This window comes from Micromys minutus (assembly GCF_963924665.1).
Source record: "Micromys minutus genome assembly, chromosome: 22".
Taxonomy (NCBI): Eukaryota; Metazoa; Chordata; class Mammalia; order Rodentia; family Muridae; genus Micromys; species Micromys minutus.
The window spans coordinates 7,891,019-7,962,715 of NC_137957.1; the positions used below are offsets into that span (position 1 = coordinate 7,891,019).

Genomic DNA, 71,697 nt, shown 5'->3' on the forward strand with positions numbered 1-71,697 from the left:
GTGTCTTGACTTGTCTTTTGGAGTCAGCCTGAGGATATTTTCACAGGCTATTGGCATTTTGTGTTTCTTTTCCCATTTTTAGCATTTGTTTCCCACTAGATAGCTTGTGTTTTCCAAATTAAATTTCCTGACTGATTTATTTAAAGCTTTCTGGATAGTAATGAAATGCATAGAGAATGTAGGTCAGTCGGTCTGTCCAGCATGGACGAAAGCCCTGCTGTCGTTCGTGGGTCTGAATAAAACAAACACTGCTGTATTTCTGTAACAACCCCCCCCCCAGGAGGTGGGGCAGAAGAGTAAGAAGTTCACATTCAAATAAGAAGTCTAAAAATCAAATAAATAGTTCTGTCACATAAGTGAGTTCGAGGCTAGGGTGGGCTAGGTGAGATCCTGTCTCAACCACAACATACAAACACCCCAAATCAAAGAAAACAGAAGGAATATATCACATTTTGGGCAATTTTTGTCTATGGGGGCATTGTTGGCTTTACTCGCACCTCAGGGGCCACACAACGAATTCCTGGCCCGACAGCACCTCAATAAAGTAAATAATCCTTTAAAAAAAGAAAGAGAAATGGAGACGGGAGAGAAGGTTCAAATTTGGTGGAAATGGGATTCAAATTCTGGCTTCTTTTTTTATTCTTTTTCTTTTATTCTTTATCTTATGTATATGAGAGCCCCGTGGCTGTCTTCAGACACCAGCAGAGGGCATCAGATCCCATTACAGATGGTTGTGAGCCATCATGTGGTTGCTGGGATTTGAACTCAGGACCTCTGGAAGAGCAGCCAGTGCTCTAACCACTGAGCCATCTCTCCAGGCCTCTTCTTTCTTGAGACAGGGTCCCTATGTGTCATTCACTCTTGGTTTTAGAACTCACTCTGTGGACCAGGCTGGCCTTAAACTCACAGAGAACCATCTTTGCCTCCCAAGTGCTGAAATCAAAGGTGTGCTCCACCATGCCCGGCACACGTGTTTAATCTCAGTGTCATTAAAGGAGAACAGCTGTGTCGCCTGAGGGTCCAGCACAAACCTGGCAGACCCCTTTGAGGCAGACGCTAACAGGGTAGAAAATGGAGACTCGCACGTTCGTCATCTTGTTCCAGGTCACATAGGTGTGAGTAGCTAAGCTGGGACTCACCAGCCTTGCACACGCAGGGATACAGTGGCATTACTGTGATTAAATTGTATTAGAGGAGGGTTTGGATTTCATAAAGATTTATCAGGAAGGCTTTCTAACAAGAGGATGCAATTAGGACATATTTAAACAGATTGCTATCTCCGCAGTGAGAAATTTTCATTTCTATGTTTTAATGTCGGTAATTGCCTTAAGTGGTCCTTCTTGGGGAACACAGGTAAATGAGCAGTGATTAGAACTGGGCTCTCCTGAAAAACACAGAAACAAAACCGGAACAGTCTGAATTGGCTCATGTGTGAACGCTCAACGGAGAGGCCAGGCAGGATTCCGTCCCCCCAAGAGTGCAGGAGACCTGGGTGACATTAAACTTTCTCCTTGCTCACTCAGCTGTCCCACAGCTGTCTTCCTAAGTATTCGTGTTGTGAGAAGTCGGGTGCTCGGTGGGGCCGTGCGCTGCCATTGTGGAATCTTTTCTTGGAGAATGACAATCGGTCAACCAGACGGAGAAAGCAAAACATTTAAGTGCTCGTCCCAACACCACGAAGGACAAGTGATGAGCTGAGACAGGGTCATATGGGGACGGGCTTTAGTCAGGGAGGAGTAGTTAGGGGAATGTCCTATACATACATTTTGTGGATGACTAGGTACTAATGTTTATTTAGCTAATTAAAAATTTTTGAGACAGTGTCTGGCATGGCCTAGTTTGGCCTCATTGTTGACTTTCTTTCCTTCCTTCCTTAAAAAAAAAGATTTGATTTCTCTTATGTGTAGGTATGTGCATTTGTGTGTGCACACATATGGGTGCAGTACCCATGGAGGCCCGAAGAGGGCACCAGATCTCCTGGAGCTGAAGTGACACAGGTTTGTGAGCCTCCCCACATAAGTTCTGGGGACTGAATTCCGGTCCTCAGGAAGAGCAGTGTGTGCTGTTAACTATGGAGTCAACTCTTAGGCCCAACCTGGCATATCCCAACCTCCTGAATCTACCTCTCAAATGTGGCGGAGATGTAAAAAACAAAGTTTTAGGGGCTCTGAGACCTTTTCAAAACACCTCATTCTTAGAATGTGAGAGCCTAAAGACACAGAAATGGTTAAAGTCAGACTCTGAGACTTTCCAGTCATCCCAAGGGTGGGAGATCCCGCCTGTGCCTGACAAATAAAACAACGGCCCAGAGTAATTCTCAGAAAAACCACAGAATATACTGACTGATAGCCACCTGGACCTCCTGAAAGCCCTGGATAGGGTCCTGATGCATGTCATAATTAGCTCATGCTCTAATCACCCAATTCTGAGAAACAAAACAAGGACAAAACCCCTCAAAGTTTTGAAATATATAAACAAGTTTCTGAAAATGTAAAAACAAAGCTTTAGTGGACAGGTCAGGTTATACTGACCAAGCTGAGTTAAGACAAAACAAAAATGACTGCTTTAGGAACAGCTCCCCTGCCCCTCCCTGTACTGAATTCCAAGGAGAATGCAAATTGTCAACAACCCCACTGCCAAAGTTTCTCCCCACTTCCTCCCCTCTTTCTGAAAATTATACTGTTGACCAATGGTAAAATAGTAGTTCACCCCCCTCACAAAAAAGTATAAAAGATGTATGCTTTTTGAGTTTGGGGCTGACTCTCTCTGTGAGGATGAGCAACTCCATATGTATGGAAGTAAACCTCTTGTTATTATAGCCGTCTAACTGTGTTCTGTGGGTCGTGCTCCTGAGCTAAGACTCCTCTGGGTCTTACAACATCGGCTACAGATATACCAGAGTATTTGAGGTTTTATGTCCTGCTGTGTATATTAGAAAAGCGCTAACTGAGCCACACCCTGTGACCTAACACTTAACATTTTCCCCCTATAATCAGCCCCCGTGCAAAGAGCTTTCTGTCCAAAAGTATATAAAGAAGGAAAGGAACAGGCAAATTGTGGTCCTCCCTCCCCTGCTACGTGGCTCAGGCTGGCCTGGAGTTCTGGGTCCGGCTGCCTCTGCATCGACTGTGCTGAGATCACAGGTGTGCACCACGGCACCTGGCTCTTCTCAGGTATTTGTGCTTGTTCTTTTAAAAATTAAAACAACAGGCGGTAATGGCTCACGCCGTTTTTATCCCAGGACTCAGCTCAGGCAGAGTCAGGTGGATGGATCTCTGTGAGTTCCAGGCGCTAGGACAGTCAGGACTATACAGAGAAACCCTGTCTCAAAAATGAATGAATGAATGAATGAGTGAGTGAATAAATAACTAACCATGAACATACAGTAATTTCCCCAGGTCTATGTAAATCACTGGTCTGCACTAATTTTCTTTCTCCCGTTTTTTGAACAGTTCTCTGCTTTCCTACATTTATTCTTTCCAAGCAAAGTTGAAACTTACAGGCTTATGGTCACCTGTGGGAGAGGCGTTACCAGGGGAAGAGAAGAAAAGTTCCAAGCAAAGTTGAAACTTACAGGCTTATGGTCACCTGTGGGAGAGGCATTACCAGGGGAAGAGAAGAAAAGAAAACCGACTTGGAGTAGAACCAGAACTGAGCCCCTGCCTTCTTTAGACTGGTATTTGGGTCCACCTGGTGGCCACAAGAGCCTTAACACAAACAAGGCCCGTTTGTCTCCCCCTCGTGGCAAGCGCTGGTAAGACATGCTGGGAATTCCCTTAAAGTCCTCGAAGCGGATGGAGCTCAAAGCTGAGCCAGGCAGTGCCACTGCGGGCATGGCGTCCTCGGGATCTTCCTGCTGGTCGTGGGAGAGTTAAGATATCCCCCAACATGAAAATCCAACGTGGAGTGTAGCAGACTGCAAATATATTGTCTATTCTCATCGAAAAGAAACCTTTATCTTGGGGCCAGGAAGGCAGCTCAGTAACAGTCTCTGCTGAGCAAGACCCGGGCTCTGACGCCCAACACGACAAAACCAACCAAATTGGAAACGAGACAAAAGGTAAAGCGAAAATAAAACAGAGACAATTTTGATCCGGAATCACCGACTTTCAGTGGTGGAGCCCTGGTTGTTAGAAAGGACAACAGATCTCGTGGAACTGGAGTTACAGATGGTTGTTGGAGCTGCCGCTTGGGTGCTAGGAGCCAGACTCAGTCCTTTCAAAGAGCGGCAGGTGCTCTTAGCAGCTGAGCTACCTCCAGCTTCCCCCTTGGACACAGTCTCGCTCCCAAATCCGGGCAAACTAGGAACTCATGTAAGCTAGGTTGGCCTCCAACCTAGGTAGTCAAGGGTGGCCTTGAACTTGTGAACTTCCTGTCTTCGTAATCTGTGCACCTGCATTACACGTGCGTTACCAACATACCTGGTTTAATGTGGTGCTGGTCATCCAACTGGGGTCTTTGTGCGTGGAAGACAAGTATCCTTTCAACTGAGCTACCTCACCAACCCACATTTATGTATTTGAAGAGTAATAATTTCGGTAGCCATGACGACGGAGAAGTTCTCAGCAGACTGCTATAGAATCTCAGCGAACAGGGATCGAGTCCCAAGTCTACTAGTAAAATGGAGATACCGAGGACAGACCCCCCCCCCCCCCCCCGGGCTTCTGAGAATCTAGATGGGCGGAGACTCCGGGCTCATTGTTGCCCAGGGTTCTGACTGGGATGTCCGAAGGGCAGAGCGGCGAAGAAGGAGCGCATGCGCCCTGAGAACGGGTGCCAGGCAGGCTTCTGGATGTGGGGACCAGGGCTTCGCTTCACTGAGTGGAAGGACCCCGGAGAAGGGTTGGTATTGTGTGGTCTAGATTGTATCAAAGTATCTTAAAACAAACAAACAAACAACAAACAAACAAAAAACCAGACAGAACTACCTCTGTGCTTCCTGCATCTCGGGTTTGCGTATTCGGTGCTCGCATTTGGAGAGAGGACGTGCTCTGGGAGCAGCGCCATCAGCCATCACAGCAGCGGCTGGCACTGGTGGGATCCCTGCACCCCGTCCTTCACCCACCTGCTCTCACCACGCTGCGGTGGCTGCTGTGCCCTTGGTTCTTCTCCCCTTCCCTGCCCCCTTCCCTGCCCATCACTAACTCCACGGGCTGGCATTCCAGACCTTTAGATTTGCAGCTGTCAGTGTCCGTTCAGGTCCGTCACGCCAGACTCTCTGACACACGTTTCTCACATTCTCAGAAAATCCCTTCTTCCAGGTTAGTCCTTCAAGCTTTCCCGGTTCTTTCAGACGTGTGTAAGGTGCATGTGTGCACGTAGCGGCCCGAGGTGGGGACTGGCCGTTCTCCTTACTGCTCTTTATCCTACTGTTGGAGGCGGGATCTCTCACGGAACACAGATATCACTTTTAGCTTGACTGGCCTGCAAGCTCGCAGACTCTTCCTGCCTCTACTTCTCCAGCGCTAGAATTCTAAATCCTCCCATGTAGCCGGGGATCTGAACTCAGGGTCTCAGGCTTGAACAGCAGCAGTTTATCAAATGAGCCGTTTCTGCACCCACCCGCCCCTTTTGAGACTTTGAAGTTTAGAAAAAAAAAAAAGGCTTATTTTATAGTCACATGTATGGAAGTTTTGCCTGTGTACATGTCTGAGTACCGTGTGTGTGCCTGGTGCCTGCAGAAGACAAAGGAAGCTGTCAGGTTTCTGGAGCTGGACGAGTTATGAATGGTTGTGAGCTATCACGTGGACGCCCGGACCTGAACCTACAACCTCTAACCCTCTCCCCACCTCTATCCAGTCTTTCTGTTTTTTATTTTTTAACTTCCTGAATTCTTTCAGCTCTTATTTTATTCTCATGTGTTAATTTTGAATTCATTTCAAGTCTTTTAACCCCGTTACGGTAGAAGGATCTCACTTTTTTTTTTTTTTTTTTTTTTTTTTTTTTTTTTTTTTTTTTTTTTTTTTGCCTCCTCTCTGATACACACGGTTGCCCAGAGCACACTAGAGAAATAACTCTTTACAGAGAAAGCTTTAGGATGCAGCTTAAATAAGATGATATATTATAAAATATACAATTATTTTATAGCAGCTATTATGGTTTCCAAACTGCTATAAAGGGTAAAATTAGAACCTCTACTGGGTGCTGGGTGTGGTGGCACACACCTGTACTTCTATAATGGAGAGGATGAGGCAGGAGGATTGCAGTGAGTTCAAAGTTAGTCTATATTTCTTAGTAAAACCAGGCCTCAAAGCCAAGACCAAAACTAAAACTACTCTTGTCCCCTGAAGAACTTCTTGAGGAGGTACTGGGAAGACTTGGGTAATGTAGGCTCAGATTTACTTTAAAACCTACTTTGTTTAGTTTTTTTTTTTTTAAGATTTATTTATTTATTATATCTAAGTACACTGTAGCTGTCTTCAGACATACCAGAAGAGGGCATCAGATCCTATTACAGATGGTTGTGAGCCACCATGTGGGTGCTGGGATTTGAACTCAGGACCTCTGGAAGGGCAGCCAGTGCTCTTAACCACTGAGCCATCTCTCCAGCCCTGTTTTGGGTTCTTAAATGCTCTATCCTCCCTTCTGGCCGACGAAATGGAGGTAGGGAAGAAAGGAGGTTGATAGGAAAAGGGGTTGTGAGCCTGTTTTGAAGTAGTTCCTTGTGGTCAGGATACCAGCAGTCCAGCTCAACAGCAAACACCAATGTAACTCTAGTGGCAGTTGGTCTATGAGGAACAGCAAGACGGAGCAAATCAGCACGAGATCTGGGTACTAGAAAAACCAGGCAAGAAGGATGAGGGAGTAGTTATTATTAAAGATTTATTCTTATTTATTTGTGTGTGTGCATGCTTGTGTGTGAGTGTATGTGCATGCCATGCATGCTTGTGTGTGTGAGTGTGTGTGTGTGTGAGTGTGTGTGCACAAGTGTACAAGGGTGCATGCTGGTGTACAGGGGTAGAGCTATAGGTAGCTACAGGATGCTGACTTGTGACACAGGTCCTGGGGTACAGACTTACTGGTTATCGGGTCTGTTGGCAAATGCCTTCAATTCTGTCTTGCTGGCCCCACCGCTATCAGAGACTGAAATCGTTGCCTGTCCTGAGGAACAGAAGGAGGGTGCTCCCGGGGCTCAGGTCTGCAGACTGTGGGGGACCGGAGACGAAGAGGCTGCCACGGCTGCTGAGAACAAGCGTGTGTTTAGGAGTTTTGCCGATGGCCACTCTGCACGAGAGCTAACCACCTGCCTCTTTTTCCCCTTGGAGTAGAGCAGACAGACAGACAGGAGGGTGAAAGACAGAACTGCAGACCCAGAGGGCTCCACATTTTAGTCCTGAGGATCTGACACTGCATTAACTCACTCGGCAGAGAGACTTTGCAGGAGGAATTAAGATTGTGAACTTGAAAATAGGGAGATTATCCCGGATTATCCAGAGAGGCCCGAGTTATCACTGGAGGCCGTAAAAGATGAGCTGAGACGGTGAGACTGTAGAGAAGAGACTCCAAGCTTGAGTGGGCCTTCAACTCTAGCTTTAAATTTTTATGTACTTTATTTATTATTTATTTTAACTTTAAGATTTAATTATGTGGCTTAAAGGTTTTTTTCTTAATTTATGGGCTGGAGAGATGGCTCAGTGGTTAAGAGCACTGACTGCTCTTCCAGAGGTCCTGAGCTCAAATCCCAGAAAATACATGGTGTGGTTCACAACCATCTGTAATGGGATCTGACGCCCTCTTCTGGTGTGTCTGAAGACAGCTACAGTGTACTCACATACATAAAATAAATCTTAAAATGTATTTATTTAATTATTAGACAGTCTGTCTCTATAGCTCTGACCGTCCTGAAACTCTCTATGTATAACTGCAGACCAAGCTGCCTTTGAACATCACACCCAGTGCAGCCAGAGCTCTTAACTGTGGAACCATCTCTCTGACCCACGTGAACCCCGATTTTGAGGAAGGATGATGAGATGGTGTTCCTTAGCTCCTCAGAACAGCTGATGACGTCATGAAGGAACTGAGGCCCCTGTATGTCAAGGACAGGGCCCTGTTAACCATCCGAAAGAGCAAGGGCAAGAGGATTCTCCTCTAGAGCCCTCGGGACGGGCAACATCGCTCACCCACGCCTTGACTCCAGCCTGGTGAGGCCTACCTACAGAAACGGATTTAAGTTGCTAAGTCTGGGGTGCTCCGTTCTAGCAGTAGAAATACAGAGGGTTGACTACGGGTCAACCTAGCTAAGCAACCCTCACCCAGGACCTGACAGAAGCGTTGCCCGTTCCTCTAGGACACAGAAAGGGACCCGATTGTGAGGACCAGAGCTAAGGATGCTTGAAGGAACAGGCTGCAGCGCACAGGGTTGAAGATAATCTCCTGTTTTAAGGGAAAACAGCAGCTTGAAGGCTTCAAACCAAAGCAGGGTTCCGGAGAGGGAAGCACTCTCTATCTTTACCCTGATTTGCTAGCACGCGCTGCGTTCATCTGTTGAATTATCACACTGTACGATATGCAAGTGTACAGTTCAAACACTTCATCTCCAGGCACCACAAAAATGAGTGAGTGGGAAAGTTTCACACACACACTCAGACACACAACTTTGAATATACTAGAGAGAATTTGTAAGTCCACCGGAGCACAGTATGCGGGCGGGGTGCTAAGATTGAAAGCTGTTCTCAGAGACCAGGAGGGACGGAGACGACCTAGTTAATTCTTTGTTATCACACGTGGCTGTCACACTACCCAGGAGAACACTTAGCCAGGCTACACTGGACTCATTCAATTTTAATGAGATGGATTTCCTAGACTTCTAGACGTTTCTGATGGTTCTGTGACTGACGGGCTCCTGGAATGAGGCCACACTGAGGAGTGTGACAGCTGGTGTTCATCAGATAGCTACTGATACCAACTGATTTGAGGGCCTCTCTGAAAAATTAAAAGCACTCAGAGTAGATATTGATTTTTGCACAAAAGTGTGCACAGAAAGGAGGAGAAAAACCCATACAATTATTCTTAGTAGATTAGCTTTATAAAAGTTGTCCATGACAGTTCCGGAGAGCACCTTAAGAGGGCTTCCTACCACATCTTCAAGAGTAGAGTGCCAGCTGCTTACGTGGTTCTAATAGCCACGTTAAAAAGAAAGAGAAGGGCTGGAGAGATGGCTCAATAGTTGGGAGCACTGACTGCTCTTAAAGAGGTCGAGTTCAAACCCAGAAACCACGTGGTGGCTCACAACCATCTGTAATGAGATCTGATGTCCTCTTCTGGTGTCTGATGACAGCTACCGTAATTCTGCTATTATATGGGCAGATGTCTGTGAGTTCAAGGTTAGCCTGGTCTATGTGACAGGATTCAGAACAGCCAGGGCTACATAGTGAGACTCTTGTCTCAAAAACATTTACTTCCCCCCAGGTGATGTTTAAAGTAATAGGTTTCTCTCTCTCTCTCTCTCTCTCTCTCTCTCTCTCTCTCTCTCTCTCTCTCTCTGTGGGATTTGGTACCCTCCTCCTACCCTGTGTGTCCCTAGGGATTGAACTGGGGCCACCATGCCTGTGGCAGTCAGTTTACCCTGGCTGAGCCGTGTCTCTGGCTCCCATAGCGCAGTCGGTTCCTCTATGGCTTCTCTGTACATCTCCAGGCAACCCTCCTCTCTCCCCTCTTCACCTTTGTCTGCTTTTAAATCTTTCTACACCTCCTTTCCCACCTCCTAGCATATTACACATTTTACTGAACCCTCCCACGTTTGTCTTTTTCCTCCTTATTTTCCCCTTCCCAAGTCTCCCTTCCTCCCTCTGATTGCGACAGGTCTGACCATGTTTCTTGTTGGTGAGATTCTGGGAATTTCTGTCAGGAAGGCCCCTGAATGCTCTAAGTGGGGGCGAACCGGCCCGTTCTGGCCGGAGCCAGAAGACACTGGTGCTGAGATTTTGACGACCTGCTCAAGAGGTTTCAGAGGAGAATTTGGTGTCTTAGAGATCGTTCTTGTGATATTTTGTCAATGTGTCTGTTTTTTGTCTTTGTCCAACAAAAGTTTGTCTGAGGCTAAATTGAAGAGTTAAATTCATGGGATTGGCAGAGGAGATTTCAAAACAGCATGATTATTGAGCAAGCTGAGCAAAGAAAATGAAAAGTGTAGTCTGAGGAGAAAAGAGGCACAGGAAGTGTGGCAGCACACACAGAAGTCTAGTGTTCACGTCAATAAAAGATTTAGAGGAAAACCAGATGCTAATGGGTTGGAGTGGTGACCTCAGGGCACTGCCCAGCAAAGCTCCTAACGTGTGAAAAGGAATTAAAGAAGATTTTCAGTCCAGTTGTGGTGGTGCACGCCTTTAATTCCAGGACTCTAGAGGCAGAGGCAGAGGCATCTCTGAGTTAACTGACTCAGAGTTTGGGCTATACGCTGAGTTCTAGGACAGCCAAGCTTAGGCAGTGAAGGAAACCATTGAGAATAGAAAGATGATAGAAATGTATCTGCAGGAGGGGGGTGGTTCTGGCTTCAGGGTCAGGGACACAGATACAAGGATACAGGTTTTCCCTCTGCAACCAAGGGCAGCCTACGAGGCCAGGCACATGCGGAAGCTCCGTATGAAAGCAAAGCTGGGATTTCACTGGAGACACAAAGATGTTGGAGATGCCAGAGCTCTGGGGTACCTGCCAAGGAAAGCTGCTAACAGAAACAGCTGAAGAGGGAGGAGTGTGTCACGGTCAACGCTGAGAGGAGTTGGAGCTCTGAAGATGGCATTGATGCAGACATCAATACCAAAAATGGATACTCAGAGTTTACAGTTTGTCCAGTAAACTGTAACTATTCAGTCCAGCATTTCTTCACTGTTCTCTATTCCCTGCGAGCTAGAATGGTAACCGGCATCCTCTACATGCTAGAAATATTCGATTTCCTTTTCATTTAATTTCACAGGGGATTTCAGCTTAGAGGTTGCCGTGAGTCTCCAAAGGGACTAGATTTTGGATTTTTACACAGTGTTGACAGTGATAGGCTATGGGGGCTAGGGGGACTAAACGTTGGGCTGAGTGTATTTCTATGATATGGGTACAGGCCTATTGGGGACAGGGAGAGGACTGTGTTGTGTTTGAATGGGAGTGGCCCTCAGAGGGCTGAAAGGTTTGCAACCTCACGGGAAGAACAACATCATCATCAGCCAAGGCACTGATGTGGAGAGGGTGATTGGGAGAGGGAGCACCTTCATGGAAGCAAGCTGAGTGGGATGAGGGAGGGAAGGGTATAACATTTGAAATGTAAATAGAGAATATCCGATAAAATTGAAAAGAAAAGAGGAGGTGTGGCCTTGTTGGAGGAACTGTGTCTTCTGTGGAGGGCTTTGCTTTCTTCCTGCTGCCTATGGGCCCGGATGTAGAACTCTTAGCTACCTCTTCCTACCATGACGATCATGGACCAAACCTCTGAAAATGTAAGCCAGCCCCAATTAAATGTTTTCCTTCATACAAGTTGCCATGGTCAAGGTGTTTCTGAATGTTGACTAAGACACTGGCCCAGGAGGCCAGGGTGAGCTTTAGGCAGTGGGAGAGGAATTGCCTTGGGGGCTGGTCCCACGATTAGGCCTTCAGAGCATAGTGAAAATGACACTGTGCTCAGCTGTCCCCTCAATAGCCTGGAGCTTCTTGATGATGTGTGCTGTGATGGTTTTGTGGTATTGTCAGCTTGGCAGAATCTTCTGGAGTGGAGCTTTGTGAATTTTCTTAAGTTACTTCTCTATTGTGGTGAAGAGACACCATGACCAAGGCTACGTATGGAAGCGTTTATGGGAGCTTACAGCTTCGTGGGCCGAGTCCAAGACCATCGTCAGGGAGTGGGATTGCAGTAACAGGGGGGAGGGGGAGGAGAGAGAAGCAGAGAGATGGGGGGGACACTTACCAGGAATGACAAAACCCACTCTAAGTGACTCACCTCCTCCAAGGCCACACCTCTTTAATCCTTCTCTGACAGTTCTGACTGGAGACCAGGTATTCAAACATATGTGCCTATGGAGGGCATTTTCATTCAATCCAGCACAGGCATGCTTGTGGGAGGATTGTATTAGTTATGAGATCACATCCATTGCTTGTGGGCAGGACTGGTTCACGAGCTGGGTGCTGCTCTGAGTGGCAGGAGAGAGGGAGCTGAGCACGGGCACTCTTTGCTCTCAGGTTCCTGACTAGGGATGCAGGGAGGCCATGCAGCCTGCTTTCTTCAGCTCCTGCCCTTGTAACTCCCTACAGTGAAGGACGGACCTGCAAGGCAGGATACACCCCTTTCCCTTAAGTCACTCTTTTCAGAGACGTTACCATGGCAACTGGTTAGAAGTGTGCTGAATCAGACCTGAGAAACACCTGCTGATTATATTTAGTTTCCTTCCTTCCTGGTGTCTCAGCTTCTAAGAGTGAAAAAGTTATTTTCTTACAGTCATGAAGATATGTGGGTAAAACAAAGACACATTTTGCAGGGAAGGTAAACATGTAACAACAGTCATTTGAAGCAATGGTGTTCTCTGGGACACACACACACACACACACACACACACACACACACACACAAATCTGAAAGTTCCAGATCCACTTGATGTAAACTCATGGACACAGATTGTTTAAGATCCATGAACTCCACCTAAAATTTGGGTAATGCATACATTTTAGGATGTATAGATGGAAATAATGATTTTGGATATTTTTTTTAAGTCAGTGTAAAAATTACTTTTATTTCCTTGATCTAATTATCATGTTGGAGGCTTACTGCTGAAAAAGCTCACCCTTTCTGGCTCTTTCTGAAGTCTGGTTGGCTGGTTCTACTCAGCTATTCTGCCTCAAATTCCTCTCCAAGCTGACTGGTTCAATCTGGCTTCTCTGGCTTAGGAGGTATTTCCTAGGAGGGATGGAGAGAATAGATTATTCTGTCTCATTAGCTATGCTGCAGGACTGAATATTGTAAAAAGAAAAAAAAAAAAAAAACAAGAGGGATTTAAAGGCAACTCTTTTCCCCTTCCTCCTCCTCTCCCTCCCCCTCCCCCATCTCTCTCCCTTTCCTCCTCCTCTTCCTTTTGGTTTTTTGAGACAAGGTTTCTCTGTGTAGCCCTAGCTGTCCTGGACTTGCTTTGTAGAGATCTCAAAGATCCGCCTGCCTCTGCCACCTGAGGGGAGACTACAGGCAAGTACCATGCACTTCAGGGCTTCCTGCTTTTAAAGGAAAGCCTTCTGTCCTTAACTCCCCAGTTCACTTATGTTTGTGTGAGCCACTCCTGTGTATCATCAAGACCCAGCTTAGCTTGCTCCAGCTCTACGTCTTCTTTCATTTCCCTGAGTTCTGGTCCTTTATTCCATAACCCTTTTCTCATTAAGTCCTACGGATCTTTGAAATCTAACAGCTCAACAGGATACACATGGATACGTTTTCCCTTGGCCTACAAAACCCACATCTTGCCCAAAATATTCTGGTGATTTTATTATTTTAGTGGTGCACGCACATGTGTGTGTATGTGTGTGTTGTGTATATTTTCATATGTGTAAGGCTAGCTGCTTATCTCTGCTCCCCAATGCAGGGATCACAAGACCTCACCACCATGCCTGGTTTTAAAACATTTATTACATTTGTTTTTAGTTTTATGTTTATAGGCTTATTTATTTTAAACCCACAATACAAATCCACCCAGTCACCCTTTTTTGCTCCCAGCTCTAACGTCACACAATTTTTCATGAAAATATCCTTCGAGTTAAGGGCATCTTCAGGAGTCTGGGACATATTTTCTCCAGTACTTGGTTCTGAGTTCCTCCTACATCTGAGGATTTTCTCAGAAAAATCCCAACAAAATTTTATTTTACATGCATGGGTTTTTTGGCCTGCATTTACATCTGGTACCTTTCACAATCCTGATGCTCATGGTTGGAGAAAGGAGGCGTTGCCCCCCGGACCTGGACAAATGGTAGCTGACGTGAGCGCAGAGAACCCAGCTCTAGCCCTCTCAAAGGGCAGGTGTTAGCTACCAAATGTCTTCCCATCGCCCCCAGTGGTGTTGAGCTATCTGGAGACAGTCTCATTGTGTAGTGAGTGGCCCTACTGGCCTAGAACTTGCTGTAGAGACCTCGCTGGCTTCAAACTCACAGAGACTCACCTGCCTCTGTCTCCTGAGCGCTGGGACTGAAGACCATCACCACCTCATGTGGCCTATGAAGGTGGAGATACAGGTGGTTATATAGTTTATATGGCTTCGTATGGGTGCTGGGACCTAACTTGGTGTCCTCTGCAAGAGCAGCAAGTGCTCTTAACCATGGCGCCATTTCTTCAGCTCCTAGGTTTTCAGTTCTTAACCAGCCAACTCCACTTTGGCATCTTCTTTCCCAGGGTCGCTTCTAACATAAGTTAGTTTATGGATTTGATCTCATTTCCTGTGTGGTGATGAAATGACGTAGCTAGCCCATCCATCCACTAGCTACCTTTTTTTTTGCACTATTTTTTTTTCTTTAAGCCCTTTCTATGGGTTCTTTCTTCATGGCCTCTCTCTATAAACCGGAACAATTTAACTTCTTTCTTTTGCTTGCTACTCTTCTCAGGCTACTGACATCTCTTTTCCTTTATGGCCAACTTTCTTGGAAAGAACTGTCTTCACGAGCTGCATTCAAACTCGGGGCAACCAGGTTTACACCGGGGCTTCAGTGTCTTCTTGTCTCAGAGATTTTAATACCAGAGTTATAACATTCACATACGTATATGAAAGAAACAAGATACTAACTAGTTTCCAGAAACCAGCTAGACAATGCAAAAATGTTACTACAGAGGGGAAGAAAGCCTGATAGTCAATAGGAGAAAATTTTACTTTGCCTCTGGGTAGATGGGTAACTAACGATTTTTTTTTTTTTAACTTGCACAGTTGAAAAAAAAGATGCTTTTCCATTAGGACACATTGCTATGTAACTTACAAAAAAAAATCCTCAACTTATATTTTGAGAAAGGAGGCAGAGAACTAGACAGCGAGAGGCTACCAGCAGGTGGAAAGTTCGCCTCTTTAGGGGCGCGCCTCCGGTTACCTTGGCAACAGCCAAGGCGCTAGGTCAATCCTTCCCAAAATTCCGCGCGCCTGCCTACTTCCGGTTCTGGGGCTCCTTCCGGAAGCGGGCTCTGGCACGCCGCCTGGTGGACAGCGCGTGGCGCTTTCGTGCGCAGCGCTGGGGCGGTGGAATTCGCCCCCGACCTTCGCAGTTACTAGCGAAATAAGGAAATGTTGATGCTGGATGAGTGGATCAGATGTTAGTTACGAAACAACCGCGAGGGGCGTGGCTTGACCCCTGATCCCTGCGGTCTGGACCTGTGTCCTCTTGACCGGAAAAATCCGGAACTAGGGTGGTAGCTCAATGGTTGAGCAGTTGCCTAGCATGCGGGCCGCCCTTGGATCAATATTTAGTTTTTTTTTTTTTCCTCTTAATATTATTTTATGTGTAGGAATACACAGTATGTGCATGCAGTGCTCGAGCAGGCCACAAGAGGGCGTCAGGTCCTCTGACCATGGAATTACTGTTGTGAGGCACATTGTGGATCTGGGAATTGAGCACATGTCCTCTGTAAAGGCAGCAAGTGCTCTTAACCACTGAGCCATCTTTCCAGCCCCTCATTTCTATTTTTACTTCCCCATATTTCAGAGTACTTAAAATTATATATATATATATTACTTCTCTGTTTTTCTTACTTTTACAGAGTGCCTTTGCATTTCCCCCTGCAGGTAAAATTATATGTGAAGTTATGCATGTGGCATCGAGAGCCCATTCAGCCCCTTAGCGTTAATCTTTGTGATTATAAGGTAATAATGCATGGTTATTGTAGGACACGAGGAATTTTAGGAGCTAGGGAGATGGCCCAGGGGGTAGTGCACTGAGGTATCAGCATGCACACCTGAGTTTGGATCTGCAGGTCACATCTAAGGCTTCAGGTGGTAGTGTGGACATCTGAGACTGACCTTCAACCTCCACATATGTGCTGTGTGGCACACAGACACCCAAGCTCTCAAGTGTACACACACATACACACATGCGTGCATACCCCCACTGATATTTTGGTATACTTATTTTTTTTTTCTTTCTGTTCCTTTAGTAATGTGTATTGAAAGATTTTTTTGGGAATAATATTATTGCACTTTAGTTTCATCTTCTAGTTTGCACTTTTGTTTATTCATGCAGCTGAGTAATATTTCAAGCCGCATCTCAACCCCTTTCTAGGTCTGCTGCTGGTAAGTAAGGTTGTCAGCTTGACACAGCTGGAGTTATCTGAGAGGAGGGAACTCAGTTAAGGACACACTTCCATCAAATTGGCCCAGAGACAAGTCTGTGGGCCCTGCCCACTGTGGGTGGCGCCACCTCTGGGATGGTGATCCTTGTCTAAGAAAGCAGGCTGATGGGCTGGAGAGATGGCTCAGTTTTTAAGAGTCTGCTCCTCCAGAGGTCCTGAGTTTAATTCCCAGCAACCACAAGGTGGCTCACAACCATCTGTAATGGGATCTGATGCCTTCTTCTGGTGTGTCTGAAAATATCAACAGTGAACTCATGCATAAAATAAATAAATAAATAAAATCAAAAAAAAAAAAAAAAAAAAAAAGAAAAAGAAAAAGAAAGCAGGCTGAGGTCTGGGTATGATGGCATATGCTTTAATCATCTCTTCACAGCAATGGACCCCTAAGACACCCAGGGGTCAGAGAGGACACTGGGTCCCCTGGGACTGCAGTTACAGATATAAGTTACTCTGTGGGTCCTCTTCGAGAGCAATTGCTCTCCACTGGTGAGTTCTAACTTGCCTTTGTTATTTTATATTTTAGATGTTGCCTTAGGTTTTTACTGCTGTGAACAGACACCATGACCAAGAAAAGACTTATAAAGGACAACATTTAATTGGAGCTGGCTTACGGGTTCAGAAGTTCAGTCCAATATCACTAAGGCGGGAACATGGCAGCATCTAGGCGGACATGTTGCAGGAGGAGCTGAGAGTTCTACATGTTCATCTGAAGGTTGCTAACAGAATACTGCCTTCCAGGCAGCTAGGATGAGGGTCTTAAAGCCCACACCCACAGTGACACACCAGCAGGGTCACACCTTCTGATAGTGCCACTCCCTGGGCTGAGCATATACAAACCGCCTCATTTCACTCCCTGGCCCCCATAGACTTGTTTAAACACATGAGTCTATGGGAGCCGTACCTAAACATAGCACAATGCAAAATACATTCAGTCCAACTTCAAAAGCCCCGTAGTCCATTGAAGTCTCAACAATGTTAAAAGCCCAAAGTTAAGTTCAGAGTCTCTTCTGAGATTCATTTAGTCACTTAACCAAAGCAAGACAGGAAGTCAGCTGGGCAAACTCCAAACTCTACATCTCCATGTCTGATGTCAAAGTGGTCTCATGTATCCCAGCCTGGCCTTGACCTTGCTGTGTAGCTGAGGATCGCAATGAGTTTCTGATCCTCCTGGGTTTACCTCCTCCGGTGTTGCTGTTACAGGCACATCTTGCCACTGTCTGCTTATGTGGTGCTGGGCGTAGACCCCAGCACGTTATGCATTTCAGGCAAGTACTCTCACAACTGAGTTACACCACCAGCCTTCTGTAGCTGGGTTAGTTTTGCTGAGCTCATTTCTACCTGCACATTAGGGTTGATACATTTTGCAAGGTTGTAATGAGGGTGGAAAATGATACACGTAAGTGGAGCTCAATAAAAGTCTCATTTTTGTCTTATAGCTTTATTAGTCTGTAAGTACAGGCGCTCACGTTTGTATAATATTTCAAATGAGCGAATGCCCTGTTTCTCACGTAACTCATGTTTACCGGGCACCGTGGCCCCCGAGTGCTGTTAACAAGGCATTGCGCACCTACTTTCCTTAGACATTTTTCCTACGTAAAACATATACCAAGGTTCAACTTCAGAAAATTTCTCATTTACCCTTGTAATGACTCTACCATCCTGCCTGGCCCACGGCAGCAGTGTGAGGAAAGAAACACACACAGACACACACACACAGACAAGCACACACACACAGACAAGCACACACACACACACACACACACACACACACACACACACACACACACATTAAATAAAACTTGGAAGTCTGTCATGGGTGCACTAACAGGGACAAAGGACCTTGAACTGCAGATCGGGCCACATTGATTTTGAGTAAACGCGCTGGTAATGCCCCGGGGGCAGACTTACTCTAGACTCTGACTATGGGAACTGAGGAAAAGGCCTTTGAGACAGGCGACACAGCATGAGTTGAGGTACATATGTATACGCTGTAGAAGTGAGGTGTGTATCTTATTATGAGTTATTTCTGGAGCAAGAGGATGATTGATGAATGGGTCCCTGTGAGGCACATTTTGATAAGACCAGCCAGTCTTTGTTTACAAGCGTTTGTGAAAATGCTGCCTTTAATTCCTGAGTGGGTAGCAGGAGTGAGAGAAACAGCAGGTGGTTGAGGTGCAGAAGGGAATTTAGGGCCAGCACTGGCCGGCCGCGAAGCACCACCCACCACCACGCCCCGCCCACCAACCACGCCCACTCACAACCACGCCCACCCAAGCCCCGCCCCGAACTGCAGGTCGCGTCTTCTCGGCGCTGGCCCGCGGAGCGTGCGCCGGCGGCGGAAGCGGCTGCCCGGTTCGTCCAGGGCGAGCCGGCAGGAGGAGGCTTGCGGGCCGCATGGCGGGAGCTCCGGGAGGCGGCGAGCCGGGGCCTGCGGCGGGCGAGCCGTTGCTGCAGCGACCGGACTCCGGCCAGGGCTCGCCCGAGCCGCCGGCCCACGGGAAGCCCCAGCAGGGCTTCCTCTCCAGCCTCTTCACCCGGGACCAGAGTTGTCCGCTCATGCTCCTGAAGACGCTGGAGACGAGTAGGAGCAGCGACCTGGAGGCTGGGGTCGGGGTGGCACTGAACCCGGGGGGCGAGGAAGGGCCGGGACCCCACTGATCACGGGCTGCACTGCAGCCCCAGGGCTGCGTGGGCGGGAGGGGGCGTGGGTCCGGCCAGTGAAGGCCCGGGCTGGGAGTCTGCCCTTCTGGGTCACACTGACTGGTTTCTTATGTAAGTTATGCAGCTGCACGAGCTGTAGGGTGCTGGCGAGAGAACCGGGAAGAACTTCATTCATTAATAAAGCAGTTTTACTTCTGACTGTGCACCCCTTTCCTGGGGTGGGGAGTGGGGGATTCTTTCACCTTCATTCACTGCAGTAGGGGAAACCCTCGCTCATTTTTCAAAGGAGAGTCCTTAGCTTCATCATATGTTCTGAGAAGCCCGTGACATCTTAGAGGTTTATTACTGCCCTGGGTCAGGCAGGCACACTGGTTCCCACTGACACTGAGCAGATTCTCTCCAGTCCGGGGACACTGCCTTGCTCTTCTGTATCCGCATAGGTTGCCTGATTTATTTAGGGAAGTAAGATTTAAATGTATTTGTCCCAGATAATAAAGTTACTATTTTATAGCAGAATCGGTCATAATTGAGTAGTCAGCTGATCAAAAACTTTACTGTCTTTTTAAAAAAGTTTTGCCTGCACGTATGTCTGTGCGCTGTCAGCATTCCTTGTGTCCAGGGTTGTGAGATACTATGTGGGTGTTGGGACTCAACCTGGGTCCTTTGCAAGAGCAACACATGCTACTAACCCCTGAGCTATCTTTTTAGTGCGATCTCCCCCCTCCCTTCCTTCCTCCCTTTCCTCAGAGGTGAGGACTGAACCCAAGGCCTTACCAGGTAAGGCCCTACCACTGGGCTCAGTCCCTAAGTGTCCTTTCTTCTTTCTATCGACCACAGAGTCACACATGTCTACTGCTAACCTGCACTGAAGAACTTGGGTTGGCAGGTCCCATTGGAATGTGGTACTCAGGCTGAGGCATGGTGTTACCACAGAGAACATTGTGGGCGCTGCCTGCCTCCAGTCTAGGTACTGTGCTAGTTTGGTTCTCTAAGAGCAGCCCCGGATGCCCCTGGTCTCCTAACACACGCTGTAATGCTAAGTGTTTAGTCATTGAGGCAGTCTTTGGTATAAAGATTCTTGTGGGGACCATTTTAGTGTTTGTATTTGTGATGTTCTATTTCTCGCAAGACTTGATTTTAATTGGCATTAATTTACATGCCCATTTTAGAAACTGCTTTAAGATAGTATTTGTGAGTTTTTTTGTGATGCCTGCTATTTGGGTGCTTTCATTGCTGCTACATTTTCTTTCTTTCTTTTTTTTTCTTACAACTTTTATTTTAAAAAAGAGAGATACATGTACAGATTTTTAAAAGCATTTTGGCATAAAACTATGAATATATTTTTGTCAGTACTGATTTTTTTTAAAGGTTTGACAGTACGCATTGAAATCTTACTAGTTACCATAAGCATAAAGTACATGTAAAACAAAACGTAACATGGAAATAGTCCAAGTTTTCTTGGTGTGTAAAGATTAAACATAATGATTTTTAAATACCAAAAATTGCCACAAGGCAATCTTCTTAGCTCTTGAGTTATTAATGATTTAAGGTCTAGGTGTACCTCACTCTGTGGGGTGCTATACACTGTTGTTGTTGTTTTCTACAAAGGACTGAGGCCTTTCTTTTTTTGAGCTTCATATGGTCTGTGAGTTGTTTCTGGGGTGTTCAGATCTTTCTGGGGCTAGTATCCAGTTATCAGTGACTGCCTATTATGTCTGTTCTTTTGTGACTGGGTTATCTCACTCAGGATGATATTCTCTAGATGCATCCTTTTTCTTAGGAATTTCATAAAGTCATTGTTTCTGATAGCTGAGTAGTATTCAATTGTATAAATATACCACAATTTTTGTATCCATCCATCTACTGAAGGACATCTGGGTTCTTTCCAGCTTCTGGCTGTTATAAATAGAGCTGCTATGAACATTGTGGTGCATGTGTCCTTACTGTATGTTAGAGCACCTTTGGGGTATATGCCCAGGAGTGGAGTAACTGGGTCTTCAGGGAGGACTATGTGTTGCTACATTTTCTAATGAGTGTACTTAATATCTCTGTAGATCCGTACGTCAGACTTCTACTTGACGCTATGAAACACTCAGGCTGGTGAGTAAATCTTTTTAAAAAAGTCACTGCCCGTTCTGGAGGTCCTACCCCCCCCCCCCATAACTAGCAGCATATTATACTTGGGATTTCTCATTGGGACCGCAAGCTCTCTCGTCACTGAGACAGGCCAAGTGCTCTCCAGCTGGTCTTGTTCTCTCTGGCTCTCTTTGTCCCAGCTCAGTCTCTGGCTCTGTCACTTGCTTTGAATATTAGTGAAGGCAATATTCACAGTCTCTTGTGGGTAATTACCAAGCTTGGCCTCTCCATTCCTCCGGCCTAGGGCATTGTGGTGAAGAAACCTTAGCTTGGACTAATTAATAGGAGGCTTCCAGATGTTAACGCAGAGAGGGTTAGAGGGAATAACTTCTGATAGCTATGTCTTACTACTCTGGCCCAAGGGTGGAACTCTGTCATGTTTCCAGTGTGGTCCTCGTCAGGTGACCAGTGGTCTGTTGGGTCCTGATCGAATCCGAGGCAGTACAGGCTCTGCAGAGACAGTCTCCTTTAGTCTGGAGAGAACTGAGTCCTGACCGTGTTAGGTGGTGGTGAGAGGGCCGTCCTGGGTGTTCTGGTGGGGGCTGCTCACGTCTCTCTGTGTTTTTCAGTCCTGTGAACAGGGGGAGGCACTTTTCCTGCGAGGTCTGTGATGGAAACGTCAGTGGAGGCTTCGATGCGTCTACGTCTCAGGTGCGTTTCTTCGCTGAGTTGTTCCCTTGCTGGACACGTCACATGCCTCACACCCTACCTGGCAGTCTTTTCGTAGGGCTTTTAAAGCAAGATTGGGCCTTGCTCTTGAGGAGAGGGTTGGAAGTTTGAGGCATGTTAGAGTATTGCACTGTGGTAATTTCCTGTCGCTGTAACAGGAAACTGAGAAATCGAGATCAGAGTTACTTTGGTTCATGGCTTCAGTCCATGGTCACGTGACCCCACCGCTTTTGTGGCATGTGTCATGGGAGAACTATGTATACTGACATCAATGTCACTACAGCCCCCTCATACCCAACGGTTTAACTTCCTTCCACTGGGCCCCACTTACATTGTGCCGCAGACCAACTGGTTCTTTGGGGTCAGGAGAGAGGGGTTCAGAGCACTGGCTGTTTTCCCATAGGTCAAGGTTCAGTTCCCTACACCCACATGTTGGCTCATAACCATTAGAAAATCCCACTTCTGGCCCCTGCAGGCATGCATGTAGTATGCAGACATACATGCAGACAAAACACACTTAGACACAAAGAGAGATAAAAGGAACTAGTTCTTTAACTCCTAGGCTGATGGAAGGTAGTCAGTCAGGGTCCAAACTGACGTGTGGTTACCACAACAGGACAGAGAGGTGTTGATTGACAGGTACTCCTCAGAATACACAAAGAGAAGGTAACCAAAACCGTAGGGAACCGCAGGAGTAGCTGCTGTGTAGGTTAGCCAGAGGACAGGGACATGTGGGGGGCAGTGACTGAGAACTGCAAAGAAATGTGAGCGTGTGGTCGGCAGCCGTGAATGCTGGGCTAAGAAATACCACGTCAGGTAACTTTTGAGTGGGGGACTGAGATATTTTTCATGTTGTCGAGAGTGACTGCATCTGTCTTTTAGCCTGGCGAGGAGAATTGAGTTAGTTATTGGTGGTAAAGTTGTTCGTGGTGGAGCCTAACCCGCTAGTGAGCGTTCAGCTTTAATGTGAGTAAGTCAGTGGAGGGTTTGACAGTACTGGAGGTGGCAGGTGGACTGGGTGCCGTGACAGGTAGGTGAGCGTGTTGTAGGTAACTTTTTTGACATTTAGCCCCACTTAGCTGCTTTCTGCTGGGTAACTTAATGTGTATTTGATTATTATTCACAACTCTTTGCAGTAGTTACGGGTCAGCGCTGTGGATTTTAGAGACACTTGGGTCCCTCTGCTGATTGGCCATGGGCTCGGGCAGGTGATGTTTTCTTACTCTGTTTCTTCTCTGTAGGTTGCTCTCACGATGCTGACAGCTCTCTGTGGCTCTTGCTAAGGTCACCCACTCCCCTGCAGTGGCTAAGCAGAGGGAGCATTTTGGGAACTGGGGCTGTGGCACTTGGGAGAGTTAACCTCTTACATGGGTCTTACATGGACCCCTGAACTCCTAACACTGCATAATCCTTGTTTGGCAACACATGTCTGTGACCCCAGCACTAAGGAGGTGGACCCTGAGGATCGGAAGTTCAAGGCCACCCTCAGCTACATGGAGAGCTTGAACTTGTGTTAGGGAAAAAAACAGTGAACATTTTTAACTCTCAGCTCTCAGTTATAGGGTTAAACACAGTCATACCCTATCCCATCCTGTTTTAAATTGCCATTTTTATTATAATGTCCTCCATTCATCCAGGAAATTAGAAAGCCTCTGGGTACACTTTCAGCAGCAGGGAAGCCCCTGAGCGTGTAGCTGCCACCAGATCTGAGGAGTCAGTGCTCTCAGGACTTCAGATAACTGTGTGGTCATCTTGAATCACATCCTTACCATACTGTGGGCGTTTTTCCTGCTTCTCTGAGCGCTTTCCCCACCCACCCATGCCACCCACCCATGCTACCCATGCATGCGCACCGTGTAATCTTTTGCTTTTTGCTTCATGTGTGGACTACTCTGAGTTACTTAGACTATGCTGTGAATACATTCTTTGTGGTTCTGTGAACATATAAAATCCTGCTCACCGTCGTGAGGTTTATTTATTATATATGAGTACACTGTAGCTGTCTTCAGACACACCAGAAGAGGGCATCAGATCCCATTACAGATGGTTGTCTACTCAGACTTGTATCTGGAAGACACTTGCAAATATCAGCAGGAGGGAAGGTTCCGGAATATCTGCAGCATTACCTCACACAATTACAGGGTTGGAAACAGTATCAGGTAGGGTGGTTCTGATGCAAGCACAAAGGAACAGTATACAAATGAAGTTAAGAAAACCAGAGAGGGGGCTGGAGAGATGGCTCAGTGGTTAGGAGCACTGACTGCTCTTCCAGACATCCTGAGTTCAATTCCCAGCAACCACATGGTGGCTCACAGCCATCTGTAATGGGATCTGATGCCCTCTTCTGGTGTCTGAAGACAGGGACAGTTTACTTACATGATAAATAAGTGAATCTTAAAAATTAAAAGATAAATGAAATCTATGCAGTATACCTTAGACCCCGTGTGTCCAAGCTCACCTTGGTGATTCTTCACCCAATCTGTTTTTTTAGCTTTTTTTTTCTTCCTTTTTTTGTTTTTTTGTTTTTTTCTTTTTTTGACACAGGGTCTGGCGTAGCCCAGGTTGGTCTCTATGTAGCTCAGGCTAGCTGAGACGGTGTACCCCTGACCCTGATTCACATTCTGGGATCACATGAATGACCAACCACGCTCAGCCTGACTTTATACATCTCAGTGCATGTTTCTAACATTTAGCCCAGACATTTACAGATACTTCTGGTTCCTTATTTCTAGTTCAAATTTGTTCAGTTGAACTCCTAAATTATCTTTTGGCTCCTGCTATTCTTGCCCCAAAATGCTATCTTCTGCCTTTTGCAGAAAGTTGGTTAGTGTTAGGGTTATGGTTACAGTTAGGGTTAGGAGTAGGGCTAGGGTCATGGCCAGGGTCAGGGTCACAGTTAGGATCAGGATTAGGTCATGGTTAAGGTTAGTGTTAGGGTCACAGGTTTAGGGTCAGGGTCATGGTCACAGTCAGGGTCAGGGTTAGAAGGTTCAGGGTTAGGGTTAAGGTTAGGGCCACAGTTAGGCTTAGGGTAAGGGCCATAGTCATGGTTAGGTTCAGGTTTAGGGTCAGGGTTAGGCTCAGGGTTAGAGGGGCTAGGGTCAGGGGGTTAGGGTCAGAGTTAGGGTTAGAGGGGCTAGGGTCAGAGTTAGGGTTAGGATTAGAGGGGCTAGGGTCAGGGGGTTAGGGTCAGGGTTAGAGGGCTTGTTAGGGTTAGGGGGTTAGGGTCAGGGTTAGGGTTAGGCTCAGGGTTAGAGGGGTTAGGGTTAGGGGGTTAGAGTCAGGGACATGGTTAGGGTCAGGGTTAGAGGGGTTAGGGTTAGGGGGTTAGAGTCAGGGACATGGTTAGGGTCAGGGTTAGAGGGCTTGTTAGGGTCAGGATTAGAGGGGTTAGGGTTAGGGGGTTAGGGTCAGGGTTAGGGTTAGGCTCAGGGTTAGAGGGGTTAGGGTTGGGGGTTAGGGTCAGGGTTAGAGGGCTTGTTAGGGTTAGGATTAGAGGGGCTAGGGTTAGGGGGTTAGAGTCAGGGACATGGTTAGGGTCAGGGTTAGAGGGCTTGTTAGGGTCAGGATTAGAGGGGTTAGGGTTAGGGGGTTAGGGTCAGGGTTAGGGTTAGGCTCAGGGTTAGAGGGGTTAGGGTTGGGGGTTAGGGTCAGGGTTAGGGTTAGGCTCAGGGTTAGAGGGGTTAGGGTTGGGGGTTAGGGTCAGGGTTAGAGGGCTTGTTAGGGTTAGGATTAGAGGGGCTAGGGTTAGGGGGTTAGAGTCAGGGACATGGTTAGGGTCAGGGTTAGAAGGATTGGGGTTAGGGCCTCAGGGTTAGGGCCTCAGGGTTAGGGCCTCAGGGTTAGGGCCTCAGGGTTAGGGCCTCAGGGTTAGGGCCTCTAGTTTCTCTGAATGCAGCTTTGATCACCTGTCACTTAGTTTTTGGGCTGTACTTTTAAGGGTAAACACAAAAGCATGCCCCTGTTTCAGCGCTTCCCTTGGAGGCTTCTTGCTGCTGCAGAATAAAAAGGTCTGTGTGGTGCGGCCTCAGACGTCACCAGCCGGCTTGCGCCTTGGACCCATGCTATTGGTTCAGATCTCACCTTCCCACACGACCTCTTCCTTCAACCCCCCACCCCCCGCCTTTGCACATTCTGTTCCCACCCCTTTTCCCTGTGTAACTAGGCCAGGTCTCTAGTTTATTCTTACGATACATTTTTCATTTTTGATTTAATTTTTAAAAACACATTTCAGCCTTTCAAACAAATGCCTTTAAGTGAATGATCATAATTGATATTTCTTATTTTTTTAAGATTTATTTATTTTATGTATGTGAGTATACTGTAGCTGTCTTCCGACACACCAGAAGAAGACATCAGACAGATGGTTGTGAGCCACCATGTGGTTGCTGGGAATTGAACTCAGGACCTTTGGAAGAGCAGTCAGTGCTCTTAACTGCTGAGCCATGTCCAGTCCCTAATTTTTGATTTAAATAATTTTTTTTTGTTGGCGATTAGGGTCTAATTACATTATTTCCCCTTTTCCTTCTTCCCCTCAAACTATCTTAGGTACCTCTCTCCCCTGCTGTTTTTCAAATTTTAAGTTTTTATTTTTATGTGCATGATTGTTTTGATGGCGTATCTGTGCTCCGCATGTGTATGTGTGTTGCTCACAGAAGCCAGAAGAGGGTGTTGGATGGATCCCTTGGAACTGCAGTTACAAATGGTTGTAAGCTGCCCGGGGAGTGCTGGAATTAAACTTTGGTCCTCTGGAGAACAGCCAGTGCCCTAACCATTGAGCCATCTCTTCAGCCCCATTTGCTTATTTTGAGACATCTTCTGTAGCTCAGGCTGGCCCGAGGATGGCCATGAACTTCTGATTCTCCTGCTGCGACCTCTTGAGTGGTCTGCCATGTCTGGCTGGAGTGATACTGGGTGATGGAACCCAGGGCCTGGTGCGGGCTAGGCCATCACTCTCCCAGCCGAGACACATCCCCACTCAGCCCTGAGGGTCTGAGTTGAAACATTCCTGCCACAGAGAGGCCTGTGCTCTCCAGAGCAAGCCTGGAATTCCTGTACTTGCTCAGGACCACCACTGCATGTGTTAAACACTCTGATGGACGTTTATTAATATCTGTCTCCACTAATAGATTGTAAGTCGATTATTAGGTCTTAGTGAATATTAGTCCACTGTCCTGGTTAGGACCCTCGTGTCTTCCTGGTTCTCACAGGGTCCTGCCTAGCGCGCAGCTGGCCTTTGTGTTCCTTATGTCTGCCGGGTGGGCAGTCCTGGGGGCTTTCCCTCATTCTAGCTGCAGGGGACTGGCGCTCACTGGGGACTGGCGCTCACTCAGTGCTTGCTCTGAAGCCTTCGGAGAAGCGCTTTCTATAGTCCTGGTTCCCTGCCCATTACTGTCTTCGCTGCTGAGGAAACTGAGGCACAGAGAGGCTAAGATGAGCTTGGGGACCTGGAGAGGTGACTTCAGAACACTTAGTCCTCTTTCAGGGGACCAGAGTTCACATCTCAGCAAGCCTGCCATGGGTTACTTCCGGTCTCTCTGCCCCCCCCCCCCCACTCATGTGTGTATTACTCCCTAACAGTTGAAAATAAAATTTACATATGGGAATCTGCCAGCTTGCTAAGTTAGCAACCGTGCTTTAAATATGTCTGTGTCTTCCGAAAGCTGCGGCATGGGAGGTAAACTGGTATGGTCAGCTCTGCGGTGCAGCATATGAACACATCTTTACCCAGACTGTGGGCACCGTCTAGTGAGGAGAGGTCACCAGAAGTGGGACTTGAGGGGCTGTGAGGGAGACGGTTGAGGGGAGGCTTCCGGCGGGTGGCCGCGAACGAGAGGGATGGGATCTCGAACTTCTCTTTGGTGTTTCCCAGATCGTTCTGTGTGAGAATAACATCCGGAATCAGGCACACATGGGCAGGGTCGTCACCCACGAGCTCATTCACGCCTTTGACCACTGCCGGGCTCACGTCCACTGGTTCACTAACATCAGCCATCTGGCGTGCTCGGAGGTGAGTTTAGGTATTTCTTATACACAGTCCCGGGCCCGAGGAGACTCATGGCTGAGGCTCCAGGTCTGAGAGCCCCTGAGGTTTGGGCTGTGGCCAGGGTCACATCCTTCTTTGGAAGGATGCTTTCTTGAAGTCCTTTGGTAATTTCTAGAAGTGTCCGTATCTTCTAGAGATCATGAACGAGGCTACAGGTGACGGTTAGAAAGTCCCCCTCTGAGCACCTCTAGTTTTTACAGCACACTCTTGGGGTTGTGCTCTTGCTAACAGATGTTTAAAGAGATTATCTAGAAGGAAGTGTCAGATACACTGGGGTCTCAGAGATGCATGGTGATTTCTATTCTTCCCCAGCTTAAACGCTGGCTGGTGTGCAGAGACAGAGAGCCTCTTTGCTTCTCACTTGTCCTCTGTGTTTGTGACAGATTCGAGCCGCAAGCCTCAGTGGGGACTGCTCACTTGTGAACGAACTCTTCAGGCTGCGTTTTGGATTAAAACAACACCATCAGGTAAACACGGAATCACCCACGCCCACCATGCCGTGAGCAGATACACCGAGTCTGAACAACGATCCGTGGGAAGAGACTGCAGACCGCTTACCGCCCATGGTGTAGGTGTTCATGCATGGCGCCTGTGCAGGTCAGAAGAATGCATTGGATCTCCCAGGAAGCAGTTACACATGGTTGTGAGCTTCCATGTGGGTGCTGGGAACCAAAACTGGGTCCTCTGCAAGAACAGTGAGTGCCTATAACTGCCGAACCATCTCTAGCTTCAACTCTAGGATACTGTTAATGGGGATTGAGAATCCAAGTGAAATCATAGTGCCTTCCTGTGTCCCAATAGTCATGTGGGTTTTTATACACACACACAAACACACACAATTGACTCCTTGTCAACTTGACACACAACACTTTAAGACATAACTTCTCCTGACTCTTACCAAGTCCGGCCGCCGGCACGAGATCCAACCGTGGCCACCTCTGCACACAGCTGACTCTGAGGGAACACTTCCCAGAAGATTTCACCTCAGTGGTTCCGGTCTCTTGTTAATCACAAGATTCTTCAGCCACCGCTGGCCAGAGCCACAGAATCTTAAAGTAGCAGACATCCCTGATAGTCTTTAATCTTCCCTCTGAAACGTCACAAGCCGGCTTCCCTCTGTCCTCTGCACTGCTCTCAACATCCAAGCTCCCACAGAACATCCCACCGTGGTCACAACACCCAATGGCTTTTCTAGGCCAAAGTTCCAAAGTCCTTCCACATCCCTCCCCATAGCAACGTGGTCAGGTCTGTCACAGTGATGCCCACTATTCTGGTATGAATTTACTTTAGCTTGGTTACCATTGCTATGATGAAACACCAAGTTAGGAAGGAAAGGGTTTATTTGCCTTTTGCTCTCACATCTGTAGTCCATCACTGAAGGAAGTCAGGACAGACAACCTGGAGACAGGAGCCGATGCAGAGGCATTTTGAGACAGGGTTTCTCTCTGTAGCCCTGGCTGTCCTGGAACTTGCTCTGTAGACCAGGCTGGCCTCAAACTCACAGAGGTCCATCTGCTTCTGCCTCCCAAGTGCTGGGATTAAAGGTGTGAGCCACCACCACTTGCCAAGGATGAGTGAGTCCCAATCGTGGTCTGCCATTGAGTCTTCTGAAGCTTTAAAATCTGTATTTTTGGGGGAGGGGACAGGGTCTTACTGTGTATCTTGCGCTGTCCTGTAGCGAGAGAGAATTTCCAGTTTGACTGAGGTAGAGGTAAAACTAGGAAAACAATATTGGTGACCATCAAAATCGCTGCTTAGGTTTTATTTCTTTAGTTTTTGAGACTGGGCCTTCTGTTGCCGTTTTTCTTCTCTTCTCCTGGGCTCAGGCTCAAGTTGGTGGCATAGAGGAGTGTCTCCACACAGGCCTTTACTTTCACTCTTATGTTTGAGACAGTCTTGTTGTGTAGCTGGACTGGCCTGAATTCAGGCCCCCATGCCTGCTTTTGGTGATCTTTAGTGGACAGATCACATACCATTCTTTTGAATTTTAGTTTGGAGAAGAGATATTCTTTTGATTATTATCTTAGGGTTTTTCTGCTGTGAGCAGACACCATGGCCAAAGCAACTCTTATAAGGACAACATTTAGTTGGGGCTGGCTTACAGGTCAGAGGTTCAGTCTGTTATCATCAAGGTGGGAGCATGGCAGCATCCAGGCAGGCATGGTGCAGGAGGAACTGAGAGTCCCACCTCTTGTTCCTAAGACAGCTGGAAGATTGGCTTCCAGGCAGCTAGGACAAGGGTCTTAAAGCCCATGTCTGCAGTGACACACTTCCTCCAACAGGGCCACACCTCCAAATGGTATCATTCCCTGGGTTTAGCTGTTCAAACCACCACAATTATCTTTAATGGATATTCTTTCGGATTTTAGTTTGGAGAAGAGAGATAAATATTTTAAAAGCTCTCTAGGAATTGGAATGGTGGGACCTTACATTTCTTAAAACATGGACGTTTTAGGATCAACAGATTCAAGATATTAGATAATATTAGCTAATAGATAATAGGTCTCATAGCAAAACTGAGACCTATGAAAGATTATGCTTAATTTCTGCCTAAAAACAGAAACCTTTTAAGTTTGGGTGTATGTGTGAATAGTTTCCTGTTGCCTCAGGATAAACAGTAAAAAGTTAATCTATCAGCAGCCAACTGAAAAATTATGAAAGAGGTGTGGGAGTGAAGTATATTTTATTTTTTAAAAAAGATAGGTTTGGGGCTGGAGAGATGGCTCAGTGGTGAAGAGATGACTCACTGACTGCTCTTCCAGAGGTCCTGAGTTCAAATCTCAGCAAACATGTGGTGGCTCACAGCCATCTGTAATGGGATCTGATGCCCTCTTTTGGTGTGTCTGAAGACAGCTACAGTGTACTCACATAAATAAGTAGGTCTTAAAAAATTAAAAAAAGATAGGTTTTATATTTAGTTACATGTGTGTGTGGGTGTGTGCACATGAGTGTATGCAACTTTGGAGGCCAGAAGAGGGCACCAGATCCTTGGAGCTGGAGTTACAGGTGTTTGTGAGCTGTCCACCATGTCTGTTGGGGATTAAACTTGGGTCCTTCAGAACAGCAAGCAGCTCTTTTAACCACTGAGCCATCTCTCCAGCCCCTTGAAACTGTGTTTTAAATTTAATTAAGCAAGTTCAATCAGGACCTTGTCCACAGCTTTTTTTTTTTTTTTTTTTTTTTTTTTTTTTTTGTGATTTTGCAAAGTGGGAATTCATGTTTGGCAGAGATTTCCTGGTGCATCAGAGGAAGACATTGGTTATATTCCTGAGAATATAAGAAATGGTGGCTTTATGTCTAAATATTTTTAGAGTGAACTGACATGTTCCATGGTTAGAGAATTATATTTGTTATTTTTAATTTATAGAATGGCAGAAATTAATAAATAAACAGGAGGAGACGTGGATCTTTATGATTTATTTTAACTTTATTTTATATGCCTTAGTGTTTTGATGGCATGTCTGTCAGTGTGAGGGTACCAGATTCCCTGGGACTGGATTTACAGACGGTTGTGCGCTGCCGTGTGGGTGCTGGGAATTGAACCTGGGTCTTCTGGTAGAGGAGCTCCTCACTGAGGAGTCATCTCTCCAGCCCCGAGAAATTAATCTTAATTTGATTTAGGTAACATTTGATATCATATAATTAAATTTCACACAAAGTTAAAACCTTTCCTTCCCCTTAGACTTGCGTGCGGGACAGAGCTGTTCTTTCGATCTTGGCCGTCCGGAACATCAGCAGAGAAGAGGCCCGGAAGGCCGTGGATGACGTCTTCCAGTCCTGTTACAATGACCGAGAGCCCTTTGGCCGGATCCCCCATAACGAGACGGACGCCAGACATGCCCACAGGGACTTTCAGAGCCGTGATCGCTACTACTCGAACATATGAAGAAGGTGCCGTCTGACAGGACCACGAGGAACGGACGTGCGGTTCTGCGGCTCAAAATGTACAAGTTGTAAATGATCCGTTAGGTTCTATGCATCAGATGCAGACTTGCTGATTTTAGCATTTGACTACAAGAAAATAAACGTGGCCAAAGGAACTCCTTAAACTACCAGGGAGAAATGGGATCTTTATAGGTAATCACTTAGCATATAAGGAAAATAAATGGTACTTTTGTATTTTCTACAGTATGTTTATTTTTGGCCCTTTTGTTGAGATAATTTTAGAATTTGGCTGTGATGTCTGTGAAGCATGCACTTGTGTGGTGGTGGGTGGTTGATATTGGTATTTACAGACTGTGATGATCAGATCATACATTTGTTGAGATTTTTGTCAAAATGCCAAGAATGAAAGTCGGGAGTAATTCACTCAAGGTCAAGGTCATTTTCTTTGTCCATTGTGTATGTATGGGGGACTTATGACTCAATTTCCTGGGACAGTTTGATACTCAGACACTTTATCTTTTAGGTTTTTTTTTTATCTTATGTACATGTATGTTATGCATGTATGTGTGTCTGTGTACCACGTGTTTGCCTGGTGCCTGGAGACGAGAACTAGGCCTTGGATCCGCTAGACCCGGAGTCAGAGATGGTTATGAGCCACTGTGTAGGTTCTGGGAGTCTCTTCAGGTCCTTCGGCGAGCAGCCAGTGCTCTTCACTGCTGAGCCATCCCTCCAGTCTCCCTTACTAAATCCTTTTAAACCTAAGATACTGCATTTAAACTATAATGCAATTTGGTTTCACTTTTTATGTGTTTGTAAGACTTTTCTCATATAATTTAAAAAACCTTGTCCGTACACACACCGGACTTTTACATTCAGAGAATAATCTGGACAGTGTGTGGTATGTGTGCTAGCCTGTAATCCTAGCATGAGGGAGGCAGAGTCAGGAGGATGGGGACAGGCCAGCCTTGGCTAGGGAGTGAGTTCGAGGCTAGCCTGGTGTACCTGAGACTTTGTCCCAGAGGGAGAAAGGAGACCTTGTCCTGTCGCCTGTGCCTCCTGACTGGCTGTGCTTCTGCCGCGGACAACACTTGGATGAAGTCCAGTCGGAGCTGTGTGGATGTGTCTGAGTAGACAACACACGTGTTGTGGTCTTTCCAACTAAAATGGAATCTCTACAGTCAAACTTTTATTAGTGTGCATTTGTGTGTACAAAGTAATGGGCTTCAAAATGATATTTTTATTCCGTTATCTATTGTGTGGTGTTTGTATTCACACCTGTAACTCTCCTGACCCCTTCTCTAGTGATTCCGTTTCTCCTCCTACTTTTATCTCCCTCTCTGTCTCTGTCTGTCTGTCTTACACACACACACACACACACACACACACACACACACACACACTTTAGGTTCCAGATTTCAGAGAAGACCCATTCGTCATGAATCTGACTTATTTTACATGATTCTCTCTTTCCGGTGATGGCTGTTCCCCAACAGGTCGTCATGAGTAAAGCTGCAGTAATCATGCGTGCCGTGTGCAGATCTGTCGGGTGTGCGCATGCTCAGGCGCGGTCCTCTACTTACACGATGTTTCTACTGTCAGCTTTTCAGGAGCAAAGGAAACCAGCTCTGTACTGATTTCCATAGAGGCTGCGCTGGTGAAAACTTCCACCAGTGTCTAAGGGACCTCACTGCCTTGGGCACTCTCCAGGATTTACTTAAAGATATATTTTAAGTTGGGCGCAGATGGTTGTGTGCCTGTGTGCACGTGAGTGCAGCACGTGCCTGTGGAGGCCACGAGGGGGCGTCAGGTCCCCGGGAGCTGGAGTTACAGATCGTGGGAACTGCCTGGGAGGCGTTCTGAGGACCAAACTCAGGTCTTCTGCAAGATCTGTGAATATCTGTAACACCTCAGCTGGGTCTCCAGCCCATTTCAACTTTAAAAAGTTTTAGATTTAAACATTTAAGTGTTTTTTTTTTTTTTTTGCCTGTGTGTGTGTATGTATATCATGTGCATGCTTTTAAAAATGTTTCTTAAATCTGTATGTAATACAGTGTTTTCATGTCTTGATGGAAACGTCTGTCACACTTTGCTTTTTGGGGGGGGGGGCAGGGAAACTATCTTTTTCTTTCTTTCTTTTTTTTTTTTAAAGATTTATTTACTCATTTTATGTATGTGAGTACACTGTCGCTGTCTTCAGACACACCAGAAGAGGACATCGCATCCCATTACAGATGGTTGTGAGCCACCATGTGGTTGCTGGGAACTGAACTCAGGACCTCTGGAAGAGCAGCCAGTGCTCTTAACTGCTGAGCCACCTCTCCAGCCTCCCCCGCCCCCCTTTAAACGTAGGCAGTATAGGAAGGTGGTTAGAGACATGGAGATATTATTTTTTGTGTGTACGGGTGTTTTGCCTACATGTATGTCTGTGCACCACATGTATGCTGTGCCCACGGGTCCAGAAGAGTGTGCTGGATGGAACTGCAGTTAGAGATATCTGGTTGTCATCCCAGAATCCTTTGTTTCTCAGCTTCATTTCCTCCTCCCCACCTGTGGGTTGATGTCTGTACAGGTGAGAACTGGCACTAGTCAGGTCAAGGCGATACGTGATTGGACGGCAGAGAGTGGGGTGGGGACAAAGGTGGGAGAGAAGAGGAAGGAGCAGAAGGAAGATGGAGGTGGAGCAGGTTGATCCGGATCCAGGTGGTCTAGGTCAGTTTTATCTTGTCTAGGTGGGTGTTTATATCTTTATTAACCGGCAGTGAGTTTATTGTGTGGATGTATTGTAGATTGGGAATTTAACATAAGTGATAAATTACAAGTTTCTGGAACTTCCATTTTACCGGGCTCCCGGGATGTGGGCGGAGTTCCGGCGCGCAGAGAGAGCCGGGAGAGGGCGGCTGCACAGCACGGGGGCCAGCGAGGCGTGATGCCGCTGGAGCGGTCTGCAGAACGTGATGTGTGTGTCAGGCACGTGGCAGAGAAGCAGGGCCCCCCGGGGGAGGCGTGGATCCCGCTCTGTGGCCTGCGATAAAGTGCGGAATTGGTAGCCGCCCATTTCTACTCTGCGCAAACCTTTTGTTCTGATTTATTTCCGATTAATTTTGCTCATCTTAGATTTTTACATCTAGAATCAATGCCTTCTCCTCCCTCCCTCCCTCCCTCCCTCCCTTCTCTCCCTTCTCTCCCTCCCTCCCTTCTCTCCTTCCTTCTCTCCTCCCTCCCTCCCTTCTCTCCCTTCTCTCCCTCTCCTCTCTCTCTTGGATAGGTTGGCCTGGAACTCACAACGCCAGCTGACCCTGTCCCCTCAGTGCTAGTACCGAGGCCGGGAGCCACCTACACAGTATGCTCCCTCTTAGAATCAGGTTCCTTTTACTTAAACATTTGTGCGTCTTCGTCTTGCAGAGAGAATTCTGTGGTATACATAGATCAGACGTGTCTCTTCATACTCCTGTGTTCTATTGTTCCTAGTAACCGGGTGGTGTGAACACACCTCATGAATACGGGCGGGAGGGATTTTAGCTCACACTGTCCATTATGGTGGGGGAGTTAGGTCGGCAGGAGCTTGACGGAGCTGGCCACACTGCGTCCACAGGCTGGATGGAGGACAAGGAGTGCAGGCACGGCTCTGTTTGTCGCTAGGCAGGATTTCAGCCAGGGAATGGAGCCGTCCGATGTGGTAAGTCCTCCCTGTAGCTGGGCTTTTGCTACTTTGTGGGTTCTTCTTTCTTCCCCCCCCTTCTCCACCCCTTTTCTTCCACCCTTCAACCCCTGACCCTAGAAGGAGAGAAAAGGACAAAGGGCAAAGTCTAACATTATCTTTAGACGACTTCCTGCTGAGTGGTGGCATTGTGTTCCTTGGGGCAAGCTTGATCTTCACCCTCAGGATATATAATTTCTTCTTTGTGCACAACTATTTAACAGGCTACCGAACAAACCACGACCAACAGCAACCAGCCACCAAACCACCAGCAACCTCTCAGGGTCCTAGAGTTTATCTGTCCTCTGAAGGGTCCCCAGAATCCCAGAAATTATCTGCAGCTGGCAAAAATCACACCCCCGCCAGAGCATGAGGTGAATCATAGTCAGCTGTTGTGGACAATCTGAAACCACCCCATCTCCTACACCTGGGATCAAAGTGAAAACACGTTCTTATAATCTTTGTGTTTTTACGAAGAGACCAAAATTCTCACTATGCCTCCCACTTCAATTAAGGTAATTGAGTTGGATATCCATGTCCAGACATCTCTTTCTCAAGTGATTCTAGGTTTTGACAAGTTGGCAGCTGACTCTGGTCTTGCTTCTGTAATAGGAGCCTCTGCGGAGCTCCCTGGGGGTTGCACAAAAAATACCGCAAGCCCTCCAGTGATGTAAGGATCTTCAGGTAATCCCACTTTCCAAAGACCACACTACCTTATATCCTTACCCTGTGCCCCAGTACTGTCAGCAGACAGACGTGGACCACCTAAACCACACGCAAATCATGGCACTGACGGCTGGGATGTGACTGGTTTGGAGCAAAAATGAAATTTAATTTTAATATGTGGTTTATGAGGGGCTGGAGAGATGGCTCAGTGGTTAAGAGCACTGGCTGCTCTTCCGGAGGTCCTGAGTTCAATTCCCAGCAACCACATGGTGGCTCACAACCATCTGTAATGGGGTCCAATGCCCTCTTCTGGTCTGCAGATAGAGCACTCATATCTGTAAAAAGAAATAAATCACGAAATATATGTTGTTTTAGCCACATTTTTTTTTTGGGGGGGATGGGGTGTAGTCATCCTACTTGGCGTCTAGAGGTCAGACTTGGAATTACAGATGGAGCTCTCAGTTTATGGCTAATAGGTAAGAACAAAGAGACAGTGGGTGTAACCGGAAAGGAAGAGCGTGGAGGACACACACGGTGGGTAACAGCATCTGCCGGTGTGCCTGAGGAGGGACAGTTGGGAACGAAGATGATTGTAAAGGCCCCAAATGAGTGACTTTCCGTGAGTTCCAAGAAGAGAGGCAGAGGCTGATCGCGTTATCACTGGCTGATTCATTCGAATGGCAACTGGAAATAGACCTTTGACGCTCACGGTGCCCGTGCGCTCCGAGGGAGGAAGCCTAGTGACCAGCCGAGGCTAGCACAAGGGGCGTGGGGGTGGGGCTGGGGAAGCTGGGGGAGGGGCTGGGGTGGGGCGAGGGCGGAGCTTGAGTCCAGTTTCTCCTTTGTTACCACCGACAAACGAAATGAGGAGAGAATATTGCAATATCGATTCCTATGAGTAATTCTGGGGATTTGAAGTGTGATGTGACACGTGCCACTTTTGGAAACTCACTGCTCCGAAACGTCGTTGGAAGTCGTTGGAAGCTTCACGACACTTACGTCCTTATTAAAATGTTAGCGCGTGCGTCAAATGGATGGGTTTTTGAACCCTAGAGATCAAATAGTTCATTTAATCGTATTAACCAAATTGGTTTTAAACCAGCGGAATTATCTGCCACGCTTAAGAAGTCATTATTCTCCAACCGAGTGGATAAATGGGTCACCTTGGGATTTGCAGCTGGAGTTTTCCTTTATAACAGTGCATTGGGAACGTGGAGTCATTTGTCCCAAAGAGACTCTGTCAGCAAAGGTTCACCAGACCTGTCTCGATTAATTTCTCAAAACCACACGAGGAGATTTGCCAATTATGCTTTCCAGTGTTGATTTGATCAGCCTCACACCGTTGCACAGTCTGCAGAAGTTGCTCCTTGGAGCTCTGACCAGTCACCTGGTGGAAACGCTCCGAGACTTGAGCTTGCGTATGTGGTTTAGGTGGCCGCTATCTTTGACATGCTGGGTGTAGAATGACCCCATATATATATATATATACTGGCAGCATGTCTGAGGAGCAGGTGGGGAGCTGGTGGAAGGCAGAGCGACAGGCAGACAGACATCAACTGAAGACAGCACAGAGAGTCTCCGAAGAACTATCAAGATTTTTTCTCTTTTTCTTCCCATTTCGATCCTCATTTCCACAGTAATGACACTATGACAGTAATGTAGTTGTGGCCTGCAATTTCAGCACACACAGATGTTGTATTACTACATATTATAGCAAATTGCCCCTTTTTTGCCCCGCCCCCACCCCAGGCTCTTGCTGTCTAAGTGGAGCCCTTGGCCCTTAGCATTAACATTAGCTAGTGGCTGGTTAGAAATGCTAAAGCCACTACTAAGTCGGTGTGCTTCGATTCACAGACATCAAAGTTGAGAAGTACTCCCTGAGGACCTTGGCAGCCCCAAGGGAGAGGATTCTTTTCCTGCGTGCATATGCCCCCACCACATACTCACTTTAGAACACAGGATTCTTTGACTCGGGGTCAATAGATGGTGCTAGCATTCTAAGCTCCGCCCCACAGTTACCTGGCAACAGTCGGGTATGCTCCGCCCCACAGTTACCTGGCAACAGTCAGGTATGCCTGGCTCACTATAAAAGGGGCTGCTTTGATCTGGTCTTCTCTCTCTTGCTTTTGCCTTCTTGTTCCTGCTCTGTCCTCTCGTCCCGTCCCTTCTCCCACTCTCTCTCTCTCCACATGCTCATGGCCGGCCTCTACTTCTCTACTGTCTGTCTCTGCCTTTCTCTGCCTCTATTACCCTCTTGGCTTCCCTCTCCATGCCCTGAATAAACTCTATTCTATACCATCCTGAGGCTGGTCCCTCAGGGGAAAGGGATGCCTCAGCATGGGCCCATGGAGGCACCCCCTTCCCGCACACCTCAGCACACTTCCACCAAACTTATCCCCCCCTCTTTATCTTTTTATAAACACATCAGATAGGACTGGGCATCCTGGAGTTTTAAGGCTCCTACACATGATTTGGGGGTGGGGGTCGGAACTGAGGGTTCTACATCCTCAGGTTTCTCCTCCTTCCAAATGCACCACCTTTTAAAAAAACTATTAAGTAGGTTTAGTACAACACCTTTGCTGTACAAAGAAACGAGAGTTAGTTTCTTCATTAAGTATGCTTAAGAACAATTTTCTTAAATTTTAGTCTCATGTCTGGGTTATTCAGTTTTTACTCTTAGATCTGGTGTTAAAGATGTGGGGAAATAAATAGAAAGCAAAGGGAGAGATGTTTTATTTTTATTCTTTATTAAGATGAGCTAACCGCTCTGATTAGCATGAAACAATTTTAACTGTGAAGTTCAGAGCTCACATGAAAAGGGAGGTAAGCTTATCAGACAAAATGGAGAAAAACCAGTAAAATTTTAGATAGGGCTGGAGAGATGGCTCAGTGGTTAGAGCACTGACTGCTCTTCCAGAGGTCCTGAGTTTAAATCCCCAGCAACCACATAGTGGCTCACAACCATCTGTAATGAGATCTGATGTCTTCTTCTGGTGTCTGAAGACAGCCACAGTGTACTTATAATCAATCAATCAATCAATCAGTCTTTTAAAAAGAGACGTTTTAGATAAACAAGCCATGATGAACAAGCCAGTAGGCAGCACCCCTCCATGGTCTCTGCATCAGCTCCTGCCTCCAGGTTCCTGCCCTGCTTGAATTCTTGTCCTGACTTCCTTCAGTGATGAACAGAGATGTAGAAATATAAGCCAAATAAACCCTTTCCTCTCCAATCTGCTTTTTGGTCATGGCATTTCACTATAGCAGTAGAAACCTTAAGACATGTGTATTATTGGCATTCACAACATGGATACATGCACTCAAAATTCATACATTCCCCAGAGAGGCCGGAGGTCTGCCTGGAGCTACAGACGGCTGTGAACCTCGAGAACACTGGGAAATGAGCCCGGGTCTTCTGCAAGAGCAGCAAGTGCTCTGAACGGCTGAGTCACCTCTCTACCCCCAACTCTCTATTATTAATAAAGTGTACTTATTGTAACAAGGTTCTGTGGTAACACGTGGGGGCATGTTTGTAAATATTAAATCTGGCAATCTTGAGAAACAAACCATGGGAACATGAACACTAAAAAGTCTGTATAATGAATAAAATTTGAATCTCTGTGATGTGCTATCAGGATACCCATATAAAATACCCTTTATGGAACGTTTTATTTATTTTAAAGAGGCAGGATCACAGTCATACATGACCTAAGCCACATCCTGAAAGTCAAAGACATCTCAGACCCCATCCTTTCTCTATCTCCCAACTTGCTAGTATTATAAGCCTGTAACACTACACCCAGTCAGGACTTTTTATCATTTGAAGAAGAGTTATGCCATGATCTCAGCCCAGCAAGAAATCTGAGTACTTCTGTCGACGAAATCTCTCTGAGATGAGGGTGAAACTCAAAGAAAGCTTGGGCATGCAGATTTCCATTTGTTATGCTCAAACCAGACCAAACCAAACAGTAACAGTCCCAGTATTTCAAGAGGAGACCGCAGAAGTGGGCCGCGTGGAGAGGGAGCTGTTGGCAGCGCTGTCGAGCAGCAGAGGGCGCACGCGCACCACGGATGAGCTTCCAGTCACACCCCGGTGCGGTCATTTTCGCAGTACTCTGTGCAGCTCAGGTTTTATTTAAATATTTATTTGAATCAACTTTGGCATGCAGCGGTGCAAAAACAGATTAGAAATTAAATGCAGGTCTAGTGCACTCAGCGTCTGCATTTCCCTAAATGATATATTGCTTTTTGCCTAAGTGCTTTGATTTAGGAAGTCCTTCAGCTCCTGTCTTTTTTTTTTTTTTTTTCATCCAGAAGTCCTGTGCTTCCTGTTTGTGCTTAGATCCTGGCGTTTTTTCTAGAATCTTCCACAGTGTGAGAAGGGGTGGGTGGGGATTTATGAAGTTAAGGAAGCAAAAGTCTCAGACAGGGTGGGGTTACCAGCTGGGCTGACTTGGCTCCGAACCACAGCAGGAGTCAAACGTGACACTTCTGTTCCCAGGTGTAAAGCCATACAGAGTGTCTGAGAGTGGTGAGAGTCGAGATCACACACACACACGCGTGTGCACACACTATTGTTCAGTTCATACAGTGTTTCCTGGATACCCGATCACTTGGCACCGGATAACCGGTGTAAGCTTGTCCTTGGGGAAGATGATTTCTCTGGCTGTCGGTATTCCCAGTTGCCAGTCTTTCTTTGTCGGTGGTTAAGGTCCTGTGAGCTTTCCTCCTTCCACATTAGCGAGTCCATTGCAGTCCTTATTAGGCAGCCATGTTGTTGAGCCTTCGAGCCCCTCTGGGATTTCTAGGCGACACAAAACCCCAGAAAACTGCTCCTCTGGCTTTTCCGATCCTTCCATCTCTCCTGCGACGATCCCTGAGGTTCAGTGCCGGAATCGCGTTGTGGAGATATCAGCTAGAACTGGACACCACACGGGCGGGTCTCTGGTTCTCTGCGTCTTGATCGGCTGTGGTTTTTGTAATGGTGTCCATCCGTTACAGCAGAGAAGTTTCTCCCATGCGGGGTGAGAGCTGCACTTCCTTATGGGCGTGAGAATGCGGACTTTTCCCAGTCCGCTAGAATCCAGTAGGCTCAGCCTTCTATGCATGGCCATTTTGTTTTCTGTTTTCTTTCTTTCTTTCTTTCTTTCTTTCTTTCTTTCTTTCTTTCTTTCTTTCTTTCTTTCTTTCTTCCTTCCTTCCTTCCTTCCTTCCTTCCTTCCTTCCTTTCTTTCAAACAAAAACTAGCTGTGTATTCAGGCCTGCTGTGAATTCACAATCCTCCTGCCTCAGTCTTGTGAGTGCTTAGATAGCAGGCATACCTCACCACATTCAGCATTCTGTGGTCCGTGGTTGGCTGAAATTTTGTCCATCACTGTTGGACATAGCTTGGTACTGACTATATTTGACTACATTTCAGTCACATAGCAACCTGATTAAGTAGTTGCTGTTTCTGTCTGTGTGGAGGTTCAAAAGAGTCACAAATCTAAGACAGTAGTCTCATAAACAAGGCATACCCATTGGACATCTGTTTGACATATTGCTTCCTAAACTTGATTCTAAAGTGTGACACATTTTATCAATTTTGGAAAAAGTTGCAAACTTTAACCCTTTCCTGGAATTTTATAACACAACAATATTTTCTTAAGAAATTCTACCGCCAGCCAGGTGGTGGTAACACACGGTTTAACCCCAGCATTTGGTGGTGACACATGGTTTAGTCCCAGCATTCGGGAGGCTGAGGCAGGAGGATCTCTGAGTTCAGGTCCAGCCTGGTCTACAGAGTGATTTCCAGGACAGCCAGAGCTACCCAGTGAGACTCTTTGTTGAATGCCCCCCCCCCACAAAAAGAAAAAAAACCCACAGCAGTGAAATACATAATTAACATCATACAGTTTATATTTGATTACAGAATCCTTATTCACACCAATTTTTTCTTTTATTAACACATATTGGCTACACAAAATAATGGGTTTTCTTGTGACATTTTCAAGCACGTATGTCATGTACTTTAATCACCATCCTCAGGGCCCTCTCCCTCTCCTTCCTCCTTGTCTTGGAGTCTTTCCTGCTTTGAAATAATCTTCCATACACTTTTATGTCTTAAAAAAAAATAAAACCAGGTTCTGCATTTGTCTTCCTGAGGCTATCTGATTTCAATTAACATGGTATTCAGTTCTGTCCATTTTCCTGTACATGATATCATTTTGTTTTTCTTTATGGTTGTATGAAACTACATTGTGGGTCTGCACTATATCATCCTTATCCATTGGTAGTACGCATACTATACAAATGTGCATACAAGCCTGTCTAGAGCGTGCGGACATCATTTGTTAGCATCTGAGGAAAAGGAGCCTTTGGTGTCTTAGGATCTGAGGTACCAGGAGTAGACAGTGGACCACACAGCAGGTCTGTATTTGATTTTGCCTCTTCCCTTTGTTGTTGTTTTTTTAAAAGATGTATTTATTTATTATTTATGAGCACACTGTCGCCCTCTTCAGACACACCAGAAGAGGGCATCAGATCTCATTACAGATGGTTGTGAGCCACCATGTGGTTGCTGGGAACTGAACTCAGGACCTCTGAAGAAGCAGCCAGTGCTCTTAACCACTGAGCCATCTCTCCAGCCCCTCTACTGATTTCTTAGTGTGGTTTCCTGATTTGCTTCGTATCAAACAATTAGTATTTTCTTTAACTAATCCAGTGTTACTCAGCTGCTGTGAAGACGGGAAACCAAACAGTGGATTTGAATAAAGAGCCACCATTGAGAACCATACCCTAGGATGCTGGCCTTCAACCTTTTACACAGATGCACGATTTCATCCAATCAGTGCATGAGGGCTGAGTGCATTCTTCTAGGCAGGATTGATATTTATTATGACTGTAGGTTTTGGGGTGGAACTTGGGTCATTAGGTTTGCATGACGAGCGCTTTACATGGTCACATCTCGTCAGTCCAGTGTGTGGGTATTCTTGTCAGCAGACTGCTCAATGGGTTTTGAGTTTAAAGAACAGACAGTTGTGGGCATTTTATAGTAATACTGATGGCTTGCAAGTTGCCACTAGCTGGAAGTCTCTCCCCTTTTCTGCTGCTGGTCTTATGCAGACTTTACACACAAGCTAGAGTTACCTGAAAGGAGGGAACCTCAGGTGAGAAAATGCCTCCACAAATCCAGCTGTAGGGCATTTTCTTTTCTTTTCTTTTCTTTTTTTACTGGTATACCATTTAATTGCAACACCAGGCAAGTGGATTCCGAGTTCAAGACCAGTCTCGTCCACAGAACAACCAGTGCTACAGAGAAACCCTGTCCACCCAAAAACCAAAATTCTAATACACTGACTTCTGTGAAAAGATACTTTCAATTTCCCATGTACCCAGAACAGAGGTTTTCAGATTCATTTCCAACAATACCTTTTACACCCCAAAATTCCACTGATGGGGCAGACAACAAAAAGGAAAACCAAAACCTGGAGGCAGTTCTGCAACTTTGGCACTCAGCAGGTTAGTTCTCATCCACATTGGCCGTCTGTGGATTTTGAAGGTGGTGACAGGCACGTAAGCTACCGATGTGTAGAGCTTGTTTGGTGAATCCTCATCCTCATTACACTTTCTGGGCAAACGTACTGGATACGATATGGAGCCTCCCTTATTCCCTTGGCCCAGGCAGCTCTATAGAGCCTGGTGTCAATGCCTACATCTGGAGTCTCCGTTTCCTTCATGGCAAATTTCCGAATTTCTTTGAGTGTCTGAGGAGCACGCTTCCTGAGCGCACTCCATGGATTTGCATGTGAATGTTGATGGTGTATTCCCGGGTCACCACCTCGTTGATGGCAGAACGGCCCTTCTTCTCCCCAACCTTCTTTACGGGAGCCATTCTGCTGGGCCCACGCAGGAAAAGGAGGGCGGGAGGAATTGTTGGGCATTTTCTTAATTAGTGATTGATGGGGGAGGGCTCAGCCCACTGTGGGTGGGACCGTCCCTGGGCCAGTGTTTCTGGGCTCTTTAAGAAAGCAGGCTCAGCAAGTCAGGGGAAGCAAGCCAGAAAGAATCCCTCCGGAGCCTCTGCTTCCGCTTCTATTTCTAGGTTCCTGCCCTGTCTGAGTTCCTGTCCTGACGTCCTTAGGCGATGAACGGCAGTGTGGATGTGTAAGCTGAATAAACTCCCTCCTTCTCAATTTTGGCCACGGTGTTTTCACAGCAATAAAAACCCAAACTCTTCTTCTCCAGAGCTGTGCTGATGCTCATCAGGAGCTTGGGGGCTGCCCTGAATTCAGTCTCCCTGCCTCCTGAGTCTAGTCGGGGCGACTTGGGCCACTCGAGGTTCCTTGAACTCTTGCTTGTGACAGAGGCTAATGTCTTTAATACCTTTAACCCCTGTTAGGGCAGAAAATCATCGCCAGACTCGGGGAACGGAAATCTTTAACACACGGAATATTATATTGGAATACTGGGAATATCGGGATATTGGAAACACATGCCAAGGCCGAGGCCGAGCCAGCGAGGGGTGAGGGAAGCGGGGGAAGGGGCTGTGGTAGCTGCAGTCGGTGGAAAGGGGGCAGAGCGGGCTCGGACTGGCTCGTGCGAAGATGACGTAAGGACCCTAGGAGGAGGTTATTTCTAATAGAAACTTGGAGCAAACTCTGTGGACAAGAATGAGGAGCTCCCGGTCTCCTTCAGGTGAGCCATGAACTAGAGTTGGGAAGAAATTGTTGGCTGTATGTGCATTTTGGAGTACCAAAGGGATTTACCCATGGGTCGTTGTAAACACGGATGGAGAAAACACGATTTTCTTTCTTTGAGACGGGGTATCTCACTCTGGAGGCCAGGATAGCCTAGAACTCACTACGCAGCCCAGGGAGGCCTCGGATTTGTGCCACCCGCCTTCCTCAGCCTATTGGAGATTGCAGATGTAAGCTGCCACAGCCAAGAGCCATCTTGAGAAATTACCGGAACGGGAAGAGAGAAGTTCAGGGTGGACGTGGTTGCTCTCAGGTGTGTGAGAGCTGAGGCGTCAAGTGTGGGCATTTTTTGCTCATGGCTATTGACGAGCAGGAGCTGAGCCAGTTGGTCCAGGGACAACGTACAGATACCAGGGGAGGCAGTCCCAAACCGAGTTTCAGTGTGGAGTCTGGCCGGAGGGGGAGGGACCAGGAAAAGAGGCGAAGAAGGAACAGCCCGGACAAGGGGAGCGGAAGTGTGGGGCCATGGAAACTGAGAACCCGGAGGGAGTGTTTGCTAAGGCTGAGAGGCTCAGCAAGACAGAGCAGAGAGGCAGGTAAGGATGCTTGTGTGTCCTTGAAAAGAGCTAGGGCCACGTCTGGCGTGACGAAGGTGACAAGGCAACACTCTTGTCTTCATATAAGTACAATGTTGTCACAGCAACAAAACCAGTGCTAAGTAGAACTTCATTTTGTGGCTGCACTTAACTTCTGGGAACACTCGTGTTTCCATGGAAACCAAGGATTATTCCATGGAATAATATTATCTTTAGCTTCAAGGGTACCCAGAGGTTGGGTAGTCTAAATTCTCACCTTAGCCCTTCCAGCATGAGCTGACACATGCTCACATTTGCACAAACATTTCCAGACACACAAGATCACCCCACGGGATGTGCTGAGGCTGACTGACTTTGGTCAGTTTAAAAAAAAAAGTCTTTCACAGTCAAGAAGAGACTCAGTCACTAACGGGCAGAATTCAAGGCAGGACAGGCTGAGGGAGCAGCTGGGCAGACTGGAGAGCACAGACAGTAGGGGGAGTGCGGTTCGGGGAGCTGCACTGGGCATGCTCAGGTGTGTGTGTGTGTGTGTGTGTGTGTGTGTGTGTGTGTGTGTATTCATGTGGAGGCCAGAGGACAACCTTGGTTTACTTTTTATTTTTTTGAGGCAGGGTGTCTCAATGTAGTCCTTGATGGCCTAGAACTCGATATGTAGACAAGATATGAGCTCATAAAGATCCTCATACCTTTGCCTCCCACATCTTAGGATCAAAGATGTGCACTACCACAACTCAAGCACACCTCGAGTTTTGGGAAACTTTCTTTTTTTGTTTTGTGAGACCAACCTTTAGGGAGGTGAAGCCGCACAGCCACGAACGGTGTTTGTGAAGCCGAATGGCAGCTCCGTCAGTGTGGGCGGAACGGTCTTGGGTTGTTCACTGACTCTCTGAGCTTTGTTTCCTCATATGAAGAACGGCCAGTTGTAGTGTGAAATAAAACACATGAATCCCATGCTACGGTTTGCCTGTTCTCATCTGACAGACTCTCTGACCCGAAGCTCTGAAACCTTTTCACCCGGCTCCTTAAGTTCCCATGGCGGTCGCTGCCACGCCAGCCCCACGCTTCCAAATTCCCACGGCAAGCTGGGGTGCACTTCTCTCAAACCCACGCTTTGCCGCTGTACCTTTCTCTCTGGAACCCAGGCGAGTCGCCGCGTGAAGGAAAACATCACACGGTCTTAGTTTAGAATCAACAAATAGCACAGTTGCTGGTCGCAGCAAGTAGCGTCTAATTTGTAAGTTATTCTAAGACACAAATTCCCCGATACAAATCCACTGTGTCCGCTGCCTGAACCAGGGGCCCCCTACATACAGTGTCCTCCATCAACTTTCCTGTGCAAAAGGAAATCTCTTTCTCCTGCCTCCCTTCTTCCTCTCTCTGACCCTGAAGTCCCAGTGATTGGTCCTTTGAAATCTGTTTTCATTAGGGGAAGGTTCCCACATGCAGTGTCCTGTGGTGTAGGTGGGAGGAAGTTCTTGAGACAGTGCCTGGCACGTGGACAGCGCTCTCTAAATGTCACAGGATTATCCCTGAAGGGAGTTAGTTTGTGGCTGAGTAGACAAAGTGCCTTAGCAGAGACATGGCTTACCCCCCCCGGCTGGTTATACGCGCCATAGGTAATGCTACTTCAGAGGATCAGGAAATGTAATCTCAGAAGTCACGTACAAAATCGTGATTATTACAGAGGTTGAGAAATTTAGAATTACAGGAATCAGAAAGGAAAGTTCTGACTGGCACTTTCTCCAGTGCCTCTCTCCCTGTGTTGGGCTTGGTGCGTAGAATTTATTAATTTTATTTTTAAGACTAAAATTTTTTTTTGTTGGTATGCGTTCATGTTTGCTTGTGCACACTCACAAAGGCCTACAAGCAACTGTGAGCCAGTTGTGGGTGCTAGGAACTAAACTTGGGTCTCCCGAAAGAGCAGAAAGTTCTCTTAACTCCCGAACCATTGAGGCTGTATTGTTTACACACTTTGTGGTTGAAGGTCTAACCTCAGACTGAGTTGACAGAGAAGTCAGAGGTTAACTGGGCAGTTTGGATTAATTAGAAACTGACACCCAAAGCCTTCTTTAAGAGTAATGCTTTTGAAGATCGGACTGACTGTAGCTTTCATCTGCTCTTCAGATGAGTGCGTAGATATGAGACAAGCATGCTTGGGGCTCATGGTTAGAGAAGTGCCTTGGTTCATTCCCAACAGTTTCTTTTCTGAGCTTCGTGCATTTCTTTAAGTCGGGGTTTTGCCAAGAAGCCCCTGCTGGGTGGCAGTAGACATATTTCCTGGCCAGTGCCTCCTGGGGTGGGAAGGTGGAAGAACAGGCAGCCGTGACCACCAGCTGTGGGTGTGCACAGAGCAGTGTGACCTTTGGCCTGTCTGTTCGGGGAACTGGACTCCAGCTTCTGTCTTAGAGGATTTTATCTTTGGTTCTCTCTCTTAGAATTTCTCCTGCCCTGGTTCTCCAAAGGGAGTCCTTCAGACTGCATTTAGTTTTTGGTAAAAACAGCAGGAAAAGTTCTTTGAATGAACTGGGGACTGTGCCATCCTTTGATAATGAGTTTTTATTTTTCAGGCAGTATGTATGGACCCAGAGGCATTTTACTCTGGAAGATTTTATCTTGTTTTAAAATAAATAGAATGGGACACTTAAGTTTTTATCAAATTATTGATCTAAAATAAAGCCCATGGTAACAAAATGCTTCTTTTTTCCCAATAATGTTCTATTATCAGCATTTTTGATATCCTAAAAACAAGTTATATCTCTCCTGATTTTTATGTAATAGAAAATTATTGTTTGAAACATCACTGAATCTTTTTTAGATGTGAAGATTTGTTTGGATCTGGACTTATATCTTTTGGCAAATGGGATTTTTGTATTCAGGCAAGTGACTGACTTTGTAACTAAATTTAATTCTTCTAATATTTCAATACTTCTTTTGGCCAAATGTTCAAACCATCAATATCCCCGGCCTTCATGTGTTCACAGTGTAATTGCTTTTAGGACAGTGAGCGTCACATTACAACTGAGGGACCCCCATTTGGTTGATCATAGTAAAGTATGAAACTTGGCTACTGGAAATCTTCCTAGGAAGAGACCCCAGCCTTTTAAAACAGTGGTTTTCAGCCCCCAATGGTGCGACCCTTTAATACAGTTTCTTATGTTGTGCTGATCCCCAACTATAAAATTATTTTACTGCTCTACTGTAACTTTGCTACTGTGATGAATTATAATATAAACGTCTATTTATATTTATATAAATGAATATTTATATTCTGATGGTTTTAGGTCACCTCTGTGAGAGGGTCATTTGACTCTCAAAGGGGTCACAACCCACAGGTTGAGAAACACTGATATAGCTCTGAGTTTTTTTTTAAGCTCTGATTTTTTTTTTTTAATTTATCAATCAGATTTATATGGTAAATTCTCAATCCACAATCCAGGCACACAACAAGCTTACAACCAGATGGCAAAGATATAAACCACCCACCCAGATATGATAAACGGACGTGTAGAAAGCCAACCCTTAGAATGTACACATGACTACCTGTGGTACTCAGAGCCGTGTAGACGGAGATGGGTGGCCTCCGTCTTCCGTGTTGATTCTCCCACCTCTCCGAGCTCTGAGACTCTGATTGCTTTGATATTATTATGGATTTTATCCAATTGTCCATGGCCAAATCCCTGGTGGAATGTTCTAATTACCATAAAACTTCTAAGCAATTTTCCCAAGTTTTAAATGATTATAAGGCTTTTTTTCTTGTTTTTTAAAATTGTGGTAATAATGGGCATTTAAATTTTATTTTGTTGTTGTTGTTATTATTATTATTGATGGTATTTAACTGTGTGGCCTATGCTGGCTTTGAGCTTGTGGTCCGTCCGTTTCAGACTCCAGAGTGCTGAGATTAGAGGCATGTATCACAACACCCAGGTCTGGGTACTACTTTTTGGATAATGATTTGTTAACAGTTCATGTATTTAGGAGAGAAAAGAGATATAAAATGTTCTACATTATCTGTTTTTGTTTATTTGCTTGTTTTTGTGAAATGGAGTTTTATTGTGTAGCCCTGGCTGTCCTGGAACTTGCTCTGTAGACCAGGCTGGCCTCCAACTCACAGAAGTCTGCCTGCTTCTGCCTCCCAATCTTTGGGACGAGTCGTCCACTTTCAAATGCACACTTTGTTACATGAATTTCAATGTCGAGCAGCTGTTGTCCTGTCTCCACAGCTCTTTTCATGGAGCAACATCGACATTTTGTGCCTGGTATGCACGGTGCTCATTTCTCCTCCTTCCCAGCCCCTGGAGACTGACACCCTGCTTGCTTTATGATTTCTGACTAAGTACATCACACAGTAGAATTCTATGTCATTTACCATTTACTTACTGGCTTACTTCACTTAACACAGTGTCCCCAAAGTTCATCTACACGGGAGCACATCTCAGCCAAGCCTTTTTTTTTTCTTGGTGTGTGTGTGTGTTGGGTTGGGTATAGAACCCAGGACTCGTGTGTATTGAGAGAGTCCTGTACCACTGAGCTAAGTCTTCAGTGTTTGGCCTGTGGCTACGCAATGTTCCTAACACCTCTTGTCCCACTGTCCTTTCCAGCTGGAGTCTTGGTTTCCTTGCTAACAATGTCTGAGACAGTCAACATCCCGGAATAGTTGAAGTAGCCTGTCTTCAAGGCCGCACTCCTCACTGTGGCGCTCTTGGCAGTGGATAACCGCCTGGGGAGAGAGGATTGGTCTTTTTTGAGGATGTGGCCATTGTTAGGACTCCCATGCTCCAGTGTAAGGTCTTCCTACACCCATGCACATATGGTGTTCTTAGTGGGTTATAAGACAGACAAGACTTGAAGCTGGGAGGGAGAATTCTGGGATACGGAGAAAGTTGGAGGGGAGAATAAGGGTTGGTATGCTTATACTTCATTGTATCTGAAGTTCTCAAAAATAAAGACAAATTATCATAATATTATATATATGATATACACAAATATGTAATATTACATATCATATTATGTGGAATACTCTGGGTTCACAACCATTTCTATTATATTGATCTTCAAGTCTCTACCATACTGGATAGAGTTTTATTTATTATTTCAATCAGATTTGATTATATAGCTGTGGTAGCTAATCTTGGTTGTCATTTTGACTATATCTGGAATCCAAATTCTGGACACCCCAGTGAAGGATTTTCTTTCTTTTTTTAAAAAAATAATTAATTTTTATTTTATGTGCATTGATGTTTTGCCTGCATGTACATCTGTGTGAGGGTGTAGGATCCTAGAGTTGAGGACAGTTGTGAGCTGCTTACAGGTGCTGGGAACCAAACCCAGGTCAGTGTTCTAACCACTGAACCATCTCTCCAGCCCCAAGAGAATCTCTCTCTCTCTCCCTCCCTTTGTTGGTGTGTGTGTGTGTGATTCTCTTTGAGTAGTTCAAGTAAAAAGACCCACCCTAAATCTGGGTCACACCTTCTGGTGGCTTGTAAAAGGACAAAGGAGAAGGACCCGGCTTTGTGGGTGCTTGCCCTCACTCTGGTTGGTAGGTTTGTCTGTCCTGGGGCTGTGGTCAGTGTTCAATGCAGTGTTTTCAAGATTCCAGTGTAGAGTGAAGGCCAGCAGCTCTCCAGGGTCCCTCAGACTGTGACGTCTGAGACATCCAGTCACACGGACAGACACTCATCATCGGATTGCCTGGATCACAGCCTATAAGTCAGTTCAACAAATCCTCTTGTTTGTTTGTTTTCTAAGAGGATTTTCTGTGTACACCAGGCTGGCCTTTATCTAGGTACTCTACCTGCCTTTGCCTCCTTAGTGCTGGGGTTAAGGACGTGAGCTACCACCTCCCAGTTTCAGTAGCTTAGTGGCTTGGCTGTTGAGGTGAGTTTCTGTACTACATCGTAAGATCCTGAGAAACCTTATGGGGGGCAAAACACTTAGACTGTGAATTATATAAATATATCCTTGATATATATATATTCATATGTATACATATTATATATGTTTTATATATACATATCTCAAATATATATTTATATACATAAATACTACTTACTGAACCCCTACTATGTGCTTCACAGTGTGCTGTTTGGAACCAATGACTGTTTAAGTCTCTGAGGCTTGTCTCTATTGGGATTGGTCGGCTCTGCGGCCAATGAGGGGGCAGCACAGCTGGGTCTCAATAGCACCTGATTTATGGACTCTAAAACTCGAATTTCACATCATTTTCACATATCATAAAATGTTATCCTTTTGATTTTTTCCCATCATTAAAAATGTGAAAAAAACTGCCTGCACCTTGTAGGCTGGGCAGAAATAAATGCTGGGTCAGATTCGGCTCATAAACCGTGGTCGCGGACCATGGCGTCATCTTATTAAATGTTGACCATAAACAGCGTGACACAGTTATAACGTGCTATAAATGAGTTCTGTAGAGCGGCATACTTTCTACTCATCGGTAGCAATTGGATCACATCCCATCGGAAGTTAGTGTCTACCCTTCCTCCCTCTCTCCCTCCCTCTCTTCCTTCCAGCTCTTGACTAATGATGGGTTCTTTTGTTTTTTATTCTTAAAATTTATTTATCTTATTTATGTGAATCCACTGTAACTGTCTTCAGACACACCAGAAGAGGGCATCAGATCCCATTACAGATGGTTGTGAGCCACCATGTGGGTGCTGGGATTTGAATTCAGGACCTTGGGAAGAGCAGTCAGTGCTCTTAACCACTGAGCCATCTCTCCAGCCCATGATGGGTTCTTAATATGAAATAGAACACTACACTTTCTTATGCTTTGAGGGGTATGTTTTAAATATCGTACAAACCACAAAGAGTTCCCACAATTGTAAGCACATTGTTTTAAAATCATTTGATAATATGAGCAAATAATTACTTTAGACCCTCCGTAAAATCATTTGTTTGGGTTGCCACTGAAGTCCCGTAAGTGCTCTCGGATGTACTTTTCGGTGATAGATTGTTCAGGTGAATTCGTGTGATATGCAGGTGAGAGTCAGCTGCATGCTGTAAATATAGATGTGCAAGCATGTGCATCAACTCAAATGTTCTCCAGGGCAGGAACCACGTGAGAGCATGTATGTGCATCAACACGCATGTTCTCCAGGGCAGGAACCACGTGAGAGCATGTATGTGCATCAACACGCATGTTCTCCAGGGCAGGAACCATGTGAGAGCATGTATGTGCATCAACACGCATGTTCTCCAGGGCAGGAACCACGTGAGAGCATGTATGTGCATCAACACGCATGTTCTCCAGGGCAGGAACCACGTGAGAGCATGTATGTGCATCAACATGCATGTTCTCCAGGGCAGGAACCACGTGAGAGCATGTATGTGCATCAACACGCATGTTCTCCAGGGCAGGAACCACGTGAGAGCATGTATGTGCATCAACACACATGTTCTCCAGGGCAGGAACCACGTGAGAGCATGTATGTGCATCAACACGCATGTTCTCCAGGGCAGGAACCACGTGAGAGCATGTATGTGCATCAACACGCATGTTCTCCAGGGCAGGAACCACGTGAGAGCATGTATGTGCATCAACATGCATGTTCTCCAGGGCAAGGTTCTGCAAGTCCCAGAAGAGATACAAAGGGTTTTTTCTCTCAGATCCTCAGTGTGGCATAGAACTAATAACTCTATGAATTTAAACAAAACAAGACTCATAAAAATTCATACGCATTTCTAGCAGATTACATTTTACGCTGTAATAAAATGTCTTCACGATAGAAGCTTTTGTTTAAATGGGTCTGGGTAGAGTATAACCCAAATAATATTCCTTGGAGCGGTCTGCCATCAGTAAGGATCTGATCCACTGCAGAGCTTTTTAGCTTCTTATGTTTTCCTATGCTAAAAATCTGAAACTTATTTAAATAATGGGCAATTAAAACATTTTGGAACACATCAATTTGCATATGACCAAGGCATTAATTGGCATTAATACCCAACGGGCTATATAAAAGGACTCACGAATTCATGAATGACAAACAGATGCACATTTATGTGTTTACAAAAACCCGAATTACCAGCGTGGCCATGTCTAACTTCATGTCACAACATCAACAAGAAATTAGGCTTTCTATGAGAAAATTTTGTTCCAGAGTCAAAATGTCATCTGGCTGTCCGATGATCCCACCGGTGACCGTGAACGGAGCCTGAGAAACTGTGTCACGACTGTGAAGATGTGAGGTAAACCCCGGTCATCATCTAAGCCAAGACGTCCACTGCACACCCAACTACACAACGGTGTCTCCCTGTTGCGGCTGTTCGCCTCCATCCCCACCCCCAGCACCCAGTTACTATTTGGCCAGCACATTACTGCTTATTCGGGTAACCACCGAGCAAAGTGGGGCCATTCCTTCATTAGGATGTTCTCCATAATGACAGGGCAACTTGTATGGAGGCTTAATATTTCTCATTTTCATTTATGGCTAAATTAAACATTAGTCTAACACCTGGGTTCCATTTTACTCTCTGTTTTCTGATTCTGTGTTGGGAATCTGATTGGTTTGGAGAGAACTTCTGGTCAAGGAAGAGTTACGATTCTTCTCTGGCTAACATTTAACTCTTAAAAACTTAAAAAAGCCAAAAAGACTCTTTGGCCTCATGTCTGGTTTAAAGATGAAACCCATTAGCAATGTAAAAATAAACGAACCCCCCAAAAATTATTCCGTCTAAAAGTCCGCTGGGGGCTTTTGGAAATGGAGATTAGATTTGATTAGACGAAAGTTCTAGCAGCTTGCTCGATTTGGCGAGAGAGTTGAGAGCCGGTTCATTCAGGTGCCAACTGAAGCGATTACCCTCTCGCCCACATTCAGGCGTCGTTGCCTGTCCTTCCACGTGGCGTCTCGTTCCACTTGGCGAGGCATCCGCCACCTTCTTAGCGAGGAGGAAGTTTATTTCCTTGCAACTTGCTTTCAACACTCTGAAGTTGAGGACAGAATCGTAACAGCAAGGTGGTTTTAAGAGGAAAGGGGACTTCACGTCTAAGATCGCTCATTCCGAAGACAAGTCTCTGTGAGTCAGCCAGCAGAGAGCCGGTGCTCGGAGACTCTGCCTTACTCTTTAGTGACCTTGTCCATCATCATCATCATCATTATTATTATTATTATTATTTGGTCTTTTTAAAGCAACTCTGGAACATTGCTTAGAAATCTTATGGGAATTAGTAGAGCTTTCTACTGGGCTTTCACCACGGACAGTTGAACGAAATCCCTAAGAATATCAGAGGGATGAAAAAAATCTTTTAAGTATTTACTTTGGTTTCCTGAAGATGTGGTCTGGTCATGGAGCCCTGGCTAGCCTTTCAGCACCAAATGATTCGGTTACCATCGTGAATACTGCTGCCCTTTGAAGTATTTCTCCTCGGAAGGTAGGTGCCATGCTAAACTCTGTCACTAGAGGGTGCTCGAGGGATATTGGGCAGATTTTTTCCCCCTGGTTCTGGTGTGCTCTCTAGGAAGGCTCCCATTTATTCCACGGCTTCCTTCTGTCTTGCTAGCTGCGGTTTTCAGTTCCCGCCAATGTGGTTCCCCCACCATCCTGCTCCTTTAGGGAGCGGCTGCCCTGTGCTAGGTTTCTCCCGTGCAGGCCTACTAAATGCATCCAGATTCCAGCAGCTTCCTTTGCAGCCCCTTGTATATAGCTTTGTAGCAAGTTCTTACAGTGGAAGCCTTTCTCTGGTACATTAGAGGGTGGATTTCCAGAACGTTCCATAGCATAATAGTGCCTCAGCAACTTTTAGTTTGGTGAACCATTAATGATTGATGTCTATCTGCAGGTGAGGGCGGGCACAAGATAAGGCAAGGCCTATGATTGGACAGTGAAAAAAAAAGGCGGGGGACAAAATTTTTGAAAGGGGGAGGAGGAGAAGAGGGAGAAGAAACCAAGATGGAGAAGAAGAAGGATTGGCCCACTCCCCTGTGGCTTTAGATGGCCACAGGTAGGTATGAATATGTTATAAAGGATGGGTTACTGCAGGATAATTTGTCTTATCTAGGTGGGCAGTTTATATCAATATCAATTGGCTCTGAATTTATTGTGTGGATGTTTTGTGGAGTGAGAATTTACTGATGTAAATCTGGTTGACAAATTACAAGCCTCAGAGCTTTGATTTTGTAGGGTTACTAGGATTTGTGACAATAACCACAGGGGGTGGATGCTGGGAATGTGAGCAGAGTCTGTAGCAGAAAGCCTCAAGACAGGTGTTCTCTGTACGGAACAGGCATGAAATGACCCACTATAAAAACTAGATGTATGGCTGCTGATGGGGCTAGCCATGGAGTGGACAGACCGCCGGGGACAGAGAGTAGCAGGAGGTAGTGTAGCGTGGTACCTGGAACCATTTGCCATTGTTAAATATTTACCGATACAAACCATGACTGTATTCTCTTTAACAAGGTCTGCCTCTCAGCCTAGGAGGGAGGAACATTGTTTCAGGCCAAGGGTAGCATTAGTGATTCATGCATTCTTTTAGAGTCTTTTTAAAAAGTTATTTTATGTATATGAGTATGCTGTCTTCAGACACACCAGAAGAGGGCATCAGATCCCATTACAGGTGGTCATGAGTCACCATGTGGTTGCTGGGAATTGAACTCAGGATCTCTGGAAGAGCAGTCAGTGCTCTTAACCGCTGAACCATCTCTCCAACATGAGTCTTCTTTTAGTTAAATTTAAAATAAAATGCATTTTATTTGTGCGCGTTTGTGAGTAAACATGTGGAGGTCGGAGAAGAACTTGTGGTTCTTGGTTCTCTGTTTCCACCGCATGTGTGCAGGGAATGGAATTCAGGCCCTCGGGCTCCGTAGTACCTCCATGTCTCCTGGCTTACCAGTTTCTTCATGCTGTTAGCATGTCCAGGGAGCACACCTGGCTCAAGGCTTCAGGGTCACTGTTCTATAGTTCTGTCCTCCGGATAGCTGCCTGCTCCTCTCTCCTTTGAAGGGGCCCCTGCTTGACCACTTTTAAATGTGCAGCCCTGATCTGTTGCTTACTATCCATATTGCATTACCGAACTTTCTCCGTGAAGAGCTTTACTCTCTATGAGCTTCATAGTTCACAAGTTCACGTCTCTATTTTGCTTGTTGTCACCTTCTGACTAAGATGTAAGTTCCATGAGGCAAGAATTGATGAAATTGTTTCCAGTGCTTCGTCCCAGGAAGTAGTTAGGCCGGCACAAGCGTATTTGATCAGTATGTGCATACTTCCCAATTTCTGCTCCTGTGTGTGCACGCAAGTCTCTACTTATGTGACTAGAAGTATAAGGCTGACAGAAGGTGCCATCCTTAGCAGCCTCCACATACTGAATAAAGCGTTTCCATTGCTGGCTCCCTGTAAGAGGTGTTCCCAGCTTTAAAAACGTGGTGATATTTATCACCTTTTGTTTCTGTGCACAGGTCTTGTGAGTCCGTGACCTAATGACCTCTAACCCCAGCAAAGCACCTGGAAAGTCTCAGTCCAGTTGATATAAAGACCCAAAATGGGGTTGGTGAGTAAAGGCACTTGCCTCCAAATCTGTTGCTCTGAGTTCACTCCCTGGTACCCATGGGGCAGAAGGAGGGAACCCATTCCTGTGTGTTGTTCTCAGAGCTGCCCAGGTGTGCCATGGTGCACACACACACAGACAGACACACAGACAGACACACAGGGCCCCCCAGTACACTTGGAATGGAGGCTCTTCAGGCTCTGCTTCTGTTGAGCTAGGGTTACCCAGTTTCTGAATTTCTGAGCCTGCTGACATCACATTTCCTTCCATTTTTCGAATTACACTTTCTTATCCCTTTTCTGTTCAAGTTACTTTGGCAGCAGCAGCTTCTTTTTTCTTCTTCAATGAAATCATCTTAACTGGTAAAATAACTCACTCTTACCCTGGAGGAGAATATGGACCTCATTGTATAGATCAAACATAAAACGACAGAACCGGTTATCTTATGGGAAATATGCTGTTAAAGATGCTGGATGTTTAACACGAAAGAGCCAGAGTTCTGTAGCGTATTTCGGTCCTGATAGATGAAGGGTGTTTGGGTGAAGCAGACCACGTAGCAGCAAGCATGCAAGCCGTGCTTTTAGGGGCCTCCTCCAGATTTCCTGTCAGTAGTTTCGGAATGACTGACTAATCAGGAAGGGCTTATTTATCAAAGATTGAGGGAATCTATTAAGTTTATGAATCACAATGGCTTGTCGCAGGCTTTGCTACCCAGAGAGCATCTTTATCCTAGAATACATTTTGAAGGATTATGAACCTATGGCTGACTACCTGCTAATCCATGACCAGCCATCTGTGATTGTTACTTTTAATTATTGACTTGAAACAATGTAGACTTACCTGCCGAGGGAGTCTCAAGGATGAACTGTTTACATTAGGCTGATGTGGGAAGACCCACTTTGTGGAATTTGGACAGGACAAGAGTGGACCTCTTTCATGAGCTGGGCCCTCAGCGGAATGACAGCAGAGAGGGCTGGGTAGTGGTGTGCGCATGCGTTGATGAATGGCTTTCTGTTCCTGACGGCGGCACGTAACATGGCCAGTTCTCTCACGCTCCTACCTGGATGTGCTGCGCCTTGAAACTGCGAGCCAGATTAGCGCTTTCTCCCTTAAGCTGCTCTGTCTGCTTTCTTACCATAGCAACAGGAGAAGACATTAAGAATCTCTGAACTGGTGAGTTCCAGGTCATGACCGACCTTGTCTTACAGAAGGTGGCTGTTGGGAGGTCTGACTGAAACTTACCCATTTTATAACTAGGCTTAGTTTCAGTTTCCCAAAGAAGCAGGCAAGGGCACAGACAGTGGACTGTGAGTCAGCAATGGCCCTGACCTCTAGTGGAGAGAGATAGCCAGCCCAAGGAGCAAGACAGTTCCTGGGATTTCTCTAAGGCCTGACCAAAAATGGTAGAACCAATTTAGCAACCAATTAGAAATGTACTAATGTAACTGCTTACCCAGCCAATCGTACTGAAAATTACCTAACCGTCCCCAAAATGGGTTAGCTATGCTTAAAGGGTGCCTATGAGCTCATCTCCAATTGCCATTTTGTATGAATGGCTGACATCCCCACCCCCCTGAATTCTGGCTGTCTCTTCTTTTGTATATGATTTGAGTGGCATCTTCCTTCAGTGACTCTTGGACCCTTATAGTCATGTAAGGCCAGTGAGAGGACTTTTTATAGGTATAATGACACCATGTAGTCTGTGGTTAATAAGATGGGATGGCGCACACCATCTGATTCTAAGGATAAGTGTACTGGGATGCTCAGACCCTGCCGGCTCTTCCTTCGTCTTACTGATTTCCGGTTTCCTTGGTGGTCCACAGATACTTGCCATATGTTTGCTGTGTGCCAGGACCTGTGCTCAGAGCAATTCCTACCCTGCTTCCATGGCTACCGCACTGGCAGGGAGTTTCCTCATTACTTCTGTGGCTGACACCGTCCTGGACATGTGCTGTGCTTCCGAGCCCAGCAGCCTCGCTGTACCAGCAGAGCCCTGGACTCTGGGCAGCAGCAAGGACTTTTCTCCCTCCCTTGTCTCAGCTGCTGCAGTTCGTCTCTGGGTTCCGGATGGGCACCCCTTAGGACTGTGGCATCACTAGTTCTTTAGGAAAACACTCTCTTATCTTTTGAGTTTACGTTTGTTTTCCTTTGTGGGTTAAAACACTACTGCCCCTGTCTTCTTCCTTGTTCTGTGTAGAGCCTCACAATAGGTGGATTCTCACTCCTTAGCAACTAAGCTTCAACAAACCACTCGCACAAATATCAAACTTGCCATGGCATATCTCCTTCCTACCAGTTCACGAAGGGAAGCTTCTAGAAGAACCACACTGACTTCCGTGTTCCACAGGTAGCAAGAGTATTGATTCTTGAACTCCACCTGGCAAATGCTTTCTTGTAGAGCATCTGTGTATTTTATGGCATAGGTGTGTGTTGGTTGGTGGGTGGGTGGGTGGAATAAGAAAATGTGGTATGTACGCATGGAGTTTTATTTGGCCATAAAAAAGAAAAAGAACTGTGTCACTTGCAGAAAAATGGAAAGAACCAGTTCAGTGAAATGACACTTAAAAATCAAGCTTTGACTTGTGTTTGGGATCTAGATTCAAACAGAAACCATGAGAGGAGGAGGGGGATTTAGGGAAGAGAAAAGGGATCAAAGGAGGTAAGAGAATATGGTCAAAACACACTACATGCATTGACGTGTAATGATGAATATACTGCTTTATACAATTAGCATGTTTTATTTCACATCCCAGTGTTTTGCCTGCAGATATGCCGGCACACCACGCATCTGCCTGGTGCTGGTGGAGTTCAGAAGACAACAGCTTCTGATCCTCTGGAACTGGAATTACAGATGGTGGTGAGATGCCGTGTGGGTGCTGGGATTTGAACTCAGGACCTCTGGAAGAGCAGCCAGTGCTCTAACCACTGAGCCATCTGTCCAGCCCTGTATGTTAACAAAAAGAGATGGAGCCTGGTGGACAGAAGTTAAGTCACTAGGGACAGGCCTTTGCTGGGAGTACTGCGGTTTGGCTCTCAACTTTTCCTGTTTTGCTTTCCAGCCACCAGGAGACAAGGCTTCCCCTACCCTAGTTTCCTGTGTTGGAGAAGGCACAAATGGCACAGACTGAGACTTCTATCTGTAAACCAAAACAAACCTTTCGTCCTTCTTAAAACAAACCAACAATTCCACAGAGCTGGGATGGAGTTGAGACCTGTTGTTTCTTTTCTAAGATAATTTAGATTTTTATTGAAAATAGATTTTTTTTGCATGCGATATATTCTGATCACAGGTTCCCTCCCCCCAACTCCTTCTACATCCTCCCCACTTCCTCACTCACCGAAGTCCTTACCCTCGCTTCCTCTCTCCCACTAATAAAAAACGAGCCAAAATACAACAAAACAAATCAATGAAAAGCGTAAGAAATGCACACAGATGTAAATATTTACACACTCACACACGGAATCCCCTAAAAACACAAAACCAGGAACCACAACAGCAAAACCTGGTGGAGCTTTATGAACAAAGAACCCTCCAAACTGCCACTGACTTAGTTTTGTGTTGGCCATTTGCTGCTGGACATGGTGTCTGCCCTGAAGCGTGGTTTGTATTCCCAGCGACACTCTCTGGAGAAAACAAAATTTTCATTTGTGAGTTGTTACAACTGGAGCTAGTTTCTGGCTTAGGGATGTTGCAGGAAGTATTAAAAAAAAAGAAATCGGTTTATCTCTTTTCCAGCCCTGAGGTCTCACTCAGGCCCGGTTTTAGTTTGGAACCTTGCGCTCCTCTGGCGCCCGGTCTGAGCCGCCAACAGGGCCCAACTCATCCATGAAACTCCCTTCCCTTGACGATTTATTACCGCCTGTTCTCTGCCTCTGTCCCGGGGTATTTCTATACCTCAAAATCCCACACAAACACAACTCTACAGCCCGATAGCTTTTCATACAGGTTTATATGTTCAACTCTCAATCCACAAACCCTCTACACAACAAGATTGTATCAAATAGACAAAGATACAAACTGCCCTTCATGTAAGATGCTAGATCTATAAAATCCTTAATGTTCATAGATTTTTAACACCAATAAATCCCACCTGAGTCCAGCTGGTCCTTGGGAAGCTCCATGTTGCCATGACCTTCCCCCTCCATCCTCTCTCTTCCTCTGAGCTCTGAGACCTCTGACTTCTCGTCCTTTGACCTCTTAGACCTCCCTTCTCTCCACCCCCTTTCCCTGCCCAGTCACTGGCTTTCCTTTATTTTACTGATTAAAATAGGAAGGTTCAGGTGGAGTCTTGTGACTAGGCAGCCTTTCTTGGGGAAGTGAAATTAACATTAAAATACAAACAGCTTCAGGACAATCTACAAAGAGATGTGGGATTGGGTCCGCTTCCGTCTTGGCGCTGGGAGTCCATGTAGCCCAGACCCATGCAGGGCCTAAGTACGCTCCACGGTCTCTGTGTGTGGGTCCTGCTGTGTTTAGAAGACCTTGTTTTCTTGGTGCCTTCCATCCCCTATGGCTCTTACAATCTTTTGCCTCTTCTTCAGGGTTCCCCGAGCCCTGGAGGGAAGAAGAACTTGGTGGAGATATTCCTTTTATGATTAAGCGCTCCCAGGTCTCTCTCTGCACACCGTGTGGCTGTGGGGCTCCATTGGTTCCTGTCCACTGCAGAAGGAAGCATCTCTGATGATGGCCGATCAAGACACTGACTATGGGCGTAACAGTGTTGTTAGGGGTCATTTTATTGCTACGTTCCTTTAGCAGAACAGTTTTAGTTTTCCCCTAGGCTCTTGGCCTACGCAGTCTCAGGTTCTTGGCCACCAGAGCAGAGTCAGGCACATGTTCCATCTCAAGGAGAGGCTGGTTATTTCTACAAATTTTGGGTCACTCTATTAAGCAATTAACTTATATAAAAAAATAGCCTCCTTCACGGGTATTGTTCCAGGTTATCAGCTCCTCAGCTGTGAAGTTTGTTCTGCAGAGTCCTGCTTTAAAGTCTCTGTTTATGAACTTTCTCCTCATCCCATGCCAGCCTTTCTCAGTCTTTGTGGCATCAGACTCTCTGTTGGAGTTTAAATAAAACAAAACAAAACAAAAAACCAAAACCAAAACCAGTGTTGTTAAAAGATGGCGTCTGGGGTTTCAGCACCAATGTTAGGAAAAGAATGAAGAGCGTGGGTGGGGGGTGGGGTGGGATGTGGCTCAAGGAGGTGCAGAGAGGCCTGGAGGCAAGGAGGATGCCTCTGGGGGATCCATGTTGGGAATCCCTTCCCCCCTGAGGGACCAGCCATACGGACCGGACCGTATAGTACAGAATAGAGTTTATTCAAGTCATGGCGGAGTTAAGAGGGTAGTAGAGGCAGAGAGAGAGAGAGAGAGAGAGAGAGAGAGAGAGAGAGAGAGAGAGAGAGAAGAGAGGAGTAGAGGCCGGGTCATGAGCACCTGGAGAGGGGGGGAAGGGAAGGGGAAGAGGTGGGAGAGCAAGAAGGAGAGAGAGAGAGAGAGAGAGAGAGAGAGAGAGAGAGAGAGAGAACAAGAGAGGAGTGGGGTTTACAGAATCCCAACAATCACCACCACCACAACAAAAGTCCCTGAGGGTGGGGCCCAGTCATTTCTCTTAAAATCCCCACAAGTGATTTTAATGTGCATCCAGAGTTGAGACTCCATGTTTTAAACGCCAAAATTTTCATCTTAGACACAGTGATTTGTTCCTTCCAAACCATTTCTGTCAAAAGCCTGTTGCTAACTAACCATGGTGAACTGGAGAATTCGTAGCTGGCCTTTGTGGTTCTTCCTTTCTCAGCCTGGAGCTGTGTGAGGGCTGCAGATTGTATTCTATTTACTTCCCTGCTGTTCAAACAGAAGAACTCTCTTATTTGAATCTCTCTTAGGATGAACAACTTCCCTATTGTGGGCTAATCTGAAGACAAGAAGCCTCATTAGGAAGAAGCACAGACACGTGGACATGTCCTATACTGTTAACAGACTAGCCTTTTCTGCTCTTACAGTTTTGTGGGGGTGTGTCCCTGCCTGACACAGGCCATCGACATTGTTTTGCTTTTCTTTTTAAGATCCGGTCAAAACAGGCTGGGGAGTCTGCAGCAGACATCAGCCAAGCTGGAGGAGGGACAGAGAGGCCAACCGCCATTTGGATTTAACAGGCTTTAAAAGGCTGCCAACGGAGAAAAGAGTTATGTGGCTGCCCAATTATCTGTCTGCCTCCCCTGCTCGACTGGCTCCGTGCTACCAGAGAGAAAGAAACTATCCTAGGGCGGAGATTTGGAAACCTTTAGAATCATTTGCAGATTCTTAGGTTAAATATGCTGAATCGCGCCCTTTGCGATCACCGGAGGTATCTTTACTGCACTGAACATTGGCCTAAAATGCTTTTTAAAAAAGTGAAATGTGGAGGGGGATGGGAGCGGGCAGGAGGGAAAAGGATAACATCTCAAATGTAAGTTCAGAGTATCTAATAAAAAATTATGGAAAAAAAGTGAAATGTATATATCCAAGCTACTATTTTCCTCTTTGAGTCAGATGCAAACATATTGTTCCTGAACATTCCTCCCCAGGAGAAAACAACCATATTTAAAAATGATGATGAGGAGGAGGGGCAGTAGGAGGAGACGTTGACTCTGAAATCCTACCTGATCTGAACGGAGCTTGTAAACGTTGGCCAAGTGGGTCTTTATTTATTTACTTATTTATTTATTTATTTATTTATTTATTTATTTATTTAATGTATGAGTACATATACATGTAGAGAGTACCAGATCCCATTACAGATGGTTGTGAGCCACCATGTGGTTGCTGGGAATTGAACTCAGGACCTCTGGAAGAGCAGTCAGTGCTCTAACCACTGAGCCATCTCTCCAGCTCCCCCCAAGTGGGTCTTTAAAAAAAACAAACAAACAAAAAAATGCAGGTTAGAGAGACAGTGCACTCAGACCTGAGTTCTCAGTACCCTCCACCAGGGGCGCAAAACTGCGTGTAACTCTAGCTTCAGGGTAGCCCAATGCTTCCCCACAGACGCATAATTAAAAATAGTAGACGGTAAAACAAGCCAAACCCAATGTGGTGTAGAGAGAATAGCTTATGTTCTGTGTGGAAACCACTTGCTGATGGCCTCTTAGCTGAGACAGGAAATAGAAGGTGGGACTTCCGGCAGAGAGAGAGAAGGAATTCTGGGAGTCGAGGAGAAAATTTGTCCGGAACTTTGGGACATATAAAACCGAGGAGAGGTGACCAGCCATGTGGCCGGCATAAACTAGAATAAATGGGTTATGTGCGTTATGGGCTAGTTGGGGAACGAACCAATGCTTATGGCTTAGGTATTTATTCATAAACGATTAAGTCTCAGAGTCATTATTCTGAGAATGAAGGGGCCGGGTGGAAAAGCTTGTGGCTACAGTGCGGGTCCGTGGTAGAGCATTACCTATCATGCACGAAGCCCTGGGTTTGATAAACAAAGCCACAAGCAAAGCAACCTGAAACAAAAATTACACAAAAGTCACCTTGAGTTGGGAGTCATATGATTCCAACCAGTGCCTAGTGGACTCTCCACCTTTTTTTTCTTAAATTATTTTTATTTTTTAAACATAGTATATGAAAATTTCAGAGAATAAAAATTAATATATATATATATATATATTTTTTAACCACTGAGCCATTTCTCCAGCCCCATATAGTATATAATTTTTTATCGTATTTTTCCTAACTGCCTTCTAGATCTCCCTCCCAACTCACTCAGCTTCACATTCTCCATTTCTCTTAAAAACAAAATGAAACAACGGAAGCCAAAAACAAGAAAAAGAATCTATTAAAACACACGGAGTCTGATTTGTGTTGGCCATCTTCTCCTGAGGTGGGGCCCGCCCTGGAGTGTCACTCTCTGGAGAAAGCTGACTTCCTTTTCCCAGCAAGTATCAATTACAAGCAGCTTCTTGGCTAGGAGTGGACTTTGTGTCTAAGCCCTTTTCTTCCCTCTGCTATTATGTCTGGCTTTAGCTTGTGCTGGTCTTACTCGGGCTTCCATAGTCTCCCTGTGTTCATATCTGTACCAGCTCTGTTGTATTTGCAAAATGCTCTGAAAATTGTCCACCATTTCTGGCTCTTACGATCTTTCTGCTTCTGCTCCCAGCAGATCCTTGGGCCTGGAGGGGAGGGAGGGTTTTGATACAGACAGCCCACCTAGGGATGGGTGCCCCGAAGTCTCTGACTCTCCTGAGGGGACCTCTGTGTAAATTACATTCTTTGGTAATTACTCATCATCTGAGTGGGACACAGATCTATGGATATGTTGCTGTACCTTTAGGAGTCATTTTGATGCTATGTTTATGCAGCAGAGTAATTGTAGGTTTTCTTTTGAAGAGCTATATGAAAAGCTACTAATGTAGAAGGTTCATATATATGTGTGTGTATATATATTTACATTCCACATATGTCTTTATATATACATGTACATATATAATACCACAATTATGTCTTCATATATATACATATATATTCTATATATATGTCTTTATGTATATATATATATACACACACATATATTCCACATGTATGTATTTATATGGAATCTAAATGGTGTTACAGTAAATATGTGTGGTTTCTACCCCACCTTAGGTCATTTAGTTCCCAAATAAAAGACACAAACCCCTTATATTTACAATAAACCTTAGGGCAGCACAGCTGGGTAGCTATCAACCCTCTATGCTATTTTATCTACTTCCCTGTCACTAACCCTGAGATACAGCCTCTCATACTCTGCCCAGGCCACTCCTACTCCAACAGGTTGGCCCTCATGGCCATGTGCTCACAATCTACCTTCCCATGAGGCCTTCCTCCTCCTCCTTCTTCCTTTCCTCATACCCCAAGCCCAGGAACCAAATCTCTGTCTCTACCCAGTTAAAGGCTGTTGACATCTTTACTGACAAATAGTTTTAAATTGAGGAGCAAGGTTTACACAGCAGAAGCTAGTATACGAACCATCTTGACTGGACTCAGGTAGTGTCACTGTGCAGCGGAAAGGGCAGGATTTGGGCACAGCCTTCGGTGACACCATGGAGAGTTAGTTCCCATATGAAGACTGTCAGAGCTGCTGAGTAGCTTTAGCCTCACACTATGCATTGAGTTCGGGTGGCAGTGGTCTGTGGCTCTGGCTTAGGAGGGCTGACCAGTAAATTAACTCAGCCGCAGATCTTTGACTATAGTGAGATACCCAACTTTCCCAAAGCACAGTGCGGGTCATGCGGGTCGGCTGGGGTTTGGATTCCCTGAATGGCAGATGATGTAGGGCGGGTTCCATATGGGTAAAGGGTGTCATTCCCAGTGAGGTGCCTTGGGACAAACAGGGGAGCAACGAGAACTACAAGAAGTCACCTACGAGATGTTGGCAGGTCCCAACTTGGAGACTGTGGCAGAGAGTTGTCTGCTAAGGATGCTGGGAGCAGATGCTGTTGGCATGAGCCCTGTGGGCTCTGTGTCTTTGTTTTCTCACTCATTACCGACAAGACTGTCATGGATTCTGATAAGTTGGAGAAGGCCGATCACAAGGAAGTTCTGGAGGCCGGGAAAGCAGTTGCACAGAAGTTGGAACAGTTTGTCTCCATTCTTACGAAGAGCATTCCACTCCCTGAGGGGGCCAACCGACTGGCCGTGGAGTGCTCTGGTGCTCCTCTGGTGGGGTCCAAGTAGCTGTCTACTTTGGCCCCTTGCTGGGGTCACTAGTCCCCGTTCTTAGATTCTAACAGAAAGGAAAGAGGAGGAAGCCTACCTTTCACCTTCCCAATATTCTTCTTCTGTCCCGATGCCTGGTTCTCTCGCTCAGTTGCCTTCTCAAATTAACTTTCATTCCTTGGAAGAACCAGGGGCCCATTTCTCAGCACACTTGGGATGGATGCCTTCAAACAGTACCTTCTACATCTCGGAGATGACAGACATGTTCTGGGCTCAGTCTGCTTCCCCTAAAGCCCTAGAGACCAAAGACCAACCCAATACCTCTTGGATTTTATTTAGTATCATGTTTTGAGGATAAAGAGAACAGATACTTTAAAAAAAAAAAAAGCTGGCATCCATGAGAATTCACTTATCTTGAGGCAGCTGGTCGTTGGAATATAGAATTTAGCATTACAGAACGTAGCAACAGACCAAACCCCAACAATATGGAGAAAGAAACCCTCATTAGATGTCATATGCTATCAAATAAAACCCCCGGTATCAGGAGTAGGTTATATATTTTTGAATTGTTGGCCGAAGGGGTCTCGTAGACCACACCCCGCGGAGTTCCTTTCTGGGGCAGTGGTGTGGCTCTTGAAACTCTCTCTAAAGATTTCTTTGTGCATCCTTCTTCCTGTCATTTATAGCCTTCAAAAATCATCCCATCTCTGGCCCTAGAGGCTGTGCAGGTATGGCTGCTGTGTCACATGTGTGCCAGTAGGTGGCAGAGAGGAGAGAGTAGGTGTCTATGCTCCGTGCTCTGACCTGTGAACGTCTGAATGCTTGGCAGGCTAACATTCCCTGAAGGAAAAAAAAAATGAGCCTGAAATGCTGACAAGTCTAGAGCTAGGCAGACTTGGATGGGCTTCTAGGATGGGGATCGTGTCAGAGACTAGAAGAATCTAACCAGGGACTGTGGCCTCAGGTGGGACTGAGCCGGAGACAGACCCATGTGAGGGGTCACTCTGCAGTCCCGGTGAGGAGCTAGTCTAAGACGACCATCAGACTGACACCATGGGACCTGGACAGGGAGCTAGCCTGAGATGACCACCAGTATAGTGCCACACAGGACTGGGAGTGGTGGGGCAGACCATGCCCAAGATGACCTATGCCTGGCGCCATAGCATTCCTGAGACCACTCCTGAGATGACCCCAGACATGCAAAGACCTCAGGCACCACTAAGAGGAGCAAGTAAGTGATGGAGAAATGGAAGAGAAAGAGGGTGTGGACACTGTGAAGACAGGCAGAACTGGAGACAAGAGTACTGAGGAACAACCGGATGTGAGTAGCCAGAGATGCCACCTGGGACCATGGCAGGGTCTTGGCCTGTGTTGCCACCGGGGGCCATACTTGGGCCCATGGGGACCTACAGCACAGGGGTCTGTTACCACCAAAGGCCAGGCAGGCATCCCTGGTCTGGGTTGTCACCGAGGGGCATGTTGCTATCTGAGGCCTGTGGAGAACTGGCCCCGCCCTCTACGTAGGCATTGTGGGTAAGCTGGAGGCATGAGCGCAGGAGCGCTGATCGGCTAGAGTACATGAGGAGTCGGTTCTACAGATCCGAGACTGTAGGAGCCCCATGACCTAGAATAACACGAGGGTGTCCACGATGAGTCCCAGTGACGTCCAGGATTGACGGACCCAGTGAGCTGATGTGGACAAAGGGTGCGCTGTGACGCTCTGCGGCTTCTACATGGGAGTTTCTTTTCTCTGGGCAGTGGTTGTAACGGTGGGGGGTGGGTACTAGGGGAGAGGGAGATGAATGGGACTGGGGTGCATGACGTGAAATTCACAAAGACCCAATAAAAAGTTAAAAAAAAAACCCATCATATCACCTGAACAGATATTCTTTAAGGCAGGTATAAAAACGGCCATAAGATGTCTGGGGAGACCGCTCATGAGTTATCGAGTGCTTGCGGAACATGCAAGAAGCCTGGCACAGAAGCATAAAAGGTTGGGGCAGTGCGCATGCGCGATCCCAGAATTAAGGGGCAGAGGCAGGAGGATCAGAAGTTGAAAATCACCCTTGGCTAATTCGAAGTCAACCTGGATCCAATAAAATGAGACCCTGCATCCAGTAAAACGAAGTAAAGCAAACAAAAAGGGCAGGCATGGGAACGTGCTAAATACCAACACTCATCAGCACAGTTCATTTTAAAGTCGCTTTGTGATAGCAGCTCGCGTTAGGAAGACCAGAGTCTGGAGAAGGAGGGGCTTAAGTTCCTCGCTGGCGGAAGTGTGCGTTGGAATCGCTATTATGGGAACGGTGAATTCCTAAGATTAAATCAGCGTCTGTCTGTGCTCTAACACTTGGGAGCTCGTGAGGAAGATCCCCGAATTGGGGCCGGTGTTGGTGTTGGCCACATGGTGAGACCCTGTCTCTATAAAATCACAAAGCGCAGCCAAACAAACGGGATATTGTGGGCCTGCGTACTGGAGGCTTTCCATGGAGATCTCTGGTTCGGCCAGGAGCTTGGGTTCAGGCGAAGGGGAGAGAGCTCAGATGGGGAGGGAGAACTGCCTCCGCCGCCTCCAAAGCTGGTGCTGTTCCACCTCCCTTTCTGCTGAGGCTGCTTCAGTTGCTCCAAGACTTTGCCCCCCCCCCCCGAACCAGCAGGAGGCTGACTAGCTGGAGAGGGGTGCAGGGGAGCTTCAGATCTCTTCCCTAAGCAGCGGGGTTACAGCTCTTATGACAGAAGCTCTCAGACTATGGAGTAATTCCTGCACATCTTTATTCCTTCTCGGTAGGATTCTCATATACAGTTTTGGGATGGGTCAGAGTCTGACAACAGGTACTTCCTATTGGCTTGGTCTGAGAGCTTGGGAATACGTCATCTGCTTATTTGAGGGTGTGGTCCTGCTTCTACTTGACTGATGATCACAAACCTCTCTACAGGGGGGCTGTGGGGGGCGGTGTAGCTACATGAGAGGGGTCTGGCCTTCTGGGAGTTTAGGGAACCGCCTACTGTCCCTTAGGGTCACTGTGGTTTCAACCTTATCTGGATCGGAAACCAGGATACCGTTCACAGCCCTCTGCCCCACAGAATATGACAAAGATTGGGCTCAAATCACAGACTATCAAAGGAAATTGCACTTCTGGATAAAGAAGTTAGTTGGCTCCAGATCCCCAACCCTTTCCCATGGTGCTATACGGGTTGCTCGGAGGGGTGTTCTCTCACTGAGGATTGGGAGAATGTTGGAACATCCGGCTGATGAAACCTCTGCCTCTCTGCCTCAGGAACAAAACCATTCAAAGCAGGGTTCTTCTCCTTTAATCAAATCAAAGGTTCTTCTCCTCGCAAAAATGTTAAGATAGTACTGGTTGTCTATCTGAAAACAACATAAATAAGATTCATTTACATAAAAGCTAGAAAGCCGTGGAGGGCAGCACATTTTCGGTAAACATATGTCCTTTAGTTATAGGAAATGAATAAAATTTAAGACGTAATTTAATAAAAGTTATATTAATTTTTAAGGATGAATAATTTTAATTTATAAATGAATAAATTTAAGGATAAAATTAATTTCAAGGATAAAATTTAAAATATGTTAATTTTAAATAAAAGCACAAAATATGTAGTAAAATAAACTAATGTACCTAGCTCAGCCAGATTTAATAAATAGACAGATTTGGTGAATTTTGTCTCATTTTTTTTCCTTTGTTGCATTTTCTTTCTGGCCAGAATACTGTGAGTTTCTGAAATCAGGCCACTTCACCTGCAGGTACTTTCTTTCTCATCTCTCATATTTTTTGTTTCCTAAATGTAACCATCAACCATTTCCTACTCAACAAAGTGAGTCATAGTTACTAATCGTCCTCCACTTCCGGTAGGTATTCACTCGGCCCCCATACCATAGGCAGTTCATTCAGAACAGGATGCAAACATTGTATTCAATTGTCTGTCCTTTACTTTCTTTTAATCAGTAGCAATTTCTCGCCTGCACACTGGTGTATCAGGGTGTATCAATGTCCGGGTGTAGAGCATCCCTGCATTGTTGCTGTTTTAGGTTTTTTTGTTTTGTTTTTGTTTTCCTTTGCCAGGGAGTATTCCCTGTCTCCTTTGGCACAAGCTCATGAATTTTGAAAATTGTCTTTCCAAACAGAGACTCCAGATTCCTCTCGATGTATTTTCTGTCCCTGACTTGGAGACTCTTTCTTTTTAGTGTGAGATACCCACAGCGGTACTAGTGGGTCCCAGGGATGGAGTGTGGGATATGAGAAAAGACTGCAGCTTTGCAAGCAACAGAACCCGAGTTCTGATCTTCACGCTGCCTGAAGAGTTTTATAGGACGGGTGTTTGGACACAGGCGCTGAGCCCAAATAATGCTCCATCCATGGGGAGAATATTCGAGTATTCATAAAAAGGCACTTCTGAGTCAGGATGGCTTCTAAATGTCTCTCATTTAATTCTGTGTTTGACAAGACGTCTTGGTAAACTCTTATCACACAGAAGAAAGCATTGTCCCGTCCCAGTAGGCATAAAGAATGGTGCAGAAGCTTTTGCAACTTCTGAAGCAGAAGGGTAGTCTGCATCTGTTTGCAGAAAGACTTTTAGAGGGTGGAAGACCATACGTCCAGGGTTTAAAGCAGAAAGGACATTTTTTTTTTTTTTTTTTTTTTTTTTTTGCAGCAGAGTAAATACATCAAGTACAACAATATTTGCATATGCTGTATTTTAAAAACCTGTTTAAAACTGTCTCCTATATTCCGAATCTGCTAAGTGGAAGGCAGGGCGGTCACCTGTACAGCTGGTGCAGACAGTGAATTCCCATTAGGCACATTTTGAAATTCCAAAGTAATGTGACAAACAGAGCTCTCCATCTGCTGGGAGCCCATGGAGATGAGCACCGTCTCCACAGACGCTTCACTATGCATGGCGTGTCTTCAGGGCAGCCGTTTATACTAAATATCTTTAATTTCATTTACTTTCCATGTAATTATTCTAGAAAGTCACAACTATGAGCTGTATGGGATTATGTGTGCTGTCAAGCATGTGGAACAGAATGGCTAATGACACCACACGGGGAAGAAACGGAGACATGCTTTAACACAAGGCATGTTATAGACCACACAGTACTGAGAGCCGTTTAGCATCGGTGTGGTAGTAGTAGTGAATCCGTGATGCGTGACGTGGCTGTGAGTGTAAGGAGCTGGCCGCCAGAGCCAGGCCTTCTCG

General features: G+C 46.0%; 1 protein-coding gene and 1 pseudogene across 2 annotated transcripts; one reads left to right on the forward strand and one right to left on the reverse strand.

Annotated features, from left to right (window-relative positions):
* The first annotated feature begins 18,624 nt into the window (after positions 1-18,624).
* ATP23 (ATP23 metallopeptidase and ATP synthase assembly factor homolog) lies at positions 18,625-31,849 on the forward strand. Its single transcript, XM_080935200.1, has 6 exons — positions 18,625-18,860; positions 20,995-21,040; positions 21,646-21,727; positions 27,618-27,755; positions 28,175-28,258; positions 31,474-31,849. Exons 1-6 carry the CDS (start codon positions 18,674-18,676, stop codon positions 31,675-31,677), a joined length of 741 nt encoding a protein of 246 aa, XP_080791326.1. The 5' UTR covers positions 18,625-18,673; the 3' UTR covers positions 31,678-31,849.
* Positions 31,850-43,537: 11,688 nt separating this feature from the next.
* On the reverse strand, positions 43,538-43,909 carry LOC308434899 (large ribosomal subunit protein eL31-like; annotated as a pseudogene). The gene has a single exon. The product of its transcript is annotated as a large ribosomal subunit protein eL31-like (transcript).
* Positions 43,910-71,697: the final 27,788 nt, after the last annotated feature.

Bases quoted from the DNA above. Each gene is read 5' to 3' on its own strand.
- ATP23 (XM_080935200.1), top strand. From the start codon at position 18,674: ATGGCGGGAGCTCCGGGAGGCGGCGAGCCGGGGCCTGCGGCGGGCGAG. The intron at 18,861-20,994 runs GTAGGAGCAGCG...ATATCTCTGTAG, and splicing joins CCTGAAGACGCTGGAGACGA to ATCCGTACGTCAGACTTCTA. The intron at 21,041-21,645 runs GTGAGTAAATCT...TGTGTTTTTCAG, and splicing joins GCTATGAAACACTCAGGCTG to TCCTGTGAACAGGGGGAGGC.